We start from the raw sequence: 60,948 nt of genomic DNA on the forward strand, positions 1-60,948 counted from the left end.
CTTAGTATTAGTTTATGTTGTCGTACTTTATGTTTGTATCTTTATTGTCATGTTGGGATGATGTGGTTTGCTAGGAACCTATTCATATTTGCTTTGATATTTTTCCATGTAAGTGTGTTGACGGTTGTAAAGACTCATCTTAGAGGTGAGCTTTTGTCACTAGCTTAATGAAATGGGATTGTTTGAAAAAAGAAAAGGATGAAATAAGCTCAAGAGTCAAGAAGGCAAAGTGCCTAAGAACCGCTGATGATTTCAAGTGAGGTCATTTCTGTCTTTTCCCGTTGGTCTATAATTTATAATTTTTAGTACTTAGAAACGAGATAATCATTTTCATTTTATGTGTTTGAACTTTAAAATATTTATGTAAAAATATTTGATGATGAATTATTTTTACACCAATTAAAGTGTGACACACGAACACATTACAAGCATGAACGAACACAAACAACCCACTCCTTGGAAAAAAATTTAAACAACACATTACAAGTCATTTGAAAAAGTATAGTGTACGAAAAAAATTAAATTGGAAAATTTTAAATCTTGAGTTGAAATGGGTAAGAAGGCCAATCCTTGAGATCATCTTCTTGCCTTCGAACCTTGAAATCATCATCATCATCTACAACACTCTCATCTAAATAATCACTATACTTCAACAAAAACGCTAGCACAAGAACAACCCACTCCAAGCAGAACATCACCACACACAACCCACCAGCGAGTTTAAGTATCACGGCACCGTCTTCTTCCAAAACATACGATTCCAAGAACCTTAAGAAATCCCCTGTTCTCGTGAACGTCAGAACAGAGACCGCGCCTTGGAATATGGCCGTGAGGACTGTGGCTACCATGTGTGAACCGTATAATCTGTCGCTCGTGGTTGCGGTGGTGGAGGAGGCGAAGATCGAGCAGCCGGAAACTGCGGTGGCGATGGTGAGAGCGTAGAGGAAGATGAGGGAGAGACCAGAGAGTGATGGGAAGAGACGGAGGGAGATCGTGAGGAAGATGCAGCTTGAGGCTGAGCCTAAGAGGATGTAGTTGCAGAAAAGGAAGATGTTATGTGTGTTGCTTTTCGATTTCGACATTCCCATTTTATCGAATTTGAGGAAGAGAGAATTGTGTTTTTGTTTTTGTTTTTTTTAGTGGGTTTGGTTCTTGAAGTTTCTTGATTAGTCCACTTTTTTATATGCAACAAATTTGAGAAAGCGATAAAAGCTGGGATTTTGTTGGGATTATAATAACGGTTTTATTTTATTTTTTGAAAATATGACCGTTATGACGTAAAGGGCGAAGACAAAGAATTCAATTAAGGTGCAACGGCTCGATAACTTTTTAATCTTTGTTTTCTTTTCTTAATTGTGTTTGTTGGGATTATTAACGGTCGTATTTGTTTCTCTATGATTTTTTTTATGTCAAATTGTTTTCATAATATGAGCCCCAAAGATGTGCGGTCTTCACCATGTATTTTTCTCCCACCTTTCTTGAACCACATTATGTGCTGTTCTTAATGCGTAGTCCATTCACTCCATTTGTCAATCTTTGTCATTTTCTATAGTTACAAAACTTAACATGTTGTAAAGCAACATGAAACCGAGCATCAAATCGAAATTGGGTAAATTGCCAAACGTAATTCTAAATAGGGAACTCTTGGGTGCAAATGTTTGTATGAGGTTGAATGGTTGGAAAAAATTGAGTTGAAAACAAAAAAAAATTGAACAGCATTCAACTTTTCATCGGCAAAATATTGGATGAATGGGTTGAACATTTTTTCTTTGTAATTTATTCAGTTTTCCAATTTTTTGAGTTGAAAAGGCCGAATAAGTTTGTTCAACTCTTTCAACTTATTCATCTCAAATGGTAAAAAAAATATATTTAACTCATTCAACTTATTAATTTAGTGCAACCATTTGCAACTTATTCTTCCAAAATGTAACACATATATAAGTCAATCTCTCCTAAAGGCCAACTCACATACACAAAACCACATCTAAAATTTAGCAAGGCATATCAAAAATTTCATGTTCAAATGTTATTAGTAAACTGGACGGGAGAAAATTTCAGTGATTTACGACTCACCAATTTCTATTGAACTGAAGACTCCTCAGATTTGCACTGACTGCAGATCCTTGAAGAGAGAACTATCAAATTTCAGAAACGATATCCCTTTGCCGATATATATTTTTCAATATAAATATTATTAGCAAGCTTTTCTTTTCTTTTGTGGATCAATTCATATTGTATAAGTATTCCTTGCTCACCTTCAAATCCCCGCTCGGCTCTTAAGACATGACAAGTTACGTTTTGTATAGTGTGACAAGCAGATATCATTATCATCTACAAACAAATATGATCATTGTACTAAAACATTTTTTGTAACATCATCCTAAAGATTTATTATAAAAAATATTATAACTTATAATTTGAAAATTTAAGTGAAAGATCAATTACTATAATCAGCTTTTTAATAATATAACTCAAATATTTATATATAAGTTAATCGAATCTAGGACCAAAAGTAAAGCAACGTTGTACCCTTTTGTTTTGGAAAACTTTGATATTTTGTAGTTTATATAGTAATTGAAAATATTTTAGGCAAATACAATCCTTTAATGGATCAATTTGGACTAAAAAGATAATAATAAAATATTTGAAAATAGCATAAAAATTTAAATATCTTATTATATAAAGTTTGATGTCAAAGTTAACCATTAACGAGATCGTGACACGTGCCAATTATTATATCAATCATATGTTGACATTTGTCCAGATTACTATTTAACATGATAACTATCATAAAATCACCTAAAATTTTACCACAAATCTCACCAAATTTCAAATTATAAATTTTATCAAATCCTAAGTGATCCAAAGAAGTAAAGAAGTGTCATTTCTCAGATGAGAATCTCATCCATGATCGGAGACAAATCAAGGGGTTTCAATAAGTTCATTACATGAATAAAGCCAATTATAGAGTTAAAAATAATCAATAAGGTTTATCGAGCTGTTTAGGTTAATTTTCGGGTTTGATTCATGTTTCACGCTTTCCTTAATTGAGATCTTTATTTAGTTCACTCTTCTTTTGTTGTGGTTTTAGCAAAAGGTTTACCCTAATGAAGAACTAACAAAAAGAAACAATAATATAGTTAGCAAGTTCAAGTTCTGAGACTCATACATCTTTCTATACTCGAGCTACCCTATCGTATGATTTATCCATACTAGTTGTTACACGACCCTATAACCATATCCTCTTCCGACAATCGACATACTGATGGTCAACAAATTAGTTCGTCTTTTCATATACAATCAGTGTGGGAATCGATCAGTGTCTTCCATTATATCAAAAGACATATTTGAAACATAAATTTAAGCATTTAGTACTTGTAATGTTCCTTAGCCTGACAATTCATATGTAAGTATTCCTTGCTTACCTTCAAATCACGCTCGGCTCTAGAGAAATGACAAGTTACGTTTTGTTAGTGTGACAAGCAGATATAATCTACAAACAAATATGATCACTGTACTAAAACATTTTCGTAACATCATCCTAAAGATTAATTTTTAAAAATATATATATCTTATAATTTTAAATTTTAAGTGAACGATCAATTGCTATAAACAGATTTTTAATAATATAAACATATATATAAGTTAACCGAATCTAGGAGCGAAAGTACGTGAAAAATTGTTGTACCCTTGTTGTTTAGGTAAATTTTGATATTTTTTCGTTTCTATACTATTTAAAAATATTTTAGTAAAATAAATTCCTTTAATGGATCAAGTTGAACTAAAATTTAAAAAAAATATATTTGAAAATAGCATACTAATTTAAATATGTTTAGCTATAAACTACCAACAAAATACTTAATTTACTATACTAGAAAAAAAAACTTTGAAGAAAATTTATATGTATTTCTTAATTTTATTTATTATGCTGTGGTAATTTTAAATCAAATTTAAAAGTAGAATTTTATGGAAGGTATTATTATGACAATTTTAACCTAGAAAATCATTCTTTACAGGGAAATTTAATTTAAATTATCTTTGATTCTTGAACTTACCCATAATTTGTAGAATTCTAGATAAAATGGTTTTTTTTTTGGTATGTAATCCATATGAAATTGGATTCACGCACATTTGACTTACAATTATACAAATTTAGGAAAAATAATTTAAATTAATTTAAAGAGATTTGGAGGTGTTTTATAGTCAATATTCAAATTAAATCGTTTTTTACCAAATTAAAATTTGTTGTTGGGAACTATATTATGTAGATCCTTGTTCTCAAAGATGATTTGTGAAAGCTACGAGCAAACATATAAAGCACCACAGATACAAACAAACATACAGGTTGTCATTAGGTACAAAGAAGATAAAGGTTTTGTTTATATTTTTTTTTTTATGTGAGCTTACATAAGTAGTTTTGAAAACATTTATTTTGGTATGAGGATTCAAACACATTTTTATTCAATCTACTTTACTTGTACTTGCTCACTACTTTTTGGTTGGATTTCAGTTTATTATTAATTTGACTCACTACTTTTGAACTACTAAAATTTATATTTGTGTAGAGCGCAGAAAAGTATCTACCATGGTGAAAACTGAAGTTAAGTTGGAGAGAGATGATGACTTAGTGAAAAGGGAAGTTAAGTTAGAGAGAGATGATGACTTGGTGAAAAGAGAAGTTAAGTTAGAGAGAGATGATGGCTTAGAGACTGTTGAGCCGGTCAGGCTTTCCACTGGTTTCGTTGATCGAAAATTTTCTACTCTGTCAAGTGAAGATATAAAAGAAGAAAAAGTAGTTGAACCATTGGTACAAGATAATCTACAAAATACTATTTCGTCTTGTGCTACTAAGAAGAGAAACATTCCAATATGGTTAAGTTTGGTGGCTTCTAATGGAGGGTAAGACATTATTTTAACTCAATCTTTCAATGTTCATTCTCTTCTTTCCGTTATTGCTAAAAATTATATATTAGATTACAACATAATCTCAAATGTTTTCAGGAATAAGAATGCACCATTGCGACAAATATCGCCTACTTACATGAGGATTAAGTACGTTTAATTTGATTTTTCATCTCTTTACAATTAGTTAATTATGATAGTACTTTAATTAATGATAAAATATATATTATTTTTTTTACGTGTTAATTCTCACAGGAATAGTTACATGCAACTTTCATATCTCAAAAAATATGTTGCAAAGAAACTTGACCTTAAAACCGAAGATGAGGTGACTTATATTTTCTTCTTCTTTCTTGATAGTTTTATTAGTTTGATAAAATGGTTGATTATACATATTTGGTGTTTTATAAATATTGTAGGTAGGGTTATACTTGGAAAATGAACTTCTAAACTCATCAACAATGTTGTTTGATTTGTGGGAACGTTGGGTCTCAACAAAGAGAGATGTTGACATAAAGAATTTCGAGGCTGGATCTTCAAGCGCTGATTATGTCATGGTCGTCAACTATGGCCGGAATATGAACATGTAATCTGCTAAACTATCAGATATGGAAAGTAAATTTCATATTTAATAAAACCTAAAGTCCTTTGACAATTTTTTTTTCAGTTATTTAAAATAACTAATTTGCTTTGTGTTTCTGTTTTTTTTTTATAAAAGAACCGATATATAGATTAACCTATATATATAGATGTTAATCGACCTTGATTTAAATCTATATGTAGATATTTTTTGGGTGTTTTCTTAACACATTATATGTAATCTTAATGAAAATAATGTGTTCGCAAACAAAGATTATATATATATCAATTTAATTGTACTAAATAACTAAAATATCTAAGTTTTCAAAGCATGCAACAAAATTAGAATGACAAAGTATGTAACAAATTTATTACATAACTGATAAATATAGAGTTATCAATAATAAACGCTTTTGTACCTTTTTCTTAACTATACTGTTAATCGGTATTGGTTTCCTTGAGTTGGATTAGTTCAAACCTTTTTTTTTTTTTGATGAAATATGAAATTTGTAAGAAAAATAGAGTGTACAACGTTTTAATGATTCAAATCAAAGGTAAAACTAAAACATAAAATTTAAACTTTAGAGCTGTAATCATTAGAAGCCAAAACAAAACATAGCTTAGTGAGAATGTAGGTGTGACCATCGTTGGAGCAAACCGGCATACTTTGAGTCTTAGCGGTAGTGTAGTGCTGTGAGGCGAAACAAGAGTGATCTTGATTATGCTATGAGTGTACGATCCAAACCTAGATCTGATTGATTAACCGATCGAACTGAGCAAGAAAAGAGAAACGAGAAACAAACGACACACACGAGTTTTACGAGTTCGGATTCCAAGGTAGAATCCTACGTCTCGCCGGAGTAATACTCTGGAATCCACTAGCTTCTCTTGAGCTCAAACCGAGCTACAACAATGGCGATTACAATCTCTCTCTTCTCTCTCTCTCACTAACAGACTCGTAACGATACAAAAGAAGAGTTTATAGAAGAAGAAGAGTCGAGAAGCTTTTAGCTTCTAACAACCACTCCCACGTACGAGCCCACACGAACCAACCGCCATTGGACCATAATGCTTAATGGACCCGCCCATCAACAATCTCGTATGGGCCTAAGCCGGCACAAGCCCAGCTCTCAACAGAAACCCTCCAAACGTCTTAGAGTGTTTCATACACTTGGTAAGCTTCACACTTACACCAACCTGATCGTGACTACAACCTTCAAATCTCCACTTTAGTCATGATCAGAACCTTTACCTTGGTGGACTACCGTATCCAAACCCGGATACCTGTTCCCGTCAAAGACGGACTATTTCAGCTTCTGGAAACCCGAAGCATCTGCAATGCTTCCTGAAGCTTGTTGATAGGTAAAACCTTTGTGAAGATGTCCGCAGGATTGACCTCCGTAGATATCTTCACCACTTGTACCTGACCTTTAGCAATTAAATCCCTGATAAAATGATACTTCACGTCAATGTGCTTGCTCCTCTCATGGAAGACGGGGTTCTTTGCCAACGATATCGCACTTTGCGAGTCACAGTTGATCTCCACACAACCTTGCGGAAACCCAAGTTCCTCAGAAAAACCTTTTAACCCCACTGCCTCTTTCACAGCTTCTGCTAAGGCCATATACTCTGCTTCAGTAGATGATAGAGAAACAACCTTCTGGAGAGTTGACTTCCAGATAATGGCATTACCTCCAATAGTGAACACAATGCCAGTTGTTGACCTTTTGTTATCTGGATTTCCTGCAAAATCAGAGTCGCAATAGCCTCTGAAAACAAAATCACCAGCCTTTCTGTAACTCAGACTAACCCCAGTAGATCCTCTTATGTACCTCAGAATCCACTTCACTGCCTGCCAATGATCCTTAATAGGATTGCTCATAAACCTGCTTACCACACCTACTGGATAAGCTAAGTCTGGTCTCGTCCCTACCATTGAATACATGATGCTCCCGACCGCACTCTAATAAGGGACTTTCTTCATAAAACTTCGTTGATTAGTCAACTCGTGATCAGTCGCAGCTTTTAGCTTGAAATGAGCTCCCATCGGTGTGACAACCGCCTTTGACTGATCCATCCTGAAGTTTCCCAGCACCTTCTTCAAATAGTTCTCCTGAGATAACTTGAGACGACCATTGATCCTGTCTCGAGTGATCTCCATGCCAAGAATCTTCTTAGCATCGCTCAAATCCTTCATCTCAAACTCTGCACTCAACAATGTCTTCAAGTTCTGAATTTCCTCCTTGTAAACTGATGCTATCAGGATGTCATCCACGTAGAGCAATAGGTAGATGTATGCACCTCCACTTAGCTTTCGAAAGTACACACACTGATCAAACGTACTCCTGCTGTAACTGATCTTCACCATATAGTCATCAAACTGTTTGTTCCACTGTCTCGGTGATTGCTTTAAGCCATATAGAGATTTCATCAGTATACACACCTTTTGAGGATGCTTAGGATCTTCATATCCCTCAGGTTGCTCCATGAAAATATCTTCTTCAAGGTAGCCATGGAGGAACGCCGTCTTGATATCCATCTGCTGCAACTCCATATTAAAATGCACTGTTGCTGACAACAAATATCTGATAGATACATGCTTCACCACCGAAGCAAAGATCTCTTGATAGTCAACGCCTTCCTTTTGTGCATAATCTTTACCACCAGTCTTGCCTTATATCTAGGAGGCTCCACCCCAGGTATGCCACCTGTCCTTTTGAATATCCACTTGCACCCTATCGGCTTTACACCATCTGGTTTATCAACCAAATCCCAGGTGTGGTTCTTTTGCTGTGAATCCATCTCCTCATCAGCCGCTACTAACCACTTATCACTGTCTTGGTCATTCATGGCTTCTTGGAATGTTGCTGGCTCAGAAAAACCACCATCTTCTGATATTGAATAGACAAACCCAGCAATATCATCCTCACACTCATAATCTCCAAACCTGATAGGAGGAACGATTTGTCTTCTCAATCTGTCACGAGCCAGCTGGTAGCTTCTTTCACCTGTAGAGCTTGACCCTTGCTCTGTACTGACAACCGGTTGATCATCTGAATCCTGAATAGTAATGACCTCTGGTTCTGGGGCTCCTCCACCTTGAGAAACATCCTCTTGTGCTATGTCTAAACCTGCAAAGTCAAAACTAAAAACATTGTCAGTAGAAAAGGAATCAGAAACACTACCTTTGTCTGCTTCGTTTTTGATATCCTTGTAAACCTTGTCTTCCCTGAAGACCACATTCCTGCTGATTACACACTTCTTATCTTCAAGTAACCAAACTCTGAACCCCTTTACTCCCTCTGGATAGCCTGTGAAAACTCCTTTCTTATCCCTTGGTTCCAATTTACCATCACTTGAATGGACATATGCCAGACATCCGAATCTCCGAAGTCCAGCCAGTGAAGGCATACTCGAAGTCCATAGTTCTTCTAGTGCCCTGAACTCAAGGACAGACGAAGGAGATCTGTTGATCAAATACACTGTTGTCGAAGCAGCTTCTGCCCAAAACCTTTGACTTAACCCGCTTTCACTCAACATGCTCTTGACCTTGTTCATTATAGTACGGTTCAACCTTTCGGCCACACCGTTCTGTTGAGGTGTGTAAGTACACGTCCTGTGTCTCACAATGCCTTCTTCATCCTTACAAAACGAGTCAAACTGCTGGTTACAAAACTCCAAGCCATTGTCCGTTCGAAGCTTCTTGACTTTCCTCTCTGTTTGAACCTCAACCATCTTCTTCCAATCTACGAAGCTCTGGAAAGCCTCATCCTTAGCCTTTAAGAAATATATCCACACCTTCCTTGAGTAATCGTCAGTAAACGAGATAAAGTACTGACACTTCCCAAGACTTATAGGAACATTAGGAGAACCCCATAGGTCAGAATGGATGTAATCCAATCTTTCCTTAGTAACATGTTGCGCAGGTTCAAAACTTACTTTGTGGGATTTCCCTATCACGCAGTCTTCACAGAACTCCACATTGGTTACCTTGTTGTCACGGAAACAACCCTTCTTGGCCAAAACTTCAAGACCTTTCTGTCCAATGTGCCCCATCCTGCTATGCCACAGCCTTGACATGTCTGTGATTTGCTTGTCTTCTACCGTGACCTTCTCCTCTGCTACATGAGACTCTCTCACTTGAGCAGTACCTTGTAAAACGTACAGAGACTGTCTCCTGTCACCCTTCATGAACACTTTACAACCGGCGACCACCTTGAGGACCCCCTTTCCACCTCTAAACTCACATCCTTTACCTTCAAGAGTACCAAGAGAGATTAAGTTTCTCGAGATCTCAGGCATGTACCTAACCTCATGAAGTACAAATGTAGTACCATCTGAATTTCTGAACCTCAGCGATCCTATTCCCTTTATATCTGATAGTGAGTTGTTCGCCATTCTGACCTTCCCACCTGACACCTTATTTAGACTCAGAAAATAGTCTTTTTTTGGAGTCATATGGAAAGAACACCCGGTGTCCATTATCCACTCCTCTTGATCAATGTCTTTAACTGATAGGTTCACCTCCGAGGCTACCAGTCCCACCAGATCTGTGGCATCATCCTTTGCAAGAGCTGACTCTCCTTTGCTCTGTCCTTGGTTACTATTTTTATTCCTCTCGAGCCATTTGTAACATTGCTTCTTGAAGTGACCTTCTTTGCCACAAACCCAACAAACCTTCTTGCCATCTTTCGACTTTGATCTTGACCTATTATGCCCTTTTCCATACTGATTCCCTCGAGATTCAGATCTACCTCTAACAAAGTGAGCCTCTGAGATTGATTTAACCCTGATACTATCACGTAACTCCATTTCCTTAGATTTAGCTGCACTCGCCACATCCTCAAACTTAATTCCCTCTCTACCATACCTAAGAGTCTCTTTGAGTAACTCATACCTCGGTGGAAGAGAGCTGAGCAAAAGTACAGCTTGAACCTCATCTGGAACTTCGATTCCCAGATGACCTAGATCTGCTATAAGCTTCAAGAACTCGTCAATGTTCTCCTCTAACGACTTAGTCTCTTGCATCCTGTAGTTGTACACCTTGAGCTGTAGATACACTCTATTGGGAAGAGTCTTCACCAACAACAATCTTTCCAATAACGCCCAAGCTTCGGCTGCTGTAGTACACGAGTCGATCTTCCTGAGAACCTTATCCCCGACGTTCAAGAAGATAATATCCATCGCCTTCTCAATCTTCGCAGTCCTTGCCTCTTCGTCTTCAATTCTTTTTTTCTTTTTGACTGGATCCGACTCATCCTCTCCTGTTAAGATAGGAAGAGGATCTTGTTCGACCAAAGCATCCTTAAACCCGAGGATCCGCAGATGCGCATACATCCTGGTCTTCCAAAGCGAGAAATCTCCTGATCCGTCAAACTGAGTAACCTTCAGATCCGAGCTCGTCATCTCCGAATTGAAAACCAAGAACTGAACACCTAAACATATTGGCTCTGATACCACTTTGTACAATCCAAACCTAGATCTGATTGATTAACCGATCGAACTGAGCAAGAAAAGAGAAACGAGAAACAAACGACACACACACGAGTTTTACGAGTTTGGATTCCAAGGTGGAATCCTACGTCTCGCCGGAGTAATACTCCGGAATCCACTAGCTTCTCTTGAGCTCAAACTGAGCTACAACAATGACGATTACAATCTCTCTCTTCTCTCTCTCTCACTAACAGACTCGTAACGATACAAAAGAAGAGTTTATAGAAGAAGAAGAGTCGAGAAGCTTTTAGCTTCTAACAACCACTCCCACGTGCAAGCCCACAAGAACCAACCGCCATTGGACCATAATGCTTAATGGACCCGCCCATCAACAATCCCGTATGGGCCTAAACCGGAACAAGCCCAGCTCTCAACCGAAACCCTCCAAACGCCTTAGAGTGTTTCATACACTTGGTAAGCTTCACGCTTACACCAACCTGATCGTGACTACAACCTTCAATGAGCCAAGTAATGAGGATAGGAATGTTCTCTCGTTTCATTCACGCCAAAGATGGTATATTGCAGTTTGGAAACAGAAACGTAGGAGATTGTGTGATTCCAGTCTTGGGAGATTCTTCCACGAAGTAGTGACTGAGAAATCCCGATCCATAGAGTTAAAGAAAATGGGCACGCAAAGAAGAGGTGCTCCCTTGTTTTATTTGGTTTGCCGCATAATAGACAAGCTTGCGTACGTCCCAGCTCATCCGAATGACGCGATGCCAGCTCTGTTCTTGCTTCTCAGTTTCTCTAGTCGAATTAAACTCCAAGTGCGTTTTGTCGAGAAACGTGGAGCGTAATCGTCAATACCTGCCCTCCACAACACTACATCTGCACCACTAATAGCTGTAGGTAGAGGATGAGATCGTACCTGATCCGCAAGACCTTGGAACTGATGACCTCGTCTGTTTCGAAACCTCTAACCTAAGCGAAATCACATCCGCAACCTTTGCATAATTTGTTATGCCGAAGACCCCCAGTCCCACCTCTCAACAAGATCAATGAGACGTCCCTCCCTGCGTATGCTAATTATCTAGCCAGAAATAAGTTGCGTTACCATCTGAAATTTCAAAATTAAGAAAAGAGGATGCAAGGTCACGCAGCTTCAACATCTTTCTCCATACCCATGATCCCGAATAGGACTTCATACCCCAAAAGGAATGTGATCGTATTAAATATCTCTTTACCCAAGCTAACCAAAAGGACTTCTTTCCTGAGAAAATTCGCCAAATAAAAACCCGAGAAGTGTCACGAAATTTACGAATGCCTAGCCCTTCTTCTTTCCTAGGCGATCGAACAAACATCATCCCATGATGATACCTTATTTTTGGAATGGTTACTTGGTGACCCCACATGCTGTCTAGTTCAGACTTTTTTTAGTTTATGTTCTTAATAAAACTAATGTTTCATCAAACAAGAAATTACATATATTAATTTAACAAATTCTTATAAAAGTTAACAGCGGTTGATTTGTTTGAATGTACTAAATAACTAAAATGTCTAATTTTTCAAAGCATGCAATGATGCAAACAAATGACAAAAAATTTAACTATAATTTATTAAATGTTAATTTATTGTTACATAAATGTTATAACGAATTATAATTTTTGTATTCCAGAATAATAATTGTTTTGTACCTTTTACATAACTATACTTACATATTATTATTTTCAATTAAATAAAACATATACTTCCTCTGTTTCACAAAAAAAATGTCATTTTGACACATCTCACACATATTAAAAAAAGTGTGAATTATACATATTTTTTCCTATTTAATAAGTGATTAATAATTTAAATTCAATGAAACTAGCTTTGGGTTTAGGGGTAAAAAAGAAAATTTAGCATTAAAACACTCATTGGAAATGTAAAATGACACTAGTTGTGAAACAAAAAAAAAAGTTTAAAATGACATGATTCATACCTTAGTCTAATTAGAATTTTACTTTGTTCGGTGCTTAAGAATGAATGTGTGTGTCTATGTACGTACATCCATATGTATGTATATTTACGATCTCCAAAGTATGCTTAAATTGATCCAAGCCCAGCTTTAACAGTTGATTTGAAAGAACAACCTTTGTCCTCGTGAGAACTAGTTGGGTATTTGGTGAGCTCAACTTCCATAGTCACGTGCTTTCCCGCATTTATTCATCAGATAGTGTAGAGACCCTGAGAAAACACAAAGAGTACATGATTAAAGAGATTTTACGAAACAACTATGTCTTTGTATAAAGTTTTGACAAATGAGTTAAGTTTATACCTCAAGGGCTAGTGTTTTTAAACAGTATTTTCTTGCATCGTTTGCTATCCTTGATCAAATGTTAATACATAGTGACTCCATGTTTTTGAATACCGTCATCGATTCACAGCATTGACAACTCTGTGAAGAAGATTGTCCAATAACCAATTATTATGTGTTGCTCTTGCTCGCTAAAATTTATCTTTCATTTAACAATAATAATGTGTTTCAAGCCATAAAGAAGTTCTTCAAATTCACTTATGGATAATCCTTCCAAGTAATCTTTAAAGTAAACTTGTAATTAAATTTTGTCGTTTGGAGTAAAGACGCCAACAAAGAAGAACTCAAACAAATTAAGAGCAAAATGATCGGAAAAACTACGGATTTCGATTCACTTGGTGTGAAACAGTTTTCAACTTGATCGGAATAACTAAGAGCAACTTTTGTTCTCTAGAGACTTCATTATGGAGTCCACTTCTTACACAAGTTACCACTCACTAGGAGCTGGACATTACAACTTGATGACCTTTTGTAGTGTTCCATCATCTCCCCCGTGATAACTTCACACACTTCGGGGACTTTGACCTGTGTAGGGCCATTTTCTTCAATATAGATTTTAATCTCCTTCAAACACGGAAAATAGTCCAAGAAATGTTTTATCAGGTGAATCTCTTTAGCTGTTCCTTGAAACCCTTTAATCTCTAACATTTTTACTGGACAAGAAGTTAGTCAACGGCCTTTGTCCTCTTGTGGAATACAATCACAATCATCCCCACATTTATCTGTGACATAGTGCAATAAACCCTGAAAGCATAAAGAGACAATAAGCCATGCAACTCTATATTTGGACATGTTTGGCAAACTAATGAGTTGTTTTATACCTCAAGGACTAGAGTTTCTAAATGAGGACTCTTCCTTATAGGAACTGGCATTGCTTGCCATGCTCGCTTCTTGCCACTCTTAACAGCTAACTTTTTGAGGTTGTTGAATACTGGCATCAATTCAGTGCATAGAGACAGATCCTGACAACAAGACAAAGCCACAGTTAGAACCAAGATGACAAATTGTGCTGGTTTTCTTTCTTTTATTTCATCGAGACCAGCTGGACCAAAATATCCTCAAAAATAGAGAAAAGAAGAAGAAACCTGACCTCAAGAGTATCAGGAGACAGAACTAGATACCGAACATATCGAATGCCATTCATAAGCTTCCCCACATTTGCAAGCCGGAGTACATCATCGTCTAACCCATCATTGTTTGGCGCTCTTGCTCGAATGATTTGTTCTTTTAAAAGGCTGATTCGAGCCTCAAACAAGTTTACCATTTTAGCTACGGAATAATTGTCCACGACATAATCAGCGTAATAAAAGTAAAAAAGACTAGGTGTATCAAATGAAAAGGTAGCTAACTCCCAGCTGCACTCAATTCTTAGGGTTTTGAGGCTTGCACTTGATATAGACACATAGGCATCCTCCTCTTCTTTCCAGTCTATATATCCTAGAACTAATTCCTCAAGCGAAGGTAAAGCATGAAGAAGAATCTCAAACTTATCAACAGATATCGAAACTGACTCAAGAACAAGAGTTTTGAGCATCGGTAAGAAAATCCTCCCATCAACCGAACAAAAGTCAAATGCACCACGTAATTCCAGCTTTATTAGTTTCTTGTTCTCGAAAACTTTTGTAAACAGATTATAGTCATCTCCCGATTCTGTATACCTAGTCACTGATAGATTAATCTCTGAAACACTACGCACCATCACATTCTGTATCCAACGATTCACACGAGCTATATCAACACCGACCGAAACATCGAGCGAAAATTTCTTAATGGGAGAACTACCCTGCAATGCCAATACTCTATCAACAAAATCCATGAAGCTCTGTCGAATATCTTCCCTTAACCCTTTACCACGTTCCCGATGCAGAAAATCACGGTCATCAATAACAAGATTAGGGACAAATGCAAGCAGATTGCGCCACCTCTTGGAGAGAACACAAGTCAAAGCAGCCTCCTTTGTGGTAAGGAAGGACAATATATGACCAACAACATCGTCTGGTAGTTTGCTTAAGAGATCCATATTCTCTGCACTAAACGAAGAGAGTAATATTACAAAACAGAAAAAGGTTTGATGTTTAGATTCAAGTAGAATCCAAGCAAAGAAACACGTCAAACTGGTAAGATAGGAATCTTATGGATTTCGAACATGAACTTTCATAGAGGGAAACTTAGATCTCACTACACAAATAGGAGTCTTATGGACTAAGGAACGTAACCAAAAAAAAAAAAAAACCTCGAAACCTACCTTGTTACAAAAGCTTAATCCAAGACCTAATTTTTTAGGGGTTTTAGTGAATGAGAGTTAGGATTTAAATCGCTGGCTTCTTCGGCTCTACAAGCAGAAATATGAAGAAAAGACTCGACAAGACATGCAAAGGCGTCGGAGAAGCCAAAACATCCGAGGAAGACAGCAAACACACGAAATGTAGGGTTTCATTTTTATCCGGTTCATTAAAACCACCGGTTAAATTTCGGTAAACCGTACCGGAACAACTTCATCGTTGGGCGACATTAGCTTAAATAGATTTAGGCCCTAATTTACGAGTATTAATGCTTAAAGAGAACGAAAGCAAAATTGACCAAAGAAGAGCAAAATATGTATGTAATTATGAGACTCATCCGTGTGTGTACTTAGACCTTAGGGCATTAACACTCTTAGGAGAATACCGTAGTCAGCAAAAGAAGAAGATATGAGTTACCATTAAGCTTCGTGTGTGTGTTTGATGTGGTTCAAACCAGGGGCGGATCCACAAAGAAATTTGATGTGGGGCATAAATTAGTTAATAATTAATATATTAAATTTCTATTATATAATATTAAATAAATAAAACTTTCTATTTTCTTGTATATTTAAAAATTATTTTATTTGGTTTAAAATATATATTCAATTGCAATTACATATATTTAAAAGAAAATTATATCTAAACATATATTATATAAGGATTTTGTGAAGTATATTAACCTTTTAAATCACCATTTCTTGCAATTTTATTCTCTAACTCTAAAAAAGGTAAGAAAAATTTCGAGAAATTAGAAATAATACACAATATAATCTTTCGTAATCACGGTACAATTTGTAAAACATTGATAAATAGTATATCAAATCGAAGGTCCAACGATGAAGAGTCCAAATCTATGTTTAAAATATTAAAAACTAATATATATATATATATGATTGTAGAAATGTTTAGAAGTTATATTATGTATTATTTTTAAATTCATATGATTAATTTTTGTACACTTAAAATCCTTTATTTAAGTAGGGTTCAACTATATATATATTAGATAAATTAAATATATATATGTATTATACTAATTAACTAGTTTTCCAATACTTTTTAAAACGTGATTCCAAGTGTCTTTAGTTGAAACCCGCTGCCTGAAAACGTCACTTTCCCTCGCCAAACTACAACATCCTCCTTGGTACTTCTGCTCTGCAACTGCAAACTCAAAGCATCTTCAATCTGACCTAGTTGGTCAGAGCGGTGGCGACGACGACGTCGACCAGCCCAGGCATCCGCAACTGAGCTACTATTGTACTACACTCATTGCCCATTACAATTACTCCAATATCTCCTAAAAGGTCAGCGAGAATACCCAATTTTGACCACGGATCATACCAGAATGATGTATGTTCTCCATTCCCCACCTCAACTTTGCAAAAATCTTTAGCCACCTCCCTGTATTTTGACCACGGTGCATTCTTAAGTAGATTCTCAACCCATCTTACCCAGAGTGAATCACTATGCGAGAAAATACGCCAAACCAGCTTCAAGCAGCTCACATTGTTCGCCTATGCTAAACATCTCAAGCCAAGGTCTCCTTCAGGCTTCACATTGCAACAAATATATATCGCCTACTGAGGGTTAAGTAAATAAGTACGTTTGCTTTTTCACATCTTTTCAATTAGTAAATATTATGGTATTTTAATAATGATAAAATATTTTACGATTTTTTTTTGAATAAAATGTTAAATTATGCTCAAAAGAAAAAGTTATAACGTTTTTACAATTTGTACATCAGTTTTTGATAGCATTAGATAAACATTAAAACACTAAACCTTAGAATGTAGCCATAACTGAAAAGCTGCATCGTATCTTTGATCCCCCATTATACCAATAGCAAGAAGCTGATCTCTGATTTGCCAATATTTTGCGATTTTTTACATGTTTATACTCACAGGAATGGATTCATTGACAATCCTGTTTGGTCTGTGGGAACGTTGATACCATGAATTTTGAGGCTGGATCTTCAAGAGTGAAAGGCTAATTCATATAAATCTCCCACTGTTCACTGCTTACGAGTGAAAGTGTATATACGTACTATCCATATATATTTCTCTTCAACGTTCACATGAATTCTAATTTGAACCGATTGTCGAACCAAAAACCCACAAACTGAACTAAATGTCAGTATTCTTCGTATAAATTCTCGATACAAAACCCAAAACTGAACTAAACGGGTAGAGTTAAACCTATACGACCTCTTTGCTCAAGAGAGTTCAGAGATTACAGATTCACATTTGTCTTCCAATATCTTCACTGCTTCTGTGAAAAGCACGTCCGGAGGCTGTGATCCGGTAGACTCGATTGTAACTGACAATGACAATAAAAAAAAACTCAATTAGAATTTCTTTCACATCATGAATTGCCTAGTTGAATTGAGCGGTTCTTACATATAAAATGGTTTTTGACACGGCGCAGAGCCACTTGGTCCACCCATTCTCTTTTTCCTTTTGCTTCTGCTTTTCCTTTTGATTTTGCTTCTCCTTCTATTGCTCCGTCTCCTTCTCTTAAGCATTCTCTACACAAGGAGCAGTCACGCGGCCGAGCTACGGTTGCCCTTTTTCTACCTGTTTTCCACTTTTGGAAGTCAATATGAAATCAAATTGCAGAGAGACTTGCAAGCCAATGTCCTCGGATTTTTCATCAGAATCTCTTATTGTTACTGAAAAGCAAGTAAGAAGACTTTGAAGGAAACTAGGGAGGGCTTTTACTTCACCTTGGCCCATCTCTTCAATGTCAAAAACTTTCTTGGGGCAGACTTTTACGAGTTCTTCAGCATGTTTACCCTCGAATTCCTTTAGTAGAATCACCTAAGATATTATAAATAAAAGCGTTATGAAGATGCTTAGGACGAGTCAAGAAAAGAGGAGATAGCACAAAAGATTGTGGTGAACTTCTCACCTCAGGAAACATTCGATACCAAGCCGTAGCTACTGGAGACCACTTTGCATGTATTTTACCAATGCCCTTAACCGCATGAGCTTCAAGCTCAATCTCCTGCAAGAAAAAGATCAAAGGAGATGCAAGTCTTTCATCTCTCATCGCAAGTAAAGCCTTCGTAAGGGTAAACAATTAAGAGGAATATAATATATAAAAAAACAGTACCTGGCCAGGGCCGAGTTTTGCTATCAAGATATCTTCAAAGCTCGGCATGATAGGATTATCTGCAAATTCAGGGAAGGAATCTTGGCTGCGGCTGAATGAAGTATGAGTTTTTGGATTTGTGGTTGAACCGCCTGCTGATTCTTTGAGAAGCTCACTCCCATTTGGTAACCATTTCAATTCGCTACTTAAAACTTCAAGAAAATAAAAATGACGAGATCAAGCTAACAACAATAAGACAATGACTCCTCTTCTTGTGCTAACCAAAGAACAAATAATTACCTTTACGACGCGGGTCACCTTTTGGACATTTCACATGGAGTTTGAAAACAATGGTGTTCCTTTCATTTGGCTGATCGTTTTCTATAACACAGAGATTAAAAAACAAAGATTGTGACACAAAGAATCATGAGCTTACAAAGATGAATCACATGCCACAAAAATATTTCCTTACCGGATAAATATTCAAAGAGCCTCGGATCAGCTACAAGTGGAATAAGACCCAACCTGTGAGCAAGAACTTCGTCTTGAATAATAGAAGTGTTGTTTACTACAAACACTTTTTCAATAGCCATTGAAGGAAGCTGTCCAAACAAATTAACACACTTTTAAACCAAAGATTCTAGTAATAAAGGATTCATCAGAGGTTGTGGAGTCAGACCTCAGCTAAGAGGATTCTTCTGAAAGCATTAGCAATTCCTGGAGGGATACCAATCATATCGAATACCATATCTGTCTTTGTGAGACTAATCACATCAACTTTGAAATTCTCAGAGAAGTTTTCTAGATTCACACTGTTGTCAACTCCCGAAGAGATATAGGCACCCGAGTAAATGGTACCCGTGGCCTTACAAACAAAAACACACAAACACAAGACTTCAAATTTCTGACAAAATTGACAAACCCACAAGAAAAAAATTTGGAATTTTTTAATAAACAGAGCAAACCCCACATGAGAGAGGGATTGAGACAAAAGCCAATACAGAGCAAATTGTAACTTACATGTAAAGGAGCACCAACTTCGCAGACAACACGAGTTCGCTGGAGTTCGAGATGCGGAGGAAGTCCTTTAGGTACGTCAGGGAGATCGAATACGTTGAAATTTTTGGCTTCTAGCTTTTCTTCATCAGTCACAATCCTTCTCACCTCTTCTTCTTCTTCTACAACACTCTCCATCGTTCCAAGTTTTGAGTAGTGTGCAATACCGGAATTAGGGGTTTGTTCGAAAAGAGAAGATGAAGTTCACGATTTCACTTTCGTTCTTAGTTTCAAAAAAAATTGGGGATTTTTAAGGTTTACGGAGAATGAATGAGATCGAACAGCTCTCTCTCTCTCTCTCTCTCTCTCCCTGAGAGAGAAGGGACAATTTAGGGTTTATGTACACGTGTGGAATACGAACCAAATCGGCCGAACCGGATCCACCCGGGCTTTGGTTAATTTGGTATTCGGTTTGAATTATATTGGTTTGGTTCGACTTCGACAAAAATACTATATTCCCGGTATAATGAAATCCACCCTATAAATACTAAAGCAACATACTCATGGCTCTAGAACTACTTCTCATCAACTCCAACCACGGTATGTCTATAAATTTGTTTCCAATACTCACCCGTCACAACACACAACCAAATCGTTCAGGCTACAGTCAAATGTAGTTCAAGGATTCATTCAGCTACGAATTACAAGCTCAAAATGTTGGTGCCATGATCATCTCGTCTCGTGAGTATTTCCACTCCTTTCATCTTTCAATTTTCTTATGTCAGTTTTGGCTGTCATATATGGACTGTTGTCTATGTTTTTTTAGAAACCATAATCGCCTGACAATCAATTAAAGATCGATTTGAGATTGCCGGAAAACTATTGTGTAGCGTGAAATTTGGAACATAAATTTTATTTACGCAACGTTTTGCCTTCTTTGAAACGTTGTGTTTTATGCACTTGCCACATTGGCTTGTGTAAGTTTTAATTAATGTGTTTGTGACAAATGATACTTCGTAACTTCATTGATAACTTCATTGAAACGTTTTGCCTTCTTTGAAACGTTGTGTTTTATACTTTTTTTTGGTAAAAGTGACAGATGATGATACTTCGTAACTTCATTGATGATTCACGATCTTCTTTCACAAAATAAAACGAGTCCATGTATATAAATTCATATTATTTACTTTGCATTAAATTGGTTGAGACTTGAGAGTAGATCATAAGTAAGTCAACAAGATCTGAATATGCAACTCTCCACAATATGGGGTTGAATGTCACAGGAGATATTGTGTAGCATAAGAGGCATTAAGAAGCTCACGAAGCATGTGATTGTGGCATTTTTTTAAGAGTTAAATTTCGGCCTTTTTTCAGAAAATATTTGTAGTGTAGTGTGGTATTAGTCTTTGCTCAGAGTGTATGTTAACCTGGGTTCCACTCTTGGTGGTAACAATTTTTTTTTGGTTCTTATCTTTGAATAATAATTTGCTTATCTTTTGTTATTTCCAAGGTTTACAACAGCTTTTTTTTTTTTGTCAAAACAAACAACCTTATTTTTTTCTTTGATTGTGGTCCTTAAAATTCTAGAGCCGGCTCTAAGCATAACTCCCATATTCAAAGCAGCACTAACGTGAGAACAAGAGGATAACAGCAACTAGCCTGTAAGCGTCGGGGCACACACCTTCGATTTCCATCCGCTTGTACATATTCAACCCCTGATGATGTAAACCATCATGGGAAAAGCAAGAAATCATAGCGTTTAAACAAACCAAGTCTCTAACATGCATTTCGTCAAAGACTTTGGATGCAGTTATTAGGATACAAACCAAATCCCAATGTTTAAAGAGATTATCATTAATATATAAAAGGTTAGGATCAGTCTACTAATTGTCAATTGGTTTTTAGTTGGAAGCCCAAGATAAGTCCCAAAATTTAACATGGTATCAGAGCCCAATGTTCAAGTTCTGATGGACCTAGAAAAGTGGATACATTAACGTGCCTCTTGTTAACCCGAGTAATGGGGGCCCAAGAAGGGGTTTATTATCGGTACAAGTGGGATCAGTTTGAGATGGAGTTTCCATCTCGAGGAGGCGTGTTAAAATCCCATATGTGGTCCTTAGTTTGAAGGGGAGATTGTTGGGATACAAACCAAGTCCCACATTTGATGTTTAAAAAGACTATCATTAATATATAAATGGTTATAGTCAATCTACTAATTGTCAATTGGTTTTTAGTTGGAAGCCCAAAATAAACCTAAATTTAACAACAGTGTCAACACTGGCAAACATTTCGGAACCGTGAAGCCACGAGGGAGTTCCAAGTCGAAGTTAACAAAGATAAAAGTTTAAAATATATTTTGATGAATAAAGATAATATCAAATCTCTAAACATATTCTATAAATTTAATCTATTTGAATCCAATACATACATATGTCTTTTCACTTATTACAACCCTCATAAATAAAGATACATCATAACGTACGTTTGAATCTCTTACAAATCATGCGTATGCATGCACATATATAGTAGGCAAGTGTGTCATAGTCTTGGTGAGCCCGGAGGATGACCCTTCGATGGTCCTCTTCTCGAACTGCTCGGCTTCGTTTGAACCTTTTTTTGGAATCCAATCTGTTTCAACCAATCGTCCCCCTCTACTGCAGTTCAAAAACACATTACTACTTAGAAGAGTCGCACACTACTCGTACTAACATTATATTAGAACTATCCAAAAAGTTTAAGAAAATTGATTGGTCTTTACAAAATTTTAATATAGTAGTTGGTTTATATATGCAACGTTTGTAGAACACAATTACTCACTGATTTTGCGGTGTAATGTTAATGATCCAACAGAGAAAGCTTGCAGTTGGCTGAAAAATAGAGAAGAGAGGAGAAGCAAAGCAAATAGAAAAGTTGAGACTTGTGAGCTTTTCTGATCCATATTGCTTTGTCTATTCACAAATCTATCTCTCTTCTTCATCCTCCATTTATATATTCACAAATCTATACTTCCACCAACCATTTTCCTTTTTATTTTATGACCATACTTCCACCAACTTGTTTATTAAGGAACTTTTTAACGACTCATGGAAGCATGGGTAGATCTTGCTGCATACACTACAACAAATATGTACATTGATAGCAGACGGATATAGCTCATTTTCCGTCACTGCTATGAAAGATGAGATTTTTTTTCGCTTACTTTTTAATAGCATCTTATTAACGCTATGATAGGAAAATTATGTAGCGGGAAACAAAAGTGACTTTTGTCCGCCAATACTTAGTGAAATTATTCACTTAATCGCCAAATAAAAAAAAAACCCAAAAACTCGACACACTCTCTCTCTCTCTCTCGTTACAACCTAAGCTCAACCTAAGAAGATTTCTTCTTCTAAATTCTCTGTGTGTGCTCAAATTCTTCTAAATTTCTTATCAATTCTTCAGTTTTATCGCCGTTTGTGAAAAGCCCCAATTTCGCCGTTTGTGAAAAGCCCCAATTTCGCCCTAAATCTCCATATCCATCGCAATTGATAGCTCGAATCCATTTTTGAGGCATGTCTTTCTTCTTCCTCCTAATTTCGTTATTTGTTTCGATTATTTGTGATTTCAAACAGCTTTTGATTTCGATAAGGGTCAGATTTAGTTATCTGTTTTGTTAGGGTTCGATTTATCTAGATTTATTTCGTTATCTGTTTTTTAGGGTTCGATTATTTACAGATTTTGAGAATGTGGAGTTTCGAATCCATCTGTTTTGTTAGGGTTCGATTATTTACAGATTTGACTCAAAAATAGCTTTTGGATTTGAGTATTTGCGCCTTCATAAACTGAACGATTTTTTTTTTTCCCAAGTGTTGGTGATTGAAATGTTGGGGAACTGAAGCTTCTCATTTCTCTGTACTCACACAACAGGTTAGTATCACTCAACCAATAGTTAAACATTATTATTACACACGAATATTGGTGATTGCTATGTTTTGTCCTTTGAGTCTGATTCGTATAAATAGTGATTAGATTAGTGAGATTTTACACAGTTAGATATTGGTTTAAGAGCATCTGTATGTGTCTGAAGTAGTGCAGTATTGTCTGAATTGTTGCTTAATGTGAGCTTTGTATAATATGTATCTCTATTTTATCTATAAAGGTTAAAATTTATATTATAACATATAATGTTGGACAAGGCATGGGTGCATCTATGCAGGTAAGGAATTATATTTCATAATTAGGTTTTATTTTGGGTTTGGATACTTTAAGATGTTCTTTTAGTTATGATTTTTTTCTTTAATTATCCATTGAAGAGCTGATCCTGGTTATAAAAGTGGAGCTTGGAAATTTGTAAGGGATGTGTCTGCGGCTTTAGGTGACATAGAAATGATAATATGTCCTTGTAAAGACTGTCGTAATGTAGTACGACAGTTAAACAGTGTTGTGGTTGAGCATCTTGTAATAAGAGGGATGGATGAGGCATACAAGGTGCATAGTGATTGGTATCATCATGGAGATGTGAAGTCAGTAGATGAATTTCAAAGTAAACCAACTCAGTGGAATGAGGAAGTTTTTGAGTTATATAAAGCTGCTGAATTTTTTGATCAAGAGTTGGCTTTTAGAGGTGACTTAGCTGACCAACCTGTGGGCGACTTAAGTGAGATTGCAGAGGGTGAGGACCAACAAGAGGATGAGTTCCTTGCAAAGATCCGGGATGCTGAAACCCCACTATACCCTAGCTGTTCAAACCACAGCAAGTTATCGGCTATTGTGACTTTGTTTAGGATTAAGACACATAATGGCTGGTCGGATAAGAGCTTCAATGAACTGCTTCAGACATTGCCAAGCATGTTGCCAGATGGTAATGTCTTTCACACATCATTGTATGATGTCAAGAAATTTTTAAAGAGCTTTCATATGGGATATGAAAAGATCGACGCATGTGTTAATGATTGCTGCCTCTTCAGAAAGAAGTTAAAGAAGCTTGATAAATGTCCCAAATGTAATGCTTCACGGTGGAAGACTAATAAGCGGACTAATGAGGTAAAGAAAGGTGTCCCACAGAAAGTATTAAGATATTTTCCAATTATACCAAGGCTGAAGAGAATGTTCAGATCAGAGGACATGGCTAAGGACTTACGGTGGCATTACACTAACAAGAGCACTGATGGAAAACTTCGACATCCAGTAGATTCTGTTACATGGGCTCAGATGAATGAGAAGTATCCTTCATTTGCAGCTGAAGAAAGGAACATACGGCTTGGGCTGTCCACAGATGGATTTAATCCATTCAACATGAAGAATAGTAATTATAGTAGCTGGCCTGTGCTATTGGTAAACTACAATTTGCCTCCTCACCTTTGTATGAAGAAGGAGAATATAATGTTGACATTATTGATTCCTGGTCCACAACAACCAGGTAATAATATTGATGTCTACCTAGAACCTCTTATTGAGGATTTGAATCATCTGTGGAAGAATGGAGAGCTAACCAGAAGAACCAGTAGGAGAGTTTGTGTTGTCTGAAGAACATGAGCAGCCTGCTACGCGTAAAAGAAAACGAGGACCAACAAAGATGAAAAACCTAGCCAAGGATCCATCTGTTAGAGTGAAAGTTGATTACAATGTACTTGGAGTAGCGGTTGGTCCAGGGTCAGTCAAGTTGGCATCATATGTAGGGACATTGATGCGAGAACACATCCCTATCAACATACCTAACTGGAAGAAAGTGAGTCCAGATCTTAAAACACTTCTCTGGAGATCTGTTCAGGTAACAAGAATTTTTTTTTGTTTTTAAAAAGTCTCTCAATTGAACATGTTTACTTTTATAGTTATGGTGTGAGTGTAAGTGAATGCAGGCAAGGTTTGAGCTTGATGAAGATTGGCAAAGGATATCTGTGATTCACCAGATGGGACATTTGTGGCGATCACACAAGTCTGTCACGGTGAAGGCTATAAATTTGGCTGCAAATAACCAAGAGAGGATGAATTTGAGACCACCAAATATTGGTCCTGTTGATTGGCAAAAATTTGTCAAACTCAAAACTAGTGCTGCATTTAAGGTAATTACTTGTGATTATAATTGTTTAGTAGTTGATTGGTGATTAGTAATTAACATGTTTCATTATTAGGCCGTGAGTGAGAAATATAAAGCAAAAAGAAAGAATCAGATACCTCACACCACTAGTCGTAAAGGGATCAGCAGACTAACAGAAGAAATGGCAAGCATATATACTACAACTATGTTGTTTATTATTATACATAGTGCTTGTACTGTTACTGAAATTTTGTTTTCTGGAACAGAAAGCTGAAAGTGAAGATCCTTCCAGCGTGACAAGACTAGATGTTTGGATCAAGTCTCGCACCAAAAAGGATGGTACACCAGTAGATACGAATGCAGCTGATTTGATTGTAAGTCTGAATAGAGTTGTACACCAGTAAATAGTGTGTTATCGACTAGTAAAACCTGAAACTGTCTTTATGTTTTTCAGCAAAAAGCAGCTGAAATTGGTGGAAGTGATGCTCCAGCATTTTTAACAAATCCAGATGAAGATCACCTCGCCAAGCTTTTAGGACCTGACAATTCTGGTAGGCTGAGGGCAATGGGTAGAGGCATGAGTAAGACCAAATTAGCTTGTTTACAAATGCAGAGCAAGTGTATGGCTGAAATGGAAGAGCGGCAAGTAAAATTAGTAAAACAGGTCAATGCCTTGGAAAGTGAACTTGGCAGAATCAAGAATCAGGTTAGATACTTAAGAGTTCTCTACTATTCATCAGCCAGTTAGAGTAATATAAATTGATGTTATTTTTGTTTATGTTACAGAGACCAGAAGCTGAAATGGATGAAAACTCAGCTGCAAGAGTAACATATTCTTACTTCTTTTCATATCAGCTAAGTGATTCTTCTTAGTGTCGTTTATGATTCTTAGTTGCTCATGAAATTGTTGCAGAGTGTAAACAAAAGAGCACATCCTAAGTGTGTGTTTGTTGATTGGTCTGACATTGATGAAAATGTTGGTGAGGGTCGGATTCTTTCTTCTGATCCGGATGACATAGTGAATGACTGTCGGATGAAATAGAGATTATTGAAGATGCACTTAGCTCCTGCATTGCTTGGCCAGAGAACAAGGTCATTATGTCTTAAACTGATGGTTTTATTGTGTAATGTTAAGTACTTGAGATTGCTTGTTTATTTTGGATGTTCTTGAGACTTTGATGGTAAACTGATGTTCTTGAGACTTTTGTTATGTATTTTGGATCTGAGACGTTTATTAATCAGATTTTATGAGATTTTATAAAACAGGTTATGTGTGCTATAATCACATATCAGAAAATGCTATAAAAGTACAGGTAAACGTTATGATAAAAGAATATACCATAGCACAGTAAACAAGATAAAACAGCATTTCGCAACAGCTATATTAGATATGTATAACATAGCACGAAAAATTAAATATTGTATAAATTTTTGCAAAATTATAATCTTGATAATACAGCAGTTTATTAGAGCTATGCTATAAAACTATAACATAGCACGAAAAAACAAATGTTGTATAAATTTTTTCAAAATTATGATCTTGATAATATAGCAATTTCTTAAAGCTATGTTATATTTTTATAACATAGCATACGTAATAAGTGCTATTGTATATGGGGTACATATAATAACAGTGCCCTAAAACAGCGCTCATGAAAACGCTATCAAAGACCTATGATAGCGTTTTTCTCTGGTTAACAATGTGCATATTTGTTGTAGTGATAGTTCTTGACTGAAATTGAAATAAAGCATCATTAGAATTTAGATGACAAGAAGCTTGAGTGTTGCAAATCGGACATATATCTTATTTTGGTTTCATAACATGAACATTTTAAAAAATTATTATTATCTATACCATCATTTTCTTAAAAAATGTTATCATAAATACTACAAATTTGATTTGATTAAGGACCTTAATTGATTATTTATTAAGGCCATGAATGGCTGCTAGTTTTTAACTGGTTTTAGATTTTGGTTTTAAGTTTTTTTTTTTATTTTTTTTATTTTTGATTTTTTAAGTTTTTGATTTTGGTGTAGATTTTAGTTTTTGTAAAATTCTGAATGGTAATTTAATTAGTTTTTGGTTTTTATGTATAATGATTATTTTTAAAATCGTAAAATAATGTTTCTAAATTTTTATTAAAAGATAAAAAATGATGCAGAACAAAAAAGCATATCCATAGAATAGGTTTTAGTTCTCTTCGTTGCACAAAAAAAAAGACTGAAAACCCCACAAAATGTGATTTTCAGATTTTATGAAAGAATTACTAAAAAATTTCAAAATCTGTTTTTTTTTTCAAATGTTAGAAAATCTATTTTTCACTATTGTGAGAGAAATGAAATAAGCATAATCTAAAACTAAAAACTGATACAAAATCAGGTGCCTAAGAAATGCATGTACGAGTGGAGCACACAATGAGCCACCTTTTTGGCATGTAGCCGGCAGTTTGAAAAGTCCACTATTTTTTTTTTTTTGGTAAAATGTAGCTGCTTTGAAATCCATTACGACTGCCTATTTCATCAAAACACTACTCTTTCTTTTGAATTCCTTAAGAACAATTTGCACCAATCCAACTTCTTTCAATTATAACATCAAAGATCTTTTTGTGGTTTAAAGAGATCAAAGCCGAGTAATGGACGGAGCTTCTGGATCGTCAGATTGCTTGATTCCATTCATGAGGGGTGTAAATCTTCATACCATATTGAGACCGTTAGATCGGCTATGGATGATAGCTGCTCCTTGGGTTTGTGAATCGTGAAGAAAGGAGTGGTGAAGAACGGATTAGGAGAGCGTGTTTTGCGATTGATCTGACATCTCACTTTTTTGGGTCTTCCGGGGTTTAACAAATCTGAAGAGTCTAGTTTCTCTGTTTCTTCATACTCGGAGAAAGCTGCAAAAAGATTATGGTGAAATTCGGAGTTAGAAGCTGAAATTTGACAGATCCATATTGTGGAAAAAGTGTTTTTACTCGCCCGAAAAATTCGATGTGGTCAGAGTTTCAGGTCCGGTAGACAGGCGATGCCAGTGGAGTCAATCGTCAATCCCCATTCAACAATATGCACGTAAACACGTATTATACACATGTCCTTTATTGACCCATTCCTTTTATTTTGTGCTTATAATACTTTGGGTTAATTGGGCTTTTACGTTTTTGTAATTGAGCTCCTATTCACCATATCAACCTTTCAAAGTTAATATTACGTTTTGACATAAAGAAGACTTTCTTTTTTTGGGGTTTTGTTTTCCTAGATTAGAAGCCCATAATTAGCCCAATGGTGTTAGATAACAGCCAGAAGAAATCGGAGAAAAATGTAGCTTGACCTAACTTGGCGGAACAGAAACAGACAACTTCAACGATGGCTATGTCCAATCTTCCAAGGGGTTTGTTGGAGGGGTTATGTAGAGACTCGTGAGCCTGCACTTGTACAGTGGAGATGAGGAGCACAGATGGAGCACGTAAGGCTAAACAGTGAGGTGGACGTGACAGTAACTTGTTTGCTGGACGTTTGACGTAACAGTAACTTGTCTACGTTACAGAGAATAAGTCGGTTAACACTGTTTATATATGAGCACATGTTAGCTCTGCTTTTTATTATGCAAATTTGGTTGTAGAACACTCTAGATTTATCCTTCCTCATCGTTTAGCTGGTTTCTCTCCTTGAGATTCTTGTTGGTGAGAAGACGATGCTGCTTTTATTTTGAACGTTGTACCGTTTCTATCTTTTATAAACCGAAATACATTTCTCTTGTTGCGTTTATGATTTATCGTTATCATTGGTATCAGAGCACGGAGAACCTCGGAACAATGGCGGTGGAAACGAGATCGCAGATGAACATGCAAGATCAAGATGGTGATGAGGTCAGGGAAGGTTAAACCGAGTTAATCGGAGACACACGAAGCTTACTTGATCGTACCCAAGCGATTGCAGAACAAGATAAGAAGATGGAGCGGAACATTGCTGATATGATCCACATGATTAAGATGATACCAGGTCAACAAGCTTCGACGAGTTATCAACCCAAAATGGAAAAGAGCCCCATGGCAGTATCAGCGACGCCAGAGACATATGGATGTGGGTTTGACCATACGCGAGGAGGTGGAGCTAACCATGGTACTTATGCGGGGGTTACTCGTTTGGGAAAGGTGGATTTCCCACGGTTTGACGGAGAACGGTGCTCGAAGTGGGTCAGTAAGGTGGAGGACTATTTTGTTTTGGATGCAACGCCGGAAAATCCAAGGTACGCATGGCTTCTATGCACTTTGACAGTCATGTTGCGGTTTGGCATCATGATCTTGTTCAAACGCCGTTTGGTCAGAGTTTGTTGCACGATTGGGTAGCTTATAAATTTTTGTTGAAGGAGAGGTTTGTGGATGTGTTAGAGGACCCGATTGCAGATCTTAAAAACTTGCAGGAAATAGAGGGGATTGTTGATTACCATCAGAAGTTCGAGTTGATCAGGACAAGGGTTTCTCTGTCAGAGGATTATCTCGTTCGTGCTTATCTTGCTGGACTCCGGATGGATACCCAAATGCACATCAGGATGTTCCAGCCACAAACCATTCGACAATGCTTAGTGCTGGGACATCTCTATGAGAAGGCTCATCCGGTGGTAAACGGAGCAGGTTATGGGGGAACAGACACCAAGTTCACCAGTCAGAATCACGTTACATCAGCTCCTAAACCAGCCACTCAAACTAAGAAGGAGGTCGGGCATGAACTTACCACCAATACAGTCCAGAAACCTGCCAGGAAGTTCTTATCACAAGAAGAGATGAGTGAAAGAAGAGCAAAGGGTTTGTGTTTTCAGTGTGACGAAAAATACACACCTGACCACTATTTGAAGCATAAGAAAACACAAGTGTTCATGATTGAAGTGGAAGAAGAAGAGGAGGAACTTGTTCAGGGAGAAGTACAAGTTATGGCCATAGAAGAGAAGCATATGCCAAGAGCGTCGATTAGTGCAGTTGCAAGCATCACAGACTATCGAACTCTTAAGGTAAGAGGAGTGTATAAGAAGAAGGTGATGTTTATTTTGCTTGACACTGGTCCACACACAACTTCATGGACCCACAAACAGCAAAGAAGCTTGGTGTTACGGTGTAGACTGCTGGGGTGACTCGAGTAGCGGTTGTAGATGGCAGTAAGTTGGGAGTTCAGGGACGAGTCTCTCAATTTCAGTGGGAATTCCAAGGTACAGATTTTCAAGATGACTTTATGCTTATTCCCTTAGGAGGATGTGACATGGTGTTGGGAGTTCAGTGGTTGGCACCCTTAGGAGACACCACTTGGAACTTGCAGAAACTGGAAATGGGCTTTTGGGGGAACAAACAGAGAATATTGTTGCACAGGATTAAACCAGGAGCGGTACGAACTATCAAAGCAAAGAAGTTCAACAATTTTGACGAATATGAGGTTCAAGTATCAATGATTTGTGCTCAGGAGGTTAGTGAGCAGGAGGATATGACTCTATATGCGGTTGAGGTTAGCCACAAGACAAATGAGGAAAACTCAGAAGTTATACAACTCAAAACAGACTATGCAGATATCTTTGCAGAACCTACTGAGTTACCTCTGTTCAGAGAGAATCACGACCATCAGATTGTGCTACAAACAGGGTCGGATCCCATTAACCAGAGACCTTCCCGCTATGCAGTGTATCAAAAGAATGAAATAGACAAGATTGTGGAGGAGTTGCTAACTGCAGGAACCATCAGAGTGAGCTCAAGTCCCTTATCTTCACCTGTGGTGTTAGTCAAAAAGAAAGACAATACCTGGAGACTGTGTTGATTACAAAGCACTGAACAACATGACTATCAAAAACCGGTTTCCCATTCCTCTTATTGAAGATCTTATGAACGAGTTGGGGGGGTCAATGGTGTTTTCGAAGATAGACCTCAGGGCATGTTACCATCAGGTCAGAATGGCACTGAAGGATGTGCATAAGACTGCATTTAAGACACACAGTGGGCACTTTGAATATCTCGTTATGCCCTTTGGGTTAACAAACGCACCTGCAACTTTCCAAAGCCTGATGAATTCAATGTTTAAAGATTTCTTGCGGAAGTTTGTACTTATTTTCTTTGATGATATACTGGTTTACAGCCTCTCCATGAAAGATCACATTATTCACTTAGAAAATGTATTTCAGTTGATGAGAAGTAACATGTTGTTCGCTAAAGAGAGCAAATGTGACTTTGCGACATCCAAAGTGGAGTATCTAGGCCATTACATTGCTGCAGGAAGAGTCCACAGACCCAAACAAGGTTAAGGCAGTTGCAGAATGGCCCATTCCCACTACACTTAAACAACTTAGAGGGTTTTTGGGCTTAGCATGCTACTACCGGCGCTTTGTACGGAAATTTTGGACAATCGCTAGACCTCTGACCATCTTGACTAAGAAAGACTCATTTCACTGGTCTGAGGAGGCATTGAATGCGTTTGTCACTCTCAAGGAGGCTTTATGCCAAGCTCCGGTCCTTGCTCTACCATTATCCAACGAACCATTTTTGGTGGAAACTGATGCTTGCACCACCGGAATAGGAGCTGTATTGATGCAAAAAGGACATCCTTTGGCATTCATCAGTCGCCACCGAAAGGGGAAGCAACTGCAACTGTCCATTACGAGAAGGAACTTCTAGCTGTGGTATTTGCAGTACAGAAATGGCATCATTACTTGCTTCCACATCACTTCATCATTAAGACTGATCAGAGGAGCCTCAAATACCTTCTCGAGCAACGTTTAAACACCCCACTGCAACAGAAATGGCTGCCAAAACTTCTGGAATTCGATTATGAAATTCAATATCGACAAGGGAAGGACAATGTTGCAGCTGATGCTTTGTCGCGTGTAGAGGGAGAAGAGGTACTACATATGCGATGTCAGTCCTTGAATGTGACTTGCTCAAGGATATACAACCTCATTATGAAACAGATACCCATCTTAAAGAAATCATTGCCGACTTGGAAAAGTAAGATTGTGGTACCACAAGATGCTGCACTATGAAATGCTATTCTACAGTGGATGCACTGCTCCGGTACTGGTGGCCACTCAGGTCGGGATGCTACGCATCATTAAGTGAAAGGGCTGTTTTATTGGAAGGGTATGGCGTTGGACATTCAACAATATGTTCGAAGTTGTTCAGTCTGTCAACAATGCAAGTACGACACTTCAGCTTATCCAGGGCTTCTCCAACCTTTGCCTATTCCAGAAACTATATGGACTGATCTCTCCATAGATTTCATTGATGGACTGCCAATATCTGCAGGAAAGTCAGTAATTTTTGTGATGGTGGACAGGCTCACTAAAGCAGCTCATTTCATGGCTTTGTCCCACCCTTACTCTGCACTCTCTGTGGCACAAGCATTTATGGATACGGTCTACCGCTTACATGGGTGTCCCAAGTCCATCGTCAGCGATAGAGATACTGTGTTTCTAAGTACCTTCTAGAAGGAGCTGTTTTCTTTGCAAGGTGTTGAGCTCAAATTCTCTAGTGCCTATCACCCTTAGAGTGATGGTAAAACAGAGGTTGTGAACAGGTGCTTAGAAACGTACTTACGCTGTATGTGCAATGACAAGCCGCATCTTTGAAGTCAATGGCTGCTACTGGCTGAGTTTTGGTACAATACCAATTTTCACTCTGCTACGCAAATGAGTCCATTTGAAGCAGTTTATGGTCAGGCTCCGCCTACTCACCTTCCTTACTTAACAGGCGAATCCAAAGTGGCGGTCGTAGCAAGGAGTTTACAAGAAAGGGAGGACATGTTGCTAATCTTGAAATTCCATCTTCTACGAGCACATTACAAGATGAAGCAGTTTGCTGATACACATCGCTCTGATCGAACCTTCGAGATTGGTGAATTTGTGTACTTGAAGTTGCAGCCTTATATGCAGGGTTCTGTGGTGGTTCGTGTCAACCAAAAACTCGCTCCTAAGTACTATGGACCGTATAAGATTATTGATCGTTGTGGTAAGGTCGCGTACAAACTGCTGCTGCCAGAAGGATCTCTCATTCATCCAGTCTTTCATGCCTAGCAGTTGAAAGCAACAGTTGGTAAGGTGCACACTTCGACTCTTTTACCGTCTGTGGTCTCTAACGTGTTTGTGAAGGAACCGGGTCAAATCTTGGATCGTAAAATGGTGAAGAGAAAGGGGCGAGCAGCTACCAAGGTTCTGGTGCAGTGGACTAATGAGTCTGAAGAGGAAGCGACTTGGGAGTTCTTGTTCGACCTGCAACGTAAGTTTCCTGCATTCGAACCTTGTGGTCAAGGTTCTTCCGACGGGGGAGCTTTGATGTAGAGAATCGTGAGCCTGCACGTGTACAGTCGAGACGAGGAGCACGGATGGAGCACGTGAGGCTAAACAACGAGCTGGACGTGACGGTAACTTGTTTGCTGGACGTTTGACGTAACGGTAACTTGTCTACGTTATAGAGAATAAGTCGGTTAACACTGTTTATATATGAGCACATGATAGCTCTGCTTTTTATTATGCGAATTTGGTTGTAGAACTCTCTGGATTTATCCTTCCTCATCGTTTAGCTGGTTTCTCTCCTTGAGATTCTTGCTGGTGAGAAGACGATGCTGCGTTTATTTTGAACGTTGTATCGTTTCTATCTTTTATAAACCGAAATACATTTCTCTTGTTGCGTTTCTGATTTATCGTTATCAAGGGGATAATCTCTAGGGTTCCGGTACAGTCCACCAAAGCAGTTAGGTCTACTTGCAAAAACTGGAACACTTTATCCTACGATCAGAGCTTTACAAAGAAGATCACAGGATTAGCAATCAAGGAAGATGAGCTTCTGGTGGTCACGATGATGGATTACAAGGTTTATTTAATGAGTGTTAATCTCCATGGAATTCACAAAGACAACGACGTTAAATCATGTATCGTGCATAAAGCTAAACTCATTTGCCTAAACGATGATGTGGATCATGGAGTTGATATTATATCTAGTGTCTTTCACTGCGACGGTTTATTGCTATGCATCACCCATGACATAAGCTTTACTCTGGTGGTTGGGAATCCTTACTGTGGGCAATTCAGGTCGATCAAACTCAGAGAGGATCACAACTTATTTGACAGGTACGCTATTGGATACGAGAAGAACGACTCGTTTCGTAACTACAAAATCTTGAGATGTTATTGTAAACGCTTGTCTAGATTTTCTGAGTTTGATATCTACAATTTTAACTCTGGTTCTTGGAAGGTTTTTCATTTGGGCCTTGATTGGAAAATCCCGTATTTTCAACTTGGCGTGTCTCTCAAGGGAAATACTTATTGGTTTGCTCGAGAGAGGTGTATAGCAGAAGAAGGAGGACTAAGAACAGATCTCCCTGGTTTCTTGATCTGTTTTGATTTTACAACTGAGAGATTTGGACCGCGTCTTCGTCTGCCCTTTGACTCTTATTGTGATCAGGATACGGTGACTCTCTCTAGTGTTAGAGAAGAGCAGCTTGCGGTGTTATTTAAGGGCAATGATACATTGAGGATGGAGATATGGGTTACTAATAAGATTGACCCTGGAGAAGCGTCGTGGAACAAGTTGTTCTTAGCGGTTAATCTGACATCACTCACTGGTCCTCAGTTTTTATATTGGAGTTTCTTGATTGACGAGAAGAAGAATATCGTTGTAGTTCTTGGTAAAGATGCATCGAACCCTACACGCAACCTAGCTTATGTTGTTGGAAATGATGGATAATTTAAACAAGTGTATCTTGGAGTATCTACACAAAAATCTTGTTACCCACTTGTGTGCTCTTATGTTCCAAGTTCAGTGCAAATCAAGCAAGATGTACGAGTGAGCAGCGACATCAAAGCGTCTTGGCTGAAACGTTTCTTTAATTTTAATGCATCTTTGTGAGTTATATTTATGTTTTAAATAGACTCTTCTATGGCAATATAATACCTAATCTATGTGTTTACTGTTTCCGTTTGGTCACCATAGCCTCTTCTTGTCTTTTTTATATTTAAATGTAATCAATTTTATAATCCTATAAAAATATTTCTCCAAAACCAAACTCATGAAATTGAAATTTCTTTTATTAAAAACACACAACAATATAGTCAGCTTACTTTATTCCTCCCAAACACCTGAATCTTGTTTCAGATCTTTAGTACCGATTCCTCTATAAGACACTAGAAACATAAAATGCACAAAACTCCATCACTCTCCATTGGGTCATACGGTATTGGTTTACATCACACATCAGCAAGTGCAATAAGCTGATCAACTACACTAGGATCCGCAAGTGTGCTTATATCTCCAAGCTCTTCTAATTGCCTTGAAGCAATCTTTCTCAAGATTCTCCTCATTATCTTTCCGCTTCTCGTCTTTGGCAACCCTGGTGCCCAATGTATTCTGTCCGGTGCTGCAAAAGCCCCAATCTGAAAATGGCAAAATTTTATAACAAACCTCGTTACAATAACAAAGTGTGCAAGTAACAGTTCCTCAAAAGCTTAGCATCTCTTAAGCTTTTAACTATTCACTTCTTTTCTTAATATATATCATACCTGATTTCGGACCATTAGTACTAGGCTTTTCCGAAGCTCCTCGCTGTAAGGAACACCCTCCAGAAGAGTGACAAACGCATAAATACCCTGACCTTTCACCTGAAACAGGCAAGAGACTTGACTATTAGTTCCATTGGTTCCTGATTAGAACCAAACTAAATCAATTATTCACACTGGTAAACGAGGAACGCAGAATCAAGAACAAAATCAAACCGAAGAACCAATTACTAGACACCCTAAACATCATAAGTCATTTCTATTTAAGCTCAATGACTAACAAGCTAAATGTTCATTACATATGAAGTCTTATCAGTATCTTACTGTGCTTCATATCCCAACAACTTATGCATAGTTAGTCCACATACCTCATGGTCTATGCCTACAACAGCTGCTTCTGCACATTGAGGATGTAAAACCAGAGCAGATTCCACTTCAGCAGTTCCAATTCGATGGCCACTGTGCATTATAAAAAACACAAACTTAAGCGGTAGGAATATTATACGAGGTTTAGAGAACTGATTGACATCATTTTAAAATTGTCTTCTACCTGACGTTGATAACATCATCAACCCTCCCCGTTAGCCAGTAGTAACCATCCTTGTCTCTGGAATACAAAATCAAACTTATTATTAACTTAGTAAAAATCAACCGACCTTGGATATTATCAAATACATTAATATGATTCTATCTAAGCCATAGTTGAAAAATGACACACTAACTACAATTTTGGTTTTGTCAAAAGTTGAAAGATTGCCCACCTGCTGCAACCATCACCACTGAAATAATATCCGGCAAAAGGTTTGAAGTATGTGGTTTCATATCTTTCATGATCCCCAAACAGAGTTCGAAATGCCCCGGGCCATGAACCTTTCACACAAAGATAACCACCACACTCGCCTTCGATTTCATTGCCTTTTTCATCAACTATGACAGGCTGCAGAATACACAGAGAGATAGAGTTGAGAATGAAGCCCTCCAAAGACGAATATCTGTAGGACAAAGCAATATGCTAAATTAACATTTGCACTCCTGATCACAGACCTGAACACCAAAGAAAGGGAAAGTAGCTGAACCAGGCTTCTGCGGCCAAGCACCTGGTAATGGGGTTATCTGCGATGCAATTTGATGAACATGAGAGAGAGAATTCTAGAGGTTTCAAGAGACATAAAGAGAGAGAGAGAGAGCAGAGAGTTACCATGAATCCACCAGTTTCAGTTTGCCACCACGTATCTGAAATGGGACACCTTGAATCACCGACTACATTGAAGAACCATCTACATCAAAGAATTGGTAAACAATTAAATATAAATCTCATTCAACTGATTGCAAGAATAAAAATAGAGATATTAGAGTTAAAACCTCCAAGCACTCGGGTTAATGGGCTCTCCCACACTTCCAAGGACCCGTAACGATTTGCGAGAATAACGTGTTACAAACTATAACAATCAAAATAAGTTGAGAATAATTAGTAAATGATTTAGATACCTAAAAGTATTATCTCCACATAAGGCTTAATTTACTAACAAGTATTTAAGGGAAATTAATACACCCGTAATTTTGTAGCTTTCAAAGCATCATTTACAATGCTGGTTACTTTTTCACCATAACAGAAAGATTGCAAATATCTTACCTTATCGTCATCGCGCATGAGAGACCTCACCAACGTTGGGGCAGTATAAAATATAGAAATCTTGTGTTTGTCAACAATATCCCAACAGCGTCCAGAATCAGGGTAGTTTGGAGCCTGTTCAAAAACAGATGATACTATCACATCCAGCTGATCAATCAAAGTGAAAGAGAGCAATAGTAAAACCATTTCATCTTAACTGTTGATAGCTCTTGGCGTATTACTATGGGAGAGGGACCTAGAGTTGAATCATTGATTCAAGATATTAACTGATACTATCAGAGAGGGACCTAGAGTTGAATCATTGATTTAAGACATTAACTGATACTATGGGAGAGGGACCTAGAGTTGAGTCATTGATTCAACACATTAACTGATACTATGGGAGAGGGACCTAGAGTTGAGTCATTGATTCAAGACATTAACTGATACTATGAGAGAGGAACCTAGAGTTGAATCATTGATCCAAGGCATTAACTGATAGAAAATCATATACCACTAAAAATATACAATGTCTAAGTAAATTACCCCTTCAAAGACAACAACAGTGGCTCCATTTAGCATTGGTCCATAAGTAACATAGCTATGGCCAGTTATCCAACCACAATCTGCCGTACACCTTATGTTAGAGAAGGAAAGAGATTAGCACTCTATAGCATAGCATTTTAGTAAGGAATTTTAACAGTCAAGACAAATGCATACCAGTATACATCTGTTGGTTTGTAGTCAAATGCATATTTGAATGTTGTAGCAGTGTAGATCATATACCCTCCAGTTGTGTGTAAGACACCCTTCAAAGAACCCATATTAAGAGAGAAGCATAAAATAAACAAGGTTAAAGAATCAATCTAACCAGGGACCAAAATTACCTTTGGCTTCCCAGTACTTCCACTGGTGTAGAGCAAAAACAAGGGATCTTCAGCATCAACCCATTCCACCTCACATGATGTTGGATATTTAGGAATGACATCCTAAACAGATCACCACCACCCACAGAAGACTATAAGAACCATTGGAAAAATGAAGTGAATGCATTTTCTCGAATTATAAGGGAGGTCATTAGTTACCTGCCACCACACGTCTCTTCCATTTTGCCATTTTGTGTTTTCCCGTGTTGTCGCTGATGAGTTTTCATAGGTCAAGCAGACGTCTGTTTTAAAAGAGGAAAAGACAAAACAGCCAAAATCATCAGTTACGAACAAGCAATGTCTGTTTCCTATCTTTTATTTGCTGTGCTCTGAAAAGAAACTTTCAAAAAAAGAGTAAAGAGATGGGAAAAAGGTGAACTGTAGGGAAAACCATGAAGAGCAAAAACCAGCAAATGATAATTGGGAACATCCAGTTAAATCCAAAATACAGGAAAGAGATGGAAAAAGAACCCAATTATGATTTTGTTAAATAGAGACTAACCTACAGAGACTCCATCTTTAGAAGACTGGTCAAGTGCAGCATCAACAATAGCTTTAAGGTTTATAGTCTTAGGGCCTCTTTTAACAGCATTGCAAGTCAGTATTACTTTCGGCTTGCAATCAACGATTCTTTGAGCCAGAGAGTCAGCCGAAAATCCAGCAAAAACAACCTGGGGAAGAATTGAATTAATTCCCAAAACTTGTTTTGTGTTAATGAATTAGGTAAATGTTGCATTGAAGACAAATGTACAATTTTCACAGGTTACCGAATGAACAGCTCCGATGCGTGCACATGCAAGCATAGCAATGGGTAGTTCCATCAACATTGGTAAATAAATCACGACAGCATCCCCCTTCTTCACTCCAATATCTTTCAAGTAATTAGAAAGCTGCAGCACAAAGGACAAGGCAACACGCAGTACCAGAATATTAATGAGAAAGAAGAGCTCTAGAGGTGGTTGGAGAGGACAAACAGCAGTGTTTATTATACCTGGCAAACTCGTTGGAGCAACTCAGAATAAGTTAAGGAAGCATCGACCCCAATTTCATTTCCTTCCCAGTACATGGCTATTTTATCACCCAAACCAGCTTCAACATTTTTGTCCAAACAGTTGTAGCAAATATTGGTGATTCCCCCTTTGAACCACTGGTAATACAAGATTACATACATGTCAACACGCCGAAAACATTTTCTCATAGGAGATGCAGAGAAAAGAGTAGAGAAAGGATTAGGAAAGGAAAAAAAAAGAAGAAAAATATCCACCTCAATGCGAATAGGACCCTTCCTGACATCGAGATTTTCTGAAAACACTTGGTCACCCCATTTCTGCTTCCAGTAAAATTCAGACGCAATGTCAGACCAAAAACCAGCAGGGTCCTCCACCGACCTCTTATGCATTTCCATGTACTGCACGCAAATAACAAGAAGATCAACTAATTTACAGATCATTGAAGCAAGTAGAGAAGATGAGGTGTGCTGATTCAGGACTCAATTGATGTTGGAAGAGATACCTGTTGAGGGGAGGAAACAAGAGCCTGGCCGGAGAATTCCTTGCTGGGAAAGATGAGATCATTCTCCTCGGATGCAAGGGATTCTCCTAAAACGACGGCGTTTAACTGAGAGATCTTACCAGCACCTGAGGGTAGCTGGGACATGGACTCGACATGTCTCAGGTAATTGGAAGACATTGTCCTACGGAGGAGAAGATTGTCCGATGGGGATGATCTAGTATACACACACAATAATAACTTAGAAAACTGAAACCACAATGATAAATGCCTTGACCTATGTTAATATGGTTATTCTAAAACTGGCAATCATGTTCAACATTCAAAGGACCATGAAAAGTTCATACTCCATAGGGTGGCCAATGCAGCTCAAAGGACAGCTATTCTAATAAATAACCATCAAGACCATAACACAACTCATCAAAATATCAATCATAACATAATAAAGATTTTAAAACCCCTAAACCCTGAATCACTTATCCCTATTTATGGCCATCATCACCATCATCATATCATTATTATAATCACTATAACAGGAGGTTCCCAAGCACCATTTCCCATACCTTCTAAATTTCTATAGAAAAGAAAAAAAACTCACCTTTGAGTAGACGGAAGGATTCGAGATCCAAGTGATGATCCACTAATTTTCGGATCCTGAACAAAAAAAAAAAAGGAAGAGTCTTTATCAGATCCCGCAACAAAACAAAATCGAAAAAAAAGACTGAAACTTTTCGTAACCCAAAACATAAACAATAAACACAATAATAACCCAAAGATCATATCTTTCATATTCCAAAGATCATATAATTTGATTTTGGAATTGAATAAACTGGGAAAAAATGACTTACTGTGGGTTTTCGGATAAGAAGAGTGGAAACAAGAAATTTACAGAAAAAAAAAAAAAAAAACTTGAGATTTAAAGAGAGAAGATGATCATAGATTTAGTCAACTCACCAATGAGCCAGAGCTGGAGACAACGGTGAGAATCGGGGAAGAAGAAGCTATTTTCATTTTCTTTTTTCTTTTTTCTTTTTTTTTTCCTTAATTAAGTTAATTTATTATTCCTCTCTCTCTCTCTCTCTCTCTCTCTCTCTCCTGTTCTGTTTTTCTATTTTTTTTTATAATTAGTTGTAATAATGAATAAATAAATCTCCTTGTGCTCACCTACTTATGTATATATATATCACTTGTGCATACATAATATTCGCATTTGGCATGAACGTGACTCCCATCCATGGGGCGTTACGGTTCGTGTCTGTGACCATTTAAGTACAATGCAGAGATTTTGTTCAAACGTAATATTGGGGACCACACGTATCTAAAATAAGATAGTTCATGTGCGTACTGGTTCTATTACTTGTTTTTGATAAACATATAAATTATTACTTCTTAAAACGTATGGGATCATTTATCTACTTATAACACTGGTTTTTAAATATCCCAACAACACTGATCTTATCTTCTACGCATTTACTGTTGGTGACTTTTCAATATTGGTTCACTAGTTGACTAGTTCCATATGTACAGTTTGATCTGCTAGTAGGACACACTCTTCTTCAACACGAACCAGGCACGGTCAATGGTTTGGATGGCTATATTATGAGCTAAACACACAAAAAGGGCTTTCATATTACAGATCTCAAAAGAAACTGAACTTTCTTTCTTTCTTTTTTTGTGCACAAACAAAAAGAGCTCTCATATTACAGATTTCTTAGAAACTGAACCTTTTTTTTTTGTGCACAAATTAAATTAAATCCTTAATTCAAGAACATAAAATTTTGGGCCCTAGTTTCTATATATACGTAATACGTTTTGCAAAATGTTAAAAAAATTGTTAGACGGTATCTAGGCGGTTGATAGGGGCCTAGTGCATAGGTGGATAAATTGGAGTCTAATTGTAATCAAAATATAAACCAAATAATTTGACCACCTACACCAATTTTTCCCGAAACAAATTGCCTAAATCACTATATCGATTAGACCATCTCCAATGATGATTCTAAGAGGTTCTAAATCAATTTTTATAAACTCAAAAATATGAAAATTAAATTAAAATGCCAAACACAAAAATAGAGTTGGTTCTATATGTAGAGGTTTTGGAATCAACTCTAAAGTTTTGAAACAAAAATTTTAGTTTTGCATTTTTCAATTATAAAAATAAATAGAACCTCTAAATTTGGAAATATAGTTGGAGATGTCTTAAAAGGATATCACAAAACTTGGGCTTTTACAAGCGCCTAGATGCAGGCATGTCTTAGGGCATATGCAACATAGGAATTTGTCATGGTTCAAATCAATTTTAAAAGAATCAAGTCAAAAGGGGGTACATGTCTATTAAAAATAAAAGTTTTTAGTAAGAAATTTTAACTCTTTTTATTGGTTTTTCCTAGGACCCTTTGGTAGAATGAGACGACATTGCCATGTTGGCGTTTAGGCCAATTTTCAGAACACAACGTCTGAGTTAAAATATAAAATAAAATAGATGGGCTGGGTCATATGCAGATGTACTCTTATTAAAACATTGTCAGGTTTAGCACTAACTATATTTGCTCTTCTGAAGCAATGATTTGTTATCGAAGGGTGATTGATGTTTGTAGTTATGTGCTATAAAGGTTCTCCCGTGTACCATGTGTATCGAATCTTTGTGGCTAAGAATTATAGATTTACAGTTCCATTCTTATCAATCAACGACTTTTATCGTGGTAATTAGGCCAACCCGAATTTATGTAAAACTATCGTGACAATTTGGCCCAGCCGTTGATTGATAAGAATCGATAAATCAAACTAAGCAAAGAGTGAATATGTACATTGATCAAGTAGTTTTACATAATATATTTACATAGTTAACACTTGAATTTTTCTTTACTAGTTATGTAGACAGCATAGTTTTGGAAAAATATTTAGTTAAAATCTTAGTAATTTTCATTCAATCACTACCGACTTCGAAATCAACCTGTCATGATTATATTGCACATTCACCCATTTCATGACGCCTATAATAGTAATAAATAGTTGCTTCTGCAAACACCAACAGTCCCAACCGCTTACACATTGTTAAATCCAGTAAATCTACTGTCTACACATCTTTTAAGCCAGTCGAACTCAAGTGATTCTTATAATATTAACAATATTTTCATGTAAAACACCCTGAGTAAGAAGAAAAAACAACGTACTTGAGTTTGCAATTGTTGGGTGAAAAAAGATCGAAAACTTATCAGAAAATGAGTTTGAAACGAAAGAGTAGCCCAGACCATTAGGTTTTGTTATAGCTATATACCATCATCATCAACTAATTTATCTATTTGGTACAAAATTTATAACATCACAACGCAATTCATGTAAATGAAGTAGCAACTTTGGCTTTCCTTTTCCTGTTTTCAGTCTTTTTTACCTTTGTTTTCTTCATCACCTTTCAGAAATTTCATGAACCAATACGCATATGATTTTGGGTGACGGGTTAAACGGTTCTTGTGGTCTACATATACCAAACCGAATCACTTGGTGTACCCTTGCGCCCACTCGAAGTTGTCCAGCAACGACCACGCAAAGTATCCCTTTATGTCCAATCCATCTCTGTTTCACTTTTCGCCATTTACAAAACGCTTACACTGTTACCTCAATGTATAATGCGAATTACTAGATAATTTTCTACAAATGTCTATATCTCCGTTTCCTAAGTATTTTTTTGCTAGTAAACATATGAAAGAAGAGGAAAATATTCACTAACTTGATAGCCTGAGAGACATTGGCAACTCTTGAAATAGGAAACTCTAAGCTTATCGTCGAGCATATCATGAATAGAGTTAGATCCGTCATCTTAGTCATCCATACCTGTTGTATTGGACCAAGAGATCTAAACCTCAAGATATATAAAATAGAAGTTCGATATGACCATAAATAGTACTTGTTTAATGCCAACAAAATTGTTCCGGTCCTCTCAAACTATGCGCTGTACCATATTAATCTGAACACTAGAATTATAATGATAGGTAGATACCATTCTCAGTAACATATATTGGAGGTTGGTTGTATTTTTTGCTGATGTAATTCAAAGTCTTTCGGATTCCCCAAGGCACAATATAAAGCCAATCCGAAGCAGTGTGTAATTAGATACATTGTTCAGTTGATTACTAGTTCATGCATACCTGTCTTTAGTACATGTGCGTAAGAGTTAATAGAGTCATTAGATTTAGCGGAGTCTAAGCCGAGAGTTCTTACCCTTTCACCTATTGTCTCTCCATTTTCCTATTCAACTACGAATAGAAAAGAGGAGAGAATAATTATTATGAAGTAATTAATAAGAAAATACTAGTAGTAAAAGTAATTTCTGTGTTTGTCTTTGTTACCAGCCCTCTCCATTTCTTGTGCGTTGTAAAAGTCACTTTCAGCTTCTTTGTTTGAGACATGAGAAATCAACCTCGAAGTGTAGTGGTTTAGGCCAAGAAAGTCCCATGAGTTCTGAAGCATTAACTCCTTTTCTTCCGGAGTAAATCTAGGAAGATTGTCTCCAAGTTTCTGGCGCATACTTGCAGGATAGTCTCCAAAAATCAAAGGATACAAGAACCTTCAAAGGATTTTAATTTTTCATTTCAAAGAATGATATAGAGTTGCAAGTGAACAAATTATTTGACGCATAGTCAGCAAATACTTTATATGATATTTATCACTTTCTCAAGCAATAATGGCATTTATGCAACCTTAACATATGAAAAGCCTATGTTTAATAAGAAACGGAGCATCAAATAAAAATTAGGTTCCTTAACCACAATAATTATAGTATCTTGTACTTGCTTCTTTATATGTAAACATCAGTTGCATGAGCCAACACCTGATGATGCGAAACCAAATATGGTTCGATCAAGGGCTTCTCGTTTCTTCCAGGTGCAAATATACCAATATAGTGACCATTCACTGAGATCTTAAGAGGTTCATTTAATGTGATCTGATGCTTTACTCTATCACCAAAATTTGCAAAACAAGCATCTGCATATAGGCCAAAATAATCGCTGCACGTGAAGAAAATTTAATGTTAAAACAATAAATTCTATGAAAAGTGCCGCATTCCTTGTTTTATCATAATTGTGAAAAAATGAAAGATAATAGCCCTCTGAAGCATAAACTAAATCCTCGTGATGTGAGACTAAATATAATCAGCCCCACTTAAATTTGCACAAGAAAGGGGTCATACACAATACTCCTAATAGTAAATGTGGTTATCCTTTTTTATACGTAAATTGAAATAATATGTTTACTACTTACACAAATTTCCTATTTGTCCAACCTTCGATTGCTTCCTGGAGATGTGATGGGAGATCCCAATGGTATAGGGTTACAAATGGCTGAATACTTGCAATACTAATCATCTCATGTAAGTATCATCAACACGAAGATAAAGAAGCTCATTTCAGTTAGAGTAAATACCTTTTGCAAGAAGTCCATTGATAAGATTGTTGTAGAAAGTGATGCCTTCTTCATTGACTTCAGTCCCCAAGCCATCTAGAACAAATGAAAAACAAAAGACTATACACCCTTCAGTCAGTAAACGTTTATATTTTTTCATGAAGTCTAGAACACAAGAACAAATATTGGTTTACAATTCCTTTGTATACTAACTTATGGCCACACGCATCAATGCTAAAGGAACTCAAGATTTCAAGTTTTAAGGGAACCCCACGGCTTTGAATATCCTGGATCTCATAGGAAAATACCGATCATTTCAAAGATGAAGAGTCAAACAATATGATTCCCCAAAATTAGAGATCAAATGATGAAGGTTCTAAAAGGAAAATTCCACCTTCCAACAACTTTGACATGGGGTTCACTATGATTGGGGACATGGAGATTTAAGTATAAACATGATTAGTAAATTGCAAACACACACAAAACGGGGAAAACGAGTTGTAACTAAAAATGAAAGAGAAGCGATCTCACAGTATAGTTTAACTAGATTTCAATTAAAACGGACAAAAATAAAGTATAACGTAGAAAGTTTAAATGACAATATTGTCGAACCTAAACCTACCAGGGAAAATGCGAGACTAGGATATGGAAAATCTGTAAGCACCAAATCCTAATTGTCCTATAAGTTCAATGTCATCCTGCGAAACCATTAAACATTTAACAATATTATTAGCAAAGAAAGATGCACACCATAAGGAGATCATCATACAGATTACCACTCTAAGCTTTACTTAACCTTGTATCTATTGTAATGATCAACATCAGCATTACCGTTATTTCCATCAAGAATCTTCCCTAAATAAAATGAAATAAACATTTGACATGAGGATAAGCTGAGAAGGAAACCACAAACCTTCGAGATGAGTGAACTTATCCCATATACTTGGCCCTTTCTTAGCTTCATTCCAGCCTCCTTCAATCTACAAAACCACCATTGATAATACTTAGCGCCATCAAAGCTTTACTAATTTGATTAGTATTTTGTACAAAACAGCTTATGTGAAGCATCTTCAAAAATCCGATTCGTACACACAAAGTTCAAACCACATTCAAAACAAAGACATATAATCTTCTAAAATCGGATTCGTACTTCAATTCCGGAATCAACATTTTCCAGAAGAGCAAAGTGAATCAAGGAATTGGGACACCAGTAGAGTAGAAGACGAAGCGGAAACTAGAAAGACGAAGATAAGACTCCCGATCTTGGAGAGTGAAAGGGAGAGAAAGAGAGAGACCTGGTAAGCGGAAGTGGCAACGTCAAAGGTGAAGGTGGAGGGGAAACTAGAGCGGTGAGTGACCGGAGGGACGGGGAGATGAGTCAAGTTAAGCTTCTGTGCCATTTTTATCGATTGAAAGCAAATAAGTGTGTGTGTGTGTCCGCGTTACTCACCCGACGCAAGCTCCAAAAGATGCGGAGACAAATTCTCAAATACTATTGTTTTTAGGTTTATACGAAGAAATTCCTATTAATTTATTAATATGATATTTTTTTTTTTGTAAATTACATATTTATGTTAAAAGGACAAAAATCCAATGTTTTCATTTATTTTCAAAATATACTTAAAATATTTGAATGTGTCTATTGAAATTGATGTAATTTAATTATTATTATTATTTTTTTAACCAAACATTAATCTAGAAAATAACTCCAAGTTTGATGATTAATTATTTTTTATCATTAGGTTTTTGGTTATTTAAAAATTTTAAAAGGAATTTGTTAGTTACTAATATACAGATCCAAATATTGTGTTTAGGTTAATTCTGGTTCTGATTTCCTATTAATTATTAATATGATATTTATTGTAAATTACATATTAGGACAAGTATATTAATTTATTTCAGATTTACTTATAATAACTTTCAATAAATCACTAAAACTGAAGAATGCATTTCTTGAGATAAAGAAACAATTGAAGAAAATAAAAAGAAGGGATAGACAAGATTGGTTGTTATAAAACAATGGATTGCGATTTTTGTTGTAAAGTTTTGTTTTAAATTTAAACTATAAAAAGTATTGAAATTCAATTTTTATAAGAAGAAAAACAGGAAAACATTGGATTATGTAAGAACTGAATAGTGAGTGAAATCTATCACATAAATTTTCAATATATTTATAATGTAAATGCTTTAGAAAGATTTTCATCTAAAACTAACATATAAGATTGAAACAATAGCTCTTATGCGTTATTTGCGCAAACCGTTTATGATCACTAGTTGGTCGAGGATTTTGCAAAACCCGTTTTCAAGTTTGAATCCGCTATGATTACAAAAGATTTTGTCAGACATTATAACCTTCTTGAAGTTGAACATCCATTTAGAAAACTCACAGAGTCCTTATAATTATTTCCATTATATTATCTTAGCTTCAAGTTGTATGAACTTCTCTCTTTCAACATCTTAAGTGTATGAAAAGTCAAAAAAAATCACCAGTATATTAAAACGCAGGCCCGGCCCACCGCACATCCCTATGACACAAATGTATTGGGCCTCTAATTCTGTTTGAAATTTTTAATAAAAAAGTTAGGCCCAACTAAACATTTACATTGCAAATATAGACCTCACTTTTCAAAAAAATTAAGATTTGGTCTGAAAATTTTAATTTTTATCTATGTATTATTCCAAAAATAGGCCTCTATTTTATGAACTCTTAAGATTTTGCTTCAACTTTTAAAATTTACCTTATAAAATCCATTTAAAAAATGATAAAATCCATTAAAAAAATGTTTATGTATTGGGCCTCATTTTTTGCTGGACCGGCACTGTTAAAACGAGACCCTTAATAATGACTTTGAAACTGATAAGTAAAGAGGAGGCGAGAGAGATCAAATGCATGATTGATTTAATGAAAAAATCACCATTCTGTAAAATGCTTATATCAATCTGCCAAAACCATAAAATTACAAATATTGTGTGATCCTTTTCTCCGTCAAAATGGAAAACATCATGCTTTCATGCTAAATTTGAAATTAATTGGATGTTTTGGACGTCATTCATTTATTATATCCAATTGTTCAATACTTCAATCCAAATTCAATTGCATATTGAAAAAAAAAAAATCATATTTGCCCTCATGCACTTCACATTATTAAAACCATTTATTTAATATTAATCATCAAACTAAACACAAATACATGCAATATGCACTCTGGTTATGTGCCTTTTCCTCTACGCGATTTTGAAGGAGGTACATAAAAGCGAGGCGGAGGAGGAGGAATTGGTCGAGATGGTGAACTTGTAGCTGCTCAAAATAAATAAGATTGCTTCATTAAATATAGTTTTATCTAGTTTCTTTATTAAATAATCTTTAAAAGTAAATATAAAAACATATTGTAATTGATTAGGTGGTACATCCCCATCGCGATTCTATATAATTAAAAAAAAATTCAAATGGTCTAAAAATCATGATGTATAATGTGATGGAGTCTAAGAAAAGTTGTTCGATAGAATCCTAAATTTATTTTTTTTATAATAATTAAGAAATAATATAAACAAAAAATATAAATATTTGGAAGTATACGGGTTGGCTAATGTATTTTATTAGTTTTCCTTTTTTCCTTCAATTTTTATTAGTATCATATATGATAGATGTATAACAAAAAGAAAAAAACACAAATAAGGTTTGTCAGTTTGTGTACATTTAAGGTTCTAAGTTCTATCACATGCTGAAAAAAAAAAAAAGTTCTGTCACATAAGAACGAATAATCTTTATTTATTCTATTTCTTAAATGAAACTTATTTTGAAACGGGATTTCTAATCGGGACTATAATCGCAAAGCCAAGAATTAATTTAACATATGTTTTTCACATATGATGGTTGTTCTTATAAGTTATATAGTGTTAACAACAAAACACTCGAACATAGAAAAGTAAAATAACGTATATAACCTCTAAACGTATTGAAAAATTACATAAATCAGTTGGAAGTATCATATATGATGTATAATATTGAAATTTAGAAAATTCATAAAACTTTTTAGAGAAAAAATAATCTAAATACTAACGTTGGTCGCTTTGGGCTTGTGTAAATCCGACTTGAGAGGAGACAAATAGAAGCAGAAGAAGCAAAGAAAAAAAAAGAGAAACTAATTGCGATGTCTTTGTAGCCATTTATGGTCCACTTTGTCACATTATCATAGCAAAGGCCATCTCATACTATATATATAGAAGTAAATAAAGCATCAAGAATATATAAACTCATCAACTACTTTTCCACTCAACCGTGCTTTTCAATTATTTCTGAGAAATTTCTCTGAAAATGGTCGTTTTAATACAAAAGATTCGTGAAAAATATATTCCCGTCTACAAAATAAAATATGCGATCTTATATATTTTTCAATCATATATTTATATAAAATTGTAATGGTAAAGGCCTATTAGCTGTCAGAAAAAGGGGTATAAGTATAACTATTAATGAAACGTACCAACTAAAACGACCCGATTAGATATTTTTTTTAATAAATAATAAATAATAAATAATAATATAATAATAAATAAACTACAACTAGTGGTTTTATACACACTAGCAATCTAATCACAATCGCAAACAATAACGGAATAACCATACCAATAACCAGTAAATATTCAATAAATATAAATAACTGATATTCAAACTTAACCAACATTAATTCCAAATCATAATCTAATGATCCAAACAACATAAACCAGAGAACCAGCAATCCTAAACAACATTCTAGGACTCAACTTTAGCAACCTAACAGAAGTCAGACAACCAAGTGAACCACTAGAACATCCTCCTCTTCATCGCCTTGATTCCACGATCACACTTTGCCTTTACCTGCACCACAAACACATATTGAGATGCATGAGTATTTGATAAACATTCAGTGAGTCAATCCTCCCATCTACTGGGCTATACACACAAGCAACAATGATATCAATGTTCCAAACAATCAACAAACAAGACACACAAACCAGGAAACCCAACATCGTCTCGCTGGAAGGGAGGTATCGATCGATGCCCAATTTGCTGGTGTCGACCGACACCAAGTGGTGTCAGTCGACACTCCCTCTGCAATCGCAATCCGCTCGAAGCCGAGAGTCGAATCTCGCTCCCAAACTCCTCCAAATCGCCCAATACTCAAAACCCAAGCCGGAAACATCCTTAGAAACCTGTAGCAACCATTCCCCAGCAAGAAAACACACAAAACAACAACACACAAGCAAGAACAATGAAATCAGAGGCTTAGATTAACCATGGTCATGCACTCACCTCTCTACAGGAAGATTCTGACAAACAATGACGAATCCCACACTCCCAGCAACCTTCTAGCTTCTTCCTAGTTTCAAATCTCCCAAGAAACGCCAACCAATCTCCCAGAAATCACCAAAAAGCTCAAGAACACACTTTCTCTTTGTTTTCTCTCAAAGCGGCGTGAGACAAAAACATAACACGACCCTAGGTCGTTTTCTCCCTTTTAAACCTTGGTTCAATGGTTTTTTCTAAACCAAACCGGTCCAAATCGATAATTAAATAGAACTGGTCGAACCAGAAAACATTGGTGTCGACCGACACCCCGTTGGTGTCGATCGACACCCTTACCCAAAACGCACAATTTTGGTTCACGGGTGTTACAATTCTCCCCCACCAATATAGAGTCGTCCTCGAATCTCAAACAGCCATAAGCCAAGGACTCCCGTGCAACCGTCTCCACGGCCCGCACTCCTCCGACCGGTCTACGAAATGTCACATCTAGGCGATAGACTCATGCTCCAGGCATTATTTGCTCTCGACTTTTTGGACTTTCCTTTACTCAGAGGCCTAAACCTTGAGTTTTTATTGGCTCCTCATCAGGCCGAAACCTGCATGCCATAATATTGGCTTCTCATCAGGCCGAAGCCTGCATGCCATAATATATAAGGAAGTCCAATACTCGTCTCTCGGGTTGCCACCCTACAGCGCGCCTTCGGATCGTCATCAAAAGTCGATATACCAACCATACTCCCAAACCACAAAGTCTCAAAATATGGCAGTACTAGGAGAACTTAAGTCCCCCAAGAGTCGCAAGCAAACAATTCTGAACACGTCTGAGTCCTATCCCTATCCAGGTTCCCTTCCCGTGGTTCGCGTAAGACATCTCAATGCCATACCAACCACATATCCCCTCACTGGAATACCTTATGACCTTACATGGATCACCTCACTGCCACAAGGGCCAAACAAATGTCCTCAACATGACCGTCACAAAGACCAAACAAATGTCCTAAACAGGACCGTCACAAAGACCAAACAAATGTCCTAAACAGGACCGTCACAAAGACCATCTGTCCCAAAGGCCCGTCACAAAGACCATCTGTCCCGAAGGACCATCACAAAGACCATCTGTTCCGAAGGACCGTCACAAAGACCAAACAAATGTCCTAAACAGGACCGTTACAAAGACCAAACAAATGTCCTAAACAGGACCGTCACAAAGACCACACATCTGGCTAAACAGCCCGCCACAAAGGCCACACAATGTCTCAAAAGACCGCCACTAAGGCCAAACAAGCCCCTCCAAGGCTCTCTCCACTTAAATGGACAAATTTTAACTCACATAAAACTTCCACTTTTACCACTTTCCACTTTTGGAAACTTTCCACTTTAGGAAACTTTTATTTCAGGAATGTTTCCTCAAAAAACCCCGCCTCACTGCAACTTTGTACCCCGAGCACCACCTCATATTGTTACTTAGTCGCACAACCAACCACCCCAAGCGACCAAGTAACAAGAGAGATGGGCTGGAATACTCCATTCCCGCTCCAGCCACGGATTACAGATGGGACCAGGCTAGACAAGCTCAAGTCGCGACTTGCTTCTCATACCACTTCTTAAACCTTGCCTTCATCCTCGCCTCAGGCTCCCAAGTCTTCTCCTCAACACAATCACAGTCCCAAAGGACCCTCATCAAAGGAATCTTCTTCTTCCGAAGTTCCTTAATTCTCCTCTCGAGAACCCTCACTGGTCTCGCCTCTAAAGTTATGTTAGGCTGAAGATCCTCAGGAATCTTAGCTAACAACTGATCATCCTCACAGAGACACTTCCTCAACATAGAAACATGGAAAACCTTATGGAATGCACGCATAACCTCAGGTAACTCCAGTCTATAAGCCACTGGTCCAACAAGCTCAATCACCCTGAATGGACCCATATACCTCGGACTCAACCTAGTCTCAGTCAATGACCTGTTCGGACCCCGCAACATGGCCATCTTGAGGTACACTCTGTTTCCTACCTGAAACTCAAGATCTCTCCTCCTCCTATCGGCATAACTCCTCTGCCGATCCTGAGCTTCCTACATGTTCAGCTTGATAACCCGAATCTTCTCTGAGATCTCCTGAACAAAATCTGCCCCGTAAATGCTCCTCTCCCCCACCTGAGTCCAGCACAACGGTGTACGACACGGTCTCCCATACAAAGCCTCATAAGGAGCCATCTTAATACTTGCCTGATAACTGTTATTGTAAGCAAACTCTACCAAGCTCAAGTGATCTGCCCAATGGCCTCCCCAATCCAACACACACATCCTCAGCAAATCCTCCAACGTCTGAATCGTCCTCTCTGACTGTCCATCTGTCTGGGGATGATAAGCTATACTCATATGCACCTTAGTGACCATCTCTGCCTAAAACGCTCTCCAGAACACCGAAGTGAACTTAGAATCCCTATCAGACACAATGCTCGCTGGCACCCCATGCAACCTGACTATCTCCTTCACATACTTCTTAGCCAAGACCGCTGCTCCATCAGTCTTCTTAATGGTAAGAAAATGTGCCGACTTAGTCAACCGGTCCACAATGACCCAAATAGCATCAAACGTCCTGGACACTGGCAAACCTACCACGAAGTCCATAGTAATCATATCCCACTTCCACTCCGAAATGGGAAGACTCTTCACTAGCTGGCACACATCGCACCTCGCGACCCAACTAGCTACATCCTTCTTCATCCCGACCCAATGATAGTACTTCTTGAGATCACGATACATCTTAGTCGCTTCTGGATGAATAGAAAAGTTGCTCGCATAAGCCTCTCTAAGGATCTCCTGCCTCAACTCCTCATCCTTGGGCACACAAACCCGACCGTACACCAAGATAGTACCATTATCTGAGACCTGATACTCTGAATCCATATCCTTTGAGGCATTCACCAGCCCCAAATCCTTCTCCTGAGCCAACCGCACTCTGCTCAGAATATCTGCTCTATCAACCGCCTCCAAACCCAACGGTTCTTGAGACACAGCACACAATCTCAACAAACCGATCTCTCCTACCAGAGACTCCATCTCTTGCTCATGAGCCGAAGCTACCCTCTTCCGACTCAGAGCATCTGCAACCAAGTTAGCCTTACCAGGATGATAGACTATCTCCAAATCATAGTCTGCCACAAGCTCCATCCACCGCCTCTGCCTCAAATTCAGCTCAGGCTGAGTGAATATATACTTCAGACTTTTATGATCTGTAAACACCTGCACCTTTGCACCATAAAGATAAGATCAGCAAATCTTCAGGGCAAAAACTACAGCACCCATCTCCAGATCATGAGTAGGATAGTTGCCTTCATGCTTCCACAACTGCCGCGAAGCGTAGGCAATCACCTTCCCATGATGCATCAGAACACACCCCAAACCAACTCTAGATGCATCTGTATAAACCGCATAGGGTTCTCCCTGCTCAGGCAAAGCCAACACTGACGCAGTAGTCAACATCTCCTTCAGGCTTACAAAACCTTCCTCACACTCCTCTGACCAAACAAAAGGAATATCTTTCCCTGTCAACTTAGTGACCCGGTTCAAACCCCTGTAATCAATACACAACCGGAAACTCCCATCCTTCTTCTTGACAAACAACACCGGTGCTCCCCACGATGATACACTAGGACGGATGAATCCCTTACTCAACAAATCCTCTAACTGCTTCTTCAGCTCTGCCATCTCTGCTGGAGCCATTCTGTAAGGAGCCTTGGATAATGACATCGTCCCTGGTTCCAGTTCAATCGTAAAAGGATCAGACCAAGATGGTGGTAACCCCTGGAACGACTGGAACACATCCTCAAACTCCTCTACAACTGGAATACCGCTAACCGTAGACTTCCCCACTAACTCTGGCATAGATATGGTAACCAAATAAGCCTCCCGGCCCTTCTCGATCATTTTCCTAGCCTGAATGGCCGAGATCACCAGACTCCCCGAAGTCGGTCTAATACCCTGAAAAACCAACTTCCCTCCTGGACGCTCAAACTCCACTCTACCCCGATAGCAGTCCAAATGTACCATATGCCGATGCATCCAATCCATCCCGAGAATAACATCATACAGCTCCACTGGACTGATAAGCAAATCCGATGGCCATGACTCTCCCGCGATATGAATATCAATTCCCCTACCACGTCCAATAACTCTCAGGAACTTGCCTCCTGCAACTCTGACAGCTCTTGTACGCTCCCCGGGATCCCCTCTGATTCCCGGACTCTCTGCACACTCCGGAGTAATGAAGCTATGAGAAGCTCCAGAATCAAACATAATGTGGGACTTAAACCCGCCCACCAACAAGGTCCCTACACAAACCTCATGTGTTGAGAACCTAACACTTTATCATAGGAAAATATAAAATCTGAACTTACTAAGAATTCACAAAGTTATAGTACCAAAATTATACCTGTGATCGCCCCGGCACTGGTCCCACCAGTCTCTGCAGTCGTGTAAACCTGTGGCGCCTGCTCAATCCGTGCCACCTACTGCCCCCTAGGCTGCACCTGCTGCAACGCTGCCACTGCCACCGGCTGAAACTTGGGACACATGGGCCTGATATGTCCCGACTCCCTGCAATGATAGCACACACGAACCCCTGCCGTCGGAGCACTCCTCTTAGGACAACTAGCAATCCTGTGATCCTTGCTCCCACAACCGAAGCAACTCGCACCACTCGATCTCTGCGTAGCCTCCCACCTCCTCTTGTTTCCCTGCACAGGCTTGCCGCCCCTGCTAGAACCACCCTGCTGCTGAGCCCTACTAGGCTGAACCGCTGGACTAATCGTCACTGAGTGTGCCCGTATGTCCTCCTCAATCCCTGCTGCAGTCTCCACCAGCTTTGCACGCGTAGCATAACTTCGCCCTCTACAGTGAACCCTCAAATCATCACGTAGGGCCCTCAAAAACCTCCTGATCTGAGCCTCCTCAGACTCCATATCCCGACCCCCATACCCCAGAAGTCGACTGAACTCCAAGTCAAGCTCACGCACTGACCGAGTCCCCTGAGCTAGCTCAAGGAACTGCACCTCCAATCTATCCAGTGCCTCCCTAGGGAAATACTTGCGGTTGAACTCCAAGACGAAGTCAGCCCAAGACATCTCCCTCTGCACTCTCGTGGCTGCCACAGAACTCCACCACAACTGCGCATCACCAGTCAAATAATGGACCCCAATGTCCACCCAGAATCCCTCAGGACACCTCATAGTATGGAAGTTACGTTCCACACTCCTCCTCCACGCATCCGTAGCGGTAGGATCTGTACCTCCCGAAAACCGCTCGGTACCAATACGGCCCATCTCTGTCAGCATGCTGATATAACGAGAATGGACTCCCACATCCGCAGCCACTGGCTGCCTCTCCTCCGCCACCACTGGTGGCACTACCTGAGCTTGAGCCGGTGCCACAGGTGGCAACCGCTCTAACAACTGTGCCAGCAAACCCGCAAGGTCGACACCCAGGACTCCACCCACTGGGACACCCGCAACTGGGGCCAAAACATCACCGGCTACTGGAGCATCAACACCGCCCCCTCCGGCCACACCCACGGAATCCTCCTGGACACCCTGCGACTCGCCGACACCCTCTGATGTCACACTCTGGTCCGCAGTCTCACTAACCACTGGGACTCTGCCCCTACCATGACCACGTCCGCGTCCACGACCACGACCAGCAACAGCGTCCTCTCTAACCATCTGCACTACCATGAGCAGAAAGCTAAGCACACAATAAACATAACACAAAAACAAAAACAAAACTCACCGTGAAATCACAATGTAGGCTCGAAGAAGATGTTCTAGGACTCTATGCCACACACAATTGACTAACTCACATAATCAATCAAGACATGTAATCCCAGACAACACAACAGAAACCTAGTGAACCCAAACCTAGAACCGTAAGGGCTCTGATACCAAACTAAAACGACCCGACCTGTTTTTTTTTAATAAATAATAAATAATAGATAATAACATAATAATACATAAACTACAACTATTGGTCCCATACTCACTAGCCACCTAACCACAATCACAAACAACAGCGGAATAACCATACTAATAACCAGTAAATATTCAATAAATATAAATAACCGATATTCAAACTTAACCAGCATTAATTCCAAATCATAATCTAATGATCCAAACAACATAAACCAGATAACCATCAATCCTAAACAACATTCTAGGACTCAACTCTAGCAACCTAACAGAAGCCAACCAAGTGAACCACTAGAACATCCTCCTCTTCATCGCCTTGATTCCACGATCACACTTTGCCTTTACCTGAACCACAAACACATATTGAGATGCATGAGTATTTGATAAACACTCAGTGAGGCAATCTTCCCATCTACTGGGCTATACACACAAGCAACAATGATATCAATGTTCCATACAATCAACAAACAAGACATACAAATCATGAAACCAAACATCGTCTCGCTGGAAGGGAGGTGTCGACCGACACCTGCCAAGTGTCGACCGACACTGGCCATGATGTCGACCGACACTACCCCACAATGTCGATGGATGCCCAATTTGCTGGTGTTGAACGACACCAAGTGGTGTCGATCGACACTCCCTCTGCAATCGCGATTCGCTCGAAGCCGAGAGTCGAATCTCGCTCCCAAACTCCTCCAAATCGCCCAATACTTAAAACACAAGCCGGAAACATACTCCCAAAAATCACCAAAAAGCTCAAGAACACACTTTCTCTTTGTTTTCTCTCAAAGCGGCGTGAGACAAAAACATAACACGACCCTAGGTCGTTTTCTCCCTTTTAAATCTTAGTTCAATGGTTTTTCCTAAACCAAACCGGTCCAAATCGATAATTAAATCGAACTGGTTGAACCAGAAAACATTGGTGTCGACCGACACCCTTTTGGTGTCGATCGACACCCTTATCCAAAAAGGACAGTTTTGGTTCACGGGTGTTAACTGAGTATAAAACTGTAATCACACATTTAAGGGTATAAAATTCCCAGAGAAAAATACACTAAAGAAATATGAATGACTTCTCAACGACCAATTCTCTGCAGTAGTAAACGAGCAGTTGCAAAAAAAAAAATCCATTTGTGAATGCAAAAAGATTGATCGTTTTTATATTTATTAGATAGATATAGTTTTTTGAATTTTATATAGCTCTTAGGGAAACCGAAAAAACAAAATCACTACCTCTAAAAGTATGTTTTAATCCCATTCTATCACTTTGAAGATTTTTTGCGACTAGTTGTTTAAGTTAGTATTGGCTCAACACCAAACTCTGAAAGACCTCCATGGTTATGAATGGAGATTCAAACATAGTTTTAGCAGTAATAAATTCTTTTTGATTCTATGTTTAGATATTTGAATCTTTCATTGATTATTATTTTCTTGTAAAACCTCAGGTATTTATATCCATAAAATCCAGATTTTGAAGTCAAATATTGATAAATGAATCATGTGTTTTTAGGTAATATATTTTCAATGAAAAGTTTTAGTCAAATTTAATTATTGAATTTATTGGTACAATAATAAACTTCTATCTTTTAAAAAAAAAAAAAAAGTTTAACATTTTACTGAAATTACTGAAATAATAAATTGACTTATTATTTTCGCATTGTTCAAAAATAAAAAGATTCTTACTGAACAAATATATAACTCCACGTTAAAAGAAAGTACAATATTTTATCATTTGGTTTCAAATTTATCTCTGTCATTAAGTCGAACTTCTACTTCTGAAGCTTCGATCTATGAAACCTATTTATCTATTTGGTTTAGATACATACAATTTTTTTTGCCTCCAATGCTCGAATTAGGTCTTCATCTTATCATTTGGTCTTCCTCACTTATGTTGTTTCATACTCTAATTTGTATTAGCAAATATTGTCTTCATCTTGTTCTTAAATTGTATTCTAAAAATATTGTCCCTCTACATGAAAACATGCAATTAGGACTACAGTTTGTGACCTTTTTTTTGTAGCAAATATTTGTGACGATTTTGCGACTAATAAACGAGTACTCATAAAGTAACACCAAAACCGCCACAAAATAAGAAGATGAATAAATTTATTATTTAAGAAATATATATATATATATGGTCAACAACATAAAATAAGCGATCGTATATTTTCAAATATAAAAAAGTGTACATGAAGCATATTATACATCCATAAATGGTCTTCAAAAACAAAAAAACAAAAGAATTATAAATTAATTACAAATAATTGCTTGTTCAAATTACTATGCTAGTTAAGCTCTTATCTATCATTAGATTCAAGATACAAATGTCTTTTTCTCACTTAACTTGGCCCTTGGCTATATCGTTAATTTTCTAGACAGTCCGAAACATCTACTCTTGAATTCTTAGGCAAAGAAAACTCCACAACAGTCATAGGAAGTAGGCCTGGAATTATAAACCGAACCGAAATAACCGAACCGATATTTTGGATGCTCGGTTTGGTTTCAGTGATGGCGGCTTAATTGATCGGTACATTTTTTTTTTCAAAAAAACCAAAATATTTCGGTTATTTCGGGTTGATTTTTGGTTAACCAATTTTTTTTTATTTTTTTATTTTTAATTTTTTTATTTGTAATTTTTTTTATTTTTAAGAAATAATTTAACAAAACCAGAATTTACCCCAAAAATAACTGAACCACCCGAAAAAACTGAAACAGAACGAACCAAAAATATTTGAAATAAAACCAAAAAAAACCGAAAACCGATTTTTTTTTTGTTTTAAAACAAATTTCAGTGAATTTCGGTTTTAAAATTTTAAAACAGAATTAACCGAGAAACCAAAATAACCGAACTAAAAAAAACCCCGAATTCACCGAAATAACCAAAGTCGAGGGCTAATAGGAAGTGAAGTATGCAAAGCCAACGACCACTTTAACTCATTGCCGGCTATGCGCTGAGTAATTAAAAGTTCAGAACTGATAAATGCGACACAGTTTTCTTTTCCTTCTTTCGTCGGTCTAAACACATTTCAAAGCTTTAAACAATATCTAGTGAATGTAGTATAGTGAAAAAATTGGTAATGACCGAGATTGGAGTCACTCCACGTATCACTTTGACAATCTTTAAACAACATTACATATACATCGAGTATATATTGTTCCTGTATTTCAAGGACGTTTGGCATGTGTCACAACGTCTTCTTGGTTTCCGAGTCGAGGACGTCTACATGGTGGTGGTCTCTTGGTTAGTACCTGGGACGAAATATCGTATTTGGCAATAGGAGCTCCACATGATCCTGATGGTGGAGTATATATTTCTGGACCCATACCGCCACCTATTTCATGACCAAGATATTGAAATATCTAGTGAAAAAAATTAGCTACTATCATCACTTCCCAGATTTAAAAAATATATCAATAATCGTATATATAAAAACATTATCCATATATATATAATTTGGTGGAGCCTAAAGATTGGAAAATCCATGATCTATATTTTTTTTTCATTTTACTCTACTCTTTACCAATATTTCAAAACATGAAACAGTGCAAAGGTTATATAAATTGTGTGATTCTCTTGTTATGTGAACAGTGAACTAACCTGGTATACTAGCTTCAACAAGACCAATCACAAACATCAGGCAAAGCAGAAGACGTAGGAGACGAACATGTGACGTTCTCTTCATCACCATTGGCTCTTCTTACCTTAAATAAACTAAAAGAAATTATGAGAAACTATAAATAGATAAGAGACTTTTATATTCTGATGCCAATATATGTTATTAAATATAGCATTTAAAATGAACTCGGTAGGTAAGGCTAGTTGCTATATTTCCAACTAATTTTCCTCTCCCCGCGTTACGACTTATTTGCATGATTGCATCTACGAAAACTGATTTTTATTGGTTTTATTACCCAATAGTCAACAAGTCCAAACTCTTTTTTTTCTTTGTAGTCTAGACGATTTCACACAGTCATGAGCCATCGACGACCAAGACGCCCATGTTGTTAATAATAATACCCCACGTGTTATTACAAAGACTTCAGAGAAATATTAATGTGCTAATTAAAAACCAATCGTCGGTTAAACTGTGG

At 37.5% G+C, this 60,948-nt stretch overlaps 9 protein-coding genes, 2 long non-coding RNA genes and 2 pseudogenes across 18 annotated transcripts; 4 read left to right on the forward strand and 9 right to left on the reverse strand.

The window, feature by feature from the left end:
• Positions 1-358: 358 nt before the first annotated feature.
• Positions 359-1,190, reverse strand: LOC104719314 (uncharacterized). Its single transcript, XM_010437208.3, has one exon. It carries the CDS (start codon positions 1,086-1,088, stop codon positions 534-536), a length of 555 nt encoding a protein of 184 aa, XP_010435510.1. The 5' UTR covers positions 1,089-1,190; the 3' UTR covers positions 359-533.
• A 3,054-nt stretch (positions 1,191-4,244) lies between these two features.
• Positions 4,245-5,568, forward strand: LOC104720496 (E3 ubiquitin protein ligase DRIP1-like). 2 transcript variants are annotated; one of them, XM_087468270.1, is made up of 5 exons: positions 4,245-4,355; positions 4,566-4,899; positions 5,002-5,052; positions 5,158-5,230; positions 5,322-5,568. In XM_087468270.1, the coding sequence occupies exons 2-5, from the start codon at positions 4,586-4,588 to the stop codon at positions 5,490-5,492; spliced, it is 609 nt and encodes a 202-aa protein (XP_087324396.1). In that variant the 5' UTR covers positions 4,245-4,355; positions 4,566-4,585; the 3' UTR covers positions 5,493-5,568. The 2 variants fall into 2 exon arrangements, with proteins under 2 accessions (XP_087324396.1, XP_010436692.1); XM_010438390.2 differs by having other exon boundaries at positions 4,301-4,899.
• Positions 5,569-13,581: 8,013 nt separating this feature from the next.
• Positions 13,582-15,649, reverse strand: LOC104720498 (putative F-box protein At5g38390; annotated as a pseudogene). The gene is made up of 4 exons (XR_015569065.1): positions 15,516-15,649; positions 14,361-15,295; positions 14,092-14,232; positions 13,582-14,014 (listed from the first exon to the last, which is right to left on the reverse strand). The product of XR_015569065.1 is annotated as a putative F-box protein At5g38390 (transcript).
• Positions 15,650-17,539: 1,890 nt separating this feature from the next.
• On the reverse strand, positions 17,540-20,021 carry LOC104719315 (uncharacterized). Its single transcript, XM_087469713.1, has 9 exons — positions 19,660-20,021; positions 19,319-19,504; positions 19,112-19,241; positions 18,940-19,020; positions 18,661-18,851; positions 18,457-18,552; positions 18,272-18,365; positions 17,946-18,122; positions 17,540-17,865 (listed from the first exon to the last, which is right to left on the reverse strand). Exons 1-9 carry the CDS (start codon positions 19,831-19,833, stop codon positions 17,762-17,764), a joined length of 1,233 nt encoding a protein of 410 aa, XP_087325839.1. The 5' UTR covers positions 19,834-20,021; the 3' UTR covers positions 17,540-17,761.
• Positions 20,022-22,760: 2,739 nt separating this feature from the next.
• On the forward strand, positions 22,761-27,124 carry LOC147936309 (uncharacterized). 4 transcript variants are annotated; one of them, XR_015569067.1, is made up of 4 exons: positions 23,482-23,541; positions 23,774-23,830; positions 23,928-24,258; positions 26,996-27,124. XR_015569067.1 is itself a non-coding variant. In XM_087470261.1 (3 exons), the coding sequence occupies exons 2-3, from the start codon at positions 23,799-23,801 to the stop codon at positions 25,138-25,140; spliced, it is 1,245 nt and encodes a 414-aa protein (XP_087326387.1). In that variant the 5' UTR covers positions 22,761-23,184; positions 23,774-23,798. The 4 variants fall into 4 exon arrangements, 2 of the variants coding, with proteins under 2 accessions (XP_087326387.1, XP_087326388.1); XM_087470261.1 differs by lacking the exons at positions 23,482-23,541; positions 26,996-27,124 and adding an exon at positions 22,761-23,184 and having other exon boundaries at positions 23,928-25,140; XR_015569066.1 differs by lacking the exon at positions 23,774-23,830 and having other exon boundaries at positions 23,075-23,541.
• On the forward strand, positions 25,104-26,727 carry LOC147936310 (uncharacterized). The gene is made up of 7 exons (XM_087470263.1): positions 25,104-25,384; positions 25,473-25,676; positions 25,746-25,835; positions 25,918-26,025; positions 26,106-26,357; positions 26,438-26,476; positions 26,565-26,727. Exons 1-7 carry the CDS (start codon positions 25,190-25,192, stop codon positions 26,691-26,693), a joined length of 1,017 nt encoding a protein of 338 aa, XP_087326389.1. The 5' UTR covers positions 25,104-25,189; the 3' UTR covers positions 26,694-26,727.
• A 1,884-nt stretch (positions 27,125-29,008) lies between the features above and the next one.
• Positions 29,009-35,517, forward strand: LOC104720499 (F-box protein At5g36730). The gene is given in 2 exon segments (XM_019230768.2): positions 29,009-29,042; positions 34,322-35,517. Coding segments are annotated over 2 exon segments (1,230 nt in total).
• Positions 35,518-35,678: 161 nt separating this feature from the next.
• On the reverse strand, positions 35,679-41,502 carry LOC109124651 (acetyl-coenzyme A synthetase, chloroplastic/glyoxysomal). Of its 2 annotated transcripts, none has more exons than XM_087470259.1 (20): positions 41,166-41,502; positions 40,810-40,865; positions 40,215-40,428; positions 39,967-40,110; positions 39,694-39,849; positions 39,470-39,592; positions 39,205-39,373; positions 38,862-38,944; positions 38,664-38,765; positions 38,497-38,585; positions 38,323-38,413; positions 37,798-37,911; positions 37,527-37,603; positions 37,363-37,441; positions 37,209-37,277; positions 36,926-37,101; positions 36,715-36,771; positions 36,533-36,623; positions 36,168-36,266; positions 35,679-36,041 (listed from the first exon to the last, which is right to left on the reverse strand). In XM_087470259.1, the coding sequence occupies exons 1-20, from the start codon at positions 41,220-41,222 to the stop codon at positions 35,856-35,858; spliced, it is 2,232 nt and encodes a 743-aa protein (XP_087326385.1). In that variant the 5' UTR covers positions 41,223-41,502; the 3' UTR covers positions 35,679-35,855. The 2 variants fall into 2 exon arrangements, with proteins under 2 accessions (XP_087326385.1, XP_087326386.1); XM_087470260.1 differs by having other exon boundaries at positions 41,060-41,240.
• A 1,902-nt stretch (positions 41,503-43,404) lies between these two features.
• Positions 43,405-44,043, reverse strand: LOC147936311 (uncharacterized). Its single transcript, XR_015569070.1, has 2 exons — positions 43,939-44,043; positions 43,405-43,792 (listed from the first exon to the last, which is right to left on the reverse strand). It is a non-coding gene; the product is annotated as an uncharacterized LOC147936311 (long non-coding RNA).
• Positions 44,044-44,255: 212 nt separating this feature from the next.
• LOC147936312 (uncharacterized) lies at positions 44,256-44,693 on the reverse strand. Its single transcript, XR_015569069.1, has 2 exons — positions 44,558-44,693; positions 44,256-44,464 (listed from the first exon to the last, which is right to left on the reverse strand). It is a non-coding gene; the product is annotated as an uncharacterized LOC147936312 (long non-coding RNA).
• A 329-nt stretch (positions 44,694-45,022) lies between these two features.
• LOC104719318 (beta-glucosidase 42-like) lies at positions 45,023-47,142 on the reverse strand (annotated as a pseudogene). Its single transcript, XR_015569068.1, has 6 exons — positions 46,907-47,142; positions 46,525-46,591; positions 46,408-46,466; positions 46,234-46,309; positions 45,633-45,707; positions 45,023-45,217 (listed from the first exon to the last, which is right to left on the reverse strand). The product of XR_015569068.1 is annotated as a beta-glucosidase 42-like (transcript).
• A 1,611-nt stretch (positions 47,143-48,753) lies between these two features.
• Positions 48,754-49,789, reverse strand: LOC109127011 (serine rich endogenous peptide 16). The gene is made up of 2 exons (XM_019231064.2): positions 49,673-49,789; positions 48,754-48,909 (listed from the first exon to the last, which is right to left on the reverse strand). Exons 1-2 carry the CDS (start codon positions 49,776-49,778, stop codon positions 48,821-48,823), a joined length of 195 nt encoding a protein of 64 aa, XP_019086609.1. The 5' UTR covers positions 49,779-49,789; the 3' UTR covers positions 48,754-48,820.
• A 10,041-nt stretch (positions 49,790-59,830) lies between these two features.
• LOC109126950 (secreted transmembrane peptide 9) lies at positions 59,831-60,612 on the reverse strand. Its single transcript, XM_019230937.2, has 2 exons — positions 60,455-60,612; positions 59,831-60,188 (listed from the first exon to the last, which is right to left on the reverse strand). Exons 1-2 carry the CDS (start codon positions 60,543-60,545, stop codon positions 60,022-60,024), a joined length of 258 nt encoding a protein of 85 aa, XP_019086482.1. The 5' UTR covers positions 60,546-60,612; the 3' UTR covers positions 59,831-60,021.
• Positions 60,613-60,948: the final 336 nt, after the last annotated feature.

The sequence above is a fragment of the Camelina sativa genome, chromosome 10, assembly GCF_030686135.1.
Source record: "Camelina sativa cultivar CO46 ecotype springtype chromosome 10, ASM3068613v1".
NCBI lineage: Eukaryota > Viridiplantae > Streptophyta > Magnoliopsida > Brassicales > Brassicaceae > Camelina > Camelina sativa.

Coding starts and splice junctions, on each gene's coding strand:
- LOC109126950 (XM_019230937.2), bottom strand. CDS start 60,545: ATGGTGATGAAGAGAACGTCACATGTTCGTCTCCTACGTCTTCTGCTT. Junction 60,189..60,454: donor TGTTGAAGCTAGTATACCAG/GTTAGTTCACTG, acceptor GTCATGAAATAG/GTGGCGGTATGGGTCCAGAA.
- LOC147936310 (XM_087470263.1), top strand. CDS start 25,190: ATGAAAAACCTAGCCAAGGATCCATCTGTTAGAGTGAAAGTTGATTAC. Junction 25,836..25,917: donor GCAGACTAACAGAAGAAATG/GCAAGCATATAT, acceptor TTTCTGGAACAG/AAAGCTGAAAGTGAAGATCC. Junction 26,358..26,437: donor TTGGCAGAATCAAGAATCAG/GTTAGATACTTA, acceptor TTTATGTTACAG/AGACCAGAAGCTGAAATGGA.
- LOC104719314 (XM_010437208.3), bottom strand. CDS start 1,088: ATGGGAATGTCGAAATCGAAAAGCAACACACATAACATCTTCCTTTTC.
- LOC109124651 (XM_087470259.1), bottom strand. CDS start 41,222: ATGAAAATAGCTTCTTCTTCCCCGATTCTCACCGTTGTCTCCAGCTCT. Junction 38,945..39,204: donor TAAAGATGGAGTCTCTGTAG/GTTAGTCTCTAT, acceptor CTTTTAAAACAG/ACGTCTGCTTGACCTATGAA. Junction 36,624..36,714: donor GATGATGTTATCAACGTCAG/GTAGAAGACAAT, acceptor TATAATGCACAG/TGGCCATCGAATTGGAACTG.
- LOC147936309 (XM_087470261.1), top strand. CDS start 23,799: ATGTTGGACAAGGCATGGGTGCATCTATGCAG. Junction 23,831..23,927: donor GCATGGGTGCATCTATGCAG/GTAAGGAATTAT, acceptor TATCCATTGAAG/AGCTGATCCTGGTTATAAAA.
- LOC109127011 (XM_019231064.2), bottom strand. CDS start 49,778: ATGGCTACAAAGACATCGCAATTAGTTTCTCTTTTTTTTTCTTTGCTT. Junction 48,910..49,672: donor ACAAGCCCAAAGCGACCAAC/GTTAGTATTTAG, acceptor TATTTTGAGCAG/CTACAAGTTCACCATCTCGA.
- LOC104720496 (XM_087468270.1), top strand. CDS start 4,586: ATGGTGAAAACTGAAGTTAAGTTGGAGAGAGATGATGACTTAGTGAAA. Junction 5,053..5,157: donor CCTACTTACATGAGGATTAA/GTACGTTTAATT, acceptor TAATTCTCACAG/GAATAGTTACATGCAACTTT. Junction 5,231..5,321: donor ACCTTAAAACCGAAGATGAG/GTGACTTATATT, acceptor TAAATATTGTAG/GTAGGGTTATACTTGGAAAA.
- LOC104719315 (XM_087469713.1), bottom strand. CDS start 19,833: ATGGAGAGTGTTGTAGAAGAAGAAGAAGAGGTGAGAAGGATTGTGACT. Junction 19,242..19,318: donor GAAGAATCCTCTTAGCTGAG/GTCTGACTCCAC, acceptor TTGTTTGGACAG/CTTCCTTCAATGGCTATTGA. Junction 19,021..19,111: donor GCTCTTTGAATATTTATCCG/GTAAGGAAATAT, acceptor TCTGTGTTATAG/AAAACGATCAGCCAAATGAA.